Raw genomic sequence first — 70621 nt, forward strand, 5'->3', positions numbered from 1 at the left:
CAATAATTTTCAAGAAAGAGTTTTATAGGCAAATATCAGGCACTAAGGAATCAGGTTTGCGGCAATGATCATGTATAACAGGATAAATGTGATGTTTGAGTTCATTCAATATACTGAATAATTTTTCTTACGGGGATCATATGCGAAACAACACTTGTGTTATTTAGACTTAATGTGGCATTCACACCTTCAAAGAACTTAATGTGAAAATTATGTACACTGGTAACTAATTTCAAGTATTAGATTCAGTTTCTGTAAGAATATTTTTACTACACATTTGATTGAGCAATGCATCACCTTCAATGACTTTAAAAATGTCCTTACCTCAACATTCTTTAGTTCAAAGGTTCCATCTATAATTTCTATTATCAGCTCATGATTCAGTTCAGGCTCAATGACACCTATTTCTTGCTGGCACAATACACTTTCTAAATTTGGGATGTGCATTTTCAAGGACAACCTAATGTGGTTTCGTTCAAATTAAATTACTCTGAGACCAGTCAATAAATCTTCAATTTTCTCTGCGGCTTCAAACATGTGGAGACAAGAGTAATCATATGTCAGATCTTGGATTAAAAAAGAATAATGGATTCCATTCTTTCTGAAAAGATAAAACCTCTGAATATTTGAATCCAGATCTTGCAATGACTTCAAAGATTGTCTTGTTCTTCTCAATCCGGTGATTGAGTTCCAACATCTTAAGGGGGAACAAAAAGGCAAACAACTTACTTAAAAACCAATTTAGCATGTCAAAAAAGAAATGCATCAATTAGAGAAATGGTTTAATTACAATATCATCCATAATTTTCAACAAAACAATTTCAACGCAAATACAAAAAGATCCATGTTTAAGACAAAACCACCATGAATCTAAAGTAGAATAACTGAGAAATTATGGTCGTGTTACAATATTGCAGGTGGAACTGTGCGAAAGAAATTCACACATGAGGAAAACAAACTTTTAACCTCAGAGATAGAAAGATATTCCTTTACAGAAACATGACGGAAAAATTTGTGTAATAGTTCGTAAACAAAATATAGAAAGGGAAAATGCTGTAATAAATAAACCTCAAAACTAGAGTCATGTGCATTTGAAATGGTCCTTATAAGCTGCCTCATGAGAGACATCTGTTTGTTTGTCCTGTTTTTCTTTGTTAAGTCTTTGCGCCATGAACAAAAAGTTTTTAGCAGAAGTACTGACAGATGATAACCAGGAAACAGATTCAAGACAAACTACAGAGGCTGTGTTGACCACAAAGTATACGTCATACAACTAACTTAGAGTAAAATACAAAGTGTATGTGGTTCCTTCCTTTCAAATCACCTTTCCTCGCCTTGCATTCCCTCAACATGCGGGAAAAAAAATGATATGAGGTTATCATGGACACTAATATTAGGATAGATAAAGGTCTTGATACATCAATAACAAGCAGCTATAATGAAGCTCAATTATCTGGTTAGGACATGAAAATTCAAGGTTCAAAATCGCTGCATGGTAGCTTTAAAATATACTTCATATCAACAGTACAAGTTTTGAGTGCAAGACTTTAAGCCACCTCCAGATTGTTACTTATGCTTGTTTCATGAGAAAAATACCTACTCCGACATGCAACTAGTGCATTTAACATCTTGCCTTTATACACACACACACATATCACTGTTTCAGTAGCTCGTAACAGAGAGAATCACAACAAAATATTTAAAATAGACAGTGCAATAAAACACAAGGCATGACAACAAACACAAAATAAAAACATGACCTGTGACTCCATAAAGTCCAAGGAACAACTTAATTTCTCCTGTCCGCACTCCAATTTATCATTATCAGCAGAACCAACCAACAACAAATAATTCTCATCGGAAACCACATTATTTGGGGTGAGGGGATGAGCTAGGGGCCGACGGGAGGAAATATTTGTTTAGCTGGTGAAACTTAGATATTAAAAACAAACACGTAAAAATATGTATATTTTTAGACTGAGAGGGTAGGGGCACCCTCGCACCTACTCGACTACTAATAAAAGAAAGGCCTTCTCACCTTCCACGCATCTTCTTAAAAGCTCCATCATTTCACACTCAATCTTTGCATTTCCTCCCTCTACTGCATTCAGTTCTTTCTTCAATTGCTCCAATAGTTCATCTATATTTTGAACATGATAAATCAACTTTGAGTTTTAACAAAATGACAAATATCTAATGAAGATAAACACCTCTGTGGAAACCCAAATATCTGGTTGGTGGCGTCTGCTAAAATTCTTTAAAAATCCATACTAATAAATGCTTTACAAAAATTATGAATCAGTCAAATTTAGCCAAATGAACATTCGTTATTGCAAATTGCAATCAAGTACTAGTTAAATAAAAACGACAGAAACAGTACATATGAAAAATGAATTTCTCACCCAGGTCTTCATTTGCCAAGAAGCTTACATCCCAAGAACACTCCGTAATTTAGCTGTTATTTATTTTTCGTAAACAAATCGTTTTAAGTTTCAGAAAACAGATAGAGTACATAATATTTGCCATACCACAACTTTTGTTTGTTTATTGGCTTACCATCTTAATTCTTTTTCTTATCTACCCGTCTAACACAATAAATAACTAGTGCACCGCATACGTATTTGTATAATATTTTTTATAATTTATTTTATATTTAAATGAAAAATAAAAATTAAACAAAAAACTACACTATAATTTTGATATATAAATTAAAAAAATAAATAAATAAAAGAAAAAAAAAGACACAATTATGTATTAAACCTACAACTACTTATTGTTTAAAAAGCTACATGTAACTTATATTAAAATTTAACATTTTTTATTAATATATAATTATTAAAACAGACTATAAAACCAAAAATTAATTACTCTAATTATCTTAAACTTAGTAATAATATAATAATAATAATAATAATATAGATAATAATAAATGATGATAACAGATACTCAATTGTTATATTTAAATTTGGAGAGTACGCAGTTTGCAAGCCCGTGATAGAACAATGAACAAAAATGTTGCATTGAAATAGATGCGTTGATCGATTTCAAACCTCAGTTCCTTATTTATTTGAACTTCAACAGTTATTTTTTGAGATATTGACAATCATTTTTCATATTCTTCCTTCAAATACCCCTCAAATTTAAATCCTAAAAAGCATCAACGGCATTTGATCGACTTTTTTTCAATACCTGATGCGATAGTGTTATCGTATACGGACAGGGGCAGAAATGGATTACTTTGATATATTTTGTTAAATATGATTTGAGATGTATGATACGCGAGCCTGAGATTCTGAACATTTTGTTATTAGACAAGGAGAAGTAACCAAATACTTTTTATCTAAATCTTCCACAAAAAGTACACCAATATTTACATCCTTAACATGTACCTCCAAAAAAAGAAAATACATTTGCCTATGAAATCTCTAATTCAACAGTCCGAGCTCCTCAGTCCTCAATGCTAACAGTAACAAAACACCCAACTCCGGAAACAAGTTAGCTATGTCTACTGACAGTGTCTTAACAATGCCTCAAAGCTATGAAACGGGAGGAAGAAAGATCAAAAGACCTTCGAGTTACGGTCAAAGTGAAGGGTATATCCAAGGAAACAGCACCACTACCTTCCAACTGCTTCATTAGTGGTTGTACTTGAAGCTCCACGCTTCCCAAATGAAGGGATGCTCAGTGACCGTTTCCTAAATCTATGGCCCACGGAAGGTGGTGGTATTCTCTTCTCGGTGTTATCTCTGAAAGGAGACGTGAGAGTCGCATGCTTTAGTGACTCTGATAGGGCTTCAGTTTTCGTCTCGAAGAGGTCGTCAAAGCCATTTTCGTTTGTTTGGTCTCCTAAAGCAGAGGACACCACTTTGTGTGAATCCATTTTACTGACAAATTCCTCGTCGTCATCTGAGGCGTAACCACTTTCTGGAAAGTCCTGCATTGCAAGATCGTCATACTCCTCATCTGATTTCGTTGATCCCTCATCCACAGACCCTTCCAACTGAGATAAATAACAAGCAATGAGAAACCTTTTTTACAACAAACAAACAGAAAACACATTGACACAAAAACAATGAAACCAATGAAATCAACTACATCCAAATTGCAAAAACAAGTACAAGAGTTATCAGACTAGTTATAAACTTATAACATAAATTATGAAGCTTATAAATGGCAGTATCAAGTACTTAACTTTTCCATAAATTATGAATCTTATAAATGGCAATATCAAGTACTAGACTTTTCCATAAATTATGAAGCTTATAAATGGAAATATTCTCTTTTTTTTTAGATTGCAAACACTACCCAGTTGCTATAACTTGCCATTACCTTGTCACAGTGTAACACAAAATTCACGCGAAGGATCTCTTGAATGTAGTGTGTAAAGTGAAAATTTTCCGACTAAATATTCCTACCTCTTCTTGGAGCTGTTTCTGCTCATCACTTAAATCTTCGTCACTGTCTGCTTCAGGTGGTTCCTCAATATCTTCCTCACTATCATCAACGGACAATTCTTCCTTGAGCTGTGAAAAGGACAAAGGTAAAAAAGGGAAAAAAAGAGAACGATTAGAACCACGCTGGCATCATAGGTTTAAACTTCCATGCCCCAACCTATTGGAAGCATATTTATGTTTGAAAACTATGTTCAAAATTTCACATTATTAGCCAACTTCACGGTTTAAGTTCACTTTGTAGTTGGTGATGTTATAACTTACTTCTTTGGCAGGCCCATCAGACAACATCATTGGTGAGCTGCAACAGGATGAATAGTATCTACTGCCATTGTCATTCAGCTCACCTCTTGATTCATCTATGCTGCTTGCATGACTTGTGCCCCCAGTATCACTTGGCCAAGCACTAATACCAAAGTGACCAAACTGAAGGTTGACAGGTTCTGCTTTTCCAACCTGCAGCGGCCCATACACAGGTGTTCCAATTCCATTCCCAGTGGAGCAACCAATAATGGGCTTGCCATTGTCATCTATCATGTCAACTGGCCATGCCTTTGCCACAGAACCATCATCATTCAAAAGTGCCATCAAATGCCTACTAGAACCTTGCCTTTGGATCAGCTGAAACATTCCTTTAGAACTCAAGGAATTGGCAATACACTGACTCCTGTACTCCTCGTCAACAACAATTACTTTGTTTGTGATTGGATCATAAAGCTGCTCTCCTGCTTCCCGCCTTCTTAGGCAGCTGAAAACTGTCGCATGAATGGCTGCTACACTTTTATCTACATTAGTGTTGTTTATTTTTGGCACCAAATGTTTATCTGCCCGATTACATAGATAATCTTGGATTGTTCTGATATTTCGTATATACTTAACATACTTGTTTTTTGCAGGATCTAGTGTCATGTACTTTGCGCGAACAGCAAATCTTTCAAGGTGCTTCTCTTCATTTGAAATATAAATCATAAAGGGTATAACTGAAGGGTGTTTCTTCATGAGCCCCATCTGCATGGCAAAGTTCAATCATAATCAAATCTGGCCTCTCATATAAAAGACATGGCATGACTCTGCACATATTTTCTAGAACTAATGCATAGTAAAAACCATTACCACAAAATTGAGACTTAAGTGAACACCCTCCACCACTACAGATTCTTTCCGTTCTTCCCATGCAGTAATCAATCGATCAAGGCTATCAATCACCATCTCACTCTGTGCCTTGAATCCATCAATTACCATCTGCTTCTGACTGATAACATCCCTACCAGAAATATATCCTTCGGATTTTCCAGTTAGAATACTAGAGGCGTCATCCTTGCCAACCGAGTCAGCTGAAATGCCGGATGATTTCTTTGCTTTCTTTTTGGCCTTCGCTTCTGCAACAGCTACTGGATCTAAATGTTCCCCGGCATGATAGGTGGAGGCCCACAGTAGTGGATTTTGCTTTTCATCAACAAAGCTCCGCATCATATGCCGAATCGAATCAGTAGATATAACAGTCGTAATTCCCAACCTGCTTCCCTGAAAGAATAGTGTATAACTTAACAAATGAAAAAGAGCACACATACCTTTGTATCGGTAGAGCAACCATCCATATATGGTACAGAAATTAGTGCATTATAAGTTTATAACTGAATTAAGGTCATAAAATATAAATAAGTTAGAATCGTCATAGGTAGGCTTGGAGACAAAAGCAAGAACCATTATTTTCTCAACACTTAAAACTCACTTGTCAGATTTTCACAACTCACATTACAGCTGAGGTAAAATAGAAAGTTCCTGTACGGCCATAAAAAGCACGTATGTGCTTATCTCACATCATATTATACTGAATATTCATGAAAATATTTTCTAAACATCCAATTTGATGAAAGAGAGCGTGTCACAAAAGATTAACAAAACTTGTAAAAAGACATTGATTTATTGACTTGACTCACATTTTCATACAACTGTGAGTCTGTGACACTGTAAAAGTTAAAAAACTTGCGGAAGCTAAGACGCTAAAAATGAAAAGAAAACAAAATAAAAGAAACTCAACCAGAAACCAAACTCAAGGCAACAAGATACATACCAGTAAGGCGGATAAAGTAGATTTTCCACAGCCACTAGTACCACACAGTAACACCGTCAAAGATTCCTTTCTTTCTCGAATTCTGAAATTAGGCAAACGCTCAGAATAAAACATTACAAGAACTTTTAAAAGTATAAAAAAACAAAAACAAAACAAAACAAAATAATAGAGCACGTTCAAAATTTAATACTTAATATCTCACCGCAATTTTAATAAGTGAATTTCACACCCATAAGTACGTTAATATTTCATGGCTCGGACTTGGCTAATAAAGTATGCCACTAAAAATCTAAATGAAGAACAGTTGTAAAATTTCAATGCGAGGATATCACATCTAAAAATGTTGTGACTTGTGAAAGTACATGCAGACACATAAAATTCTCAAGTGATATGATGAATCTCAGAAGCACTATTATTATTTATTAAAATGCAAAATATGCTAGACCAATATCTTTGCCAGCAACGATACAAAGACTCTCTTTACAAATAGTCGTCTCATTTCAAATTGAACCTAAAATATCATATTTAGTTTAAGATGGGCATAAAATGGTAACAGTACCTGCAAGCCAATATTAAATCAGCCCTTTGATTCAGCCCCACATACTTGTACTCAGAAAGAGCTCCACCAACAACATTTAGGAAAAAATTTCTTCTAACAACCACAGTGGTGCGCCTTTTGTACAATTCAAATGGTTCCCCTTTGCCTTTATCTTCCTCTAGAGCTAACTGATCAGAGTTTGCCTTATCCAAGGAGGCATGAGCGCTACATCCTGTCTCCATATAAGGATATATTTTAGCATCCTCGAGGGATACATCCACAAAAGCTGAAGCCAACTTATCAGCCGACCCTTCCTGCCTCATCGTTTCAAATACCCTTTGACTAACCTGAACAAATTAGGAAGGCCAGAGTTACAAACGAAAAAAGCTCAAGAAATTAGGCAAAGGATAGGCGCAAGAACACCAAGATATCCATGTTTGGACTGCACTACATAAATACATGGGATCATTTCTTGAGAAAAAACATGAAATTCTGCTAGCAAATTCGAGATTTCCTGAATCTAATATATCTTACACGTTTGTTTAGAAAAATAAAGCAACTTATTGCAAGTTTGAATCAAATGACTGAAACACCAACTGCTACAAATAAATAATCCAATAAAGATTTCAACTGATCAAAATGATAAGAGATCTGACGATTATGTACTTTCACGAGAATGGTAAAAACACAACTTAGATTCCCGTGACACATGGATCATTTTTGAATATTATAAAACAACACATCGAACAGCATAAGCCCAGATGTGCATCATTGTTTCACTACTTTAAGAACCGTATCATGAGATATTCTGATTAAATGTACTACAATTGACAAAAACCACAACAGGAATTTATGAACCTAAAATACAATGATAAAAAAAGCACGCCCGTTCTCGGATACACTGATCCACAAACTAAAGACTCAGTAAATGGCATATCGAGGGTGTTAAGAATATAACATTAGATAAACTAACAGGCAAAAATACCTGAGTTCTGTCCCTAATTTCTATATCTGAAAATCAATATTTTTCTTTTCACCATAATTTCCAATCGATCATCATACGACAAAGGGTGAAAGACAACAATCGCACACGTGGTTCACACTTACATCTTAAAAGTCATGCATGTGTCCAAAAACACACATGCACAACACAGGTCTAGCAAACTTTGAAAAGGAAAGTTAAAATATCTTCTAAAATAAAATAATAATAAAAAAGAACCTTAAAGGCATGCCGAGCCTTGCAACCCATGAGCTGCAGAGAGCTCTGTAGAACAGAACGCGTGTAGCGAAACGACGGTAAATCCTTCTTCCGAACGACCGCATCATCGTCCACCACTACAACGTACAGCAGCTTCGTGACCCCCTCCGCCACCGCCATTCCCCCCGAACCTATTCAATCCGCATGCAAACAGAGCTCAATACACCCCCAAAATTAAAACATCGCTCAAATTCAAAATCAACGAAAAGACACCATACACAACAATGCATGTTCGTAAAAGTAACGGATCCAAACCTTAAGAAGGTAAATCCAGACACTCCGGCTAGGGTTTCAAGCGACAGTTGGAGAGAAAGCACGAAAAACGAGACTCGGGAGCAAAGCAGAGGCAAAACAACGCAGTTCTCGGATGGATCTGTCCATTTTCAACGGCATTTGCTTCGGTGAATACCAACTTCTTCGTCCAACGGGGTCAAACACCAGCTGCCTATATAGCAGCACATGAATTCACCGATTCGGGTCAGATTTATACACGGAAATCGCTCGCTGGGACCTGGGAATAGATAGTTATTTGTAGAAAGGATGAGGAGAGTGGCACTTATTGTAATTTTAGATTAACATAGGGACCTCTTGCTTTTTTGTAGGACACAAAATCCCAAAATATAAAGTCATTCTTTGTTTTTTAAGTCGGACTGTCTCATGGATCTTAATATGTGATACGAGTCAATCTTACTCATATTAACAATAAAAAATAATATTCTTAGCATAAAAAGTAATATTTTTTAATGAATGACCTAAATAAGATATTCGTCTAACAAATACGACTATTTCACACAAGTTTTTTCTTTGTTTTAATATAATTTTTCAAATATTTTTTGGATTATTTTATTTAACTTTTTTTAAATTGATATAATTAGATCTCGAATATAAAGAACTCATCTTAACTATAAATCATCTATTTTATTATACTAACTTTTCACATCTTTCTTGGTAAAATAAATTACTTGCCTTGCTTAAAAAAAAATTATATAATAAATTACTAACCAAGTTATTATAAAATGCAAACTTAAAACGAAGGATTTGTTCACAAACGCATCACGGGAGGAAAAATATCTATAAATAGAGAAATACGTGTAATTTAAATAATTACCAAAAACTTGCATTTGATAAAAATTTTAGTTTATTTATTATTAAATATTTTTACAAAATAATAAGCTCTCCCTGACTTCTGTCCAAACAAAATTCACAGGGAAGCCATGGAAAGGGACTCTCTACTTTAATTTCAGGAATAAATAAGTAATTTATGAGGCGATATTATGAATTTTTATTTGTGAAATATATCAATCATATACATATTTACAATAATAATTAATAATTTTAACATAAAAATTAATATTTTTTAAAAAATGACCTAAATAAAATATGTGACGACTATTTCATAAAATTTGCCGTAGAGGTAAAAAGCTCCACTGATTATGGGATTGGACCTATGGTAACTTCTAATTTAACTTTTCACTTTATTTTAGGAGAAATATTAAATTTCATTTTGAAAGAGCGTTTTTTATTTGCAAAAACCTCTCTTATTTGGGTCATGCATGAAAAATATTACTTTTTATGCTAAGAGAAATATTTTTTATTGTGAATATCGGTAAGATTTACCCGTTTCACAGAAAAAAATTCGTGAAACTATCGGACAAAAGACCTATTTTTTTATTTTTTATTTTCATCCAAACGGGAGACTTCTTGTTGCGATGAAGTTGTATTTTTTATTTATATAATATAATATAATGTAATCAAACCATTGAACTTACGATACACACTCTGATTGGACCAATCTCTTCTCAAATCGGAGAGATCCAAGGTTTCATTCATTGCACCGTTCTGATTAATTTTAAACTATTTTTGTTGATAAATTGTTGTTAAAAATTAAAATGATAATAAAAATTCATGATTGTTACACGTGGACGTAATAATTGATTATTAGTAAAAACTTATGTGATTGTCTCGTATAGGTCGTATTTTGTGAGACGGATCTCTAATTTGAGTCATCCATAAAAAAAATTATTTTTTTATTCTAAGAGTATTACTTTTTATTGTGAATATCGATAAAGTTGATCAATCTCACAGATAAAGATTCATGAGACCATCTCACAATAAATTTTTTAGTTTGGTGTGAATGTCAAGACTTTGGAAAGGGTCGTCATTTTCTTGTCTATTTGGAAAACTAAGGCAATTGGTGGGAAAATTTACACACGCGGGTTTGAACAATAATATGTACGAGAGCGTTCAAATTGGGTGAGGTTGCATTTAGAACAAATTATTTTAATGAATTTTATTTCAAAATCACATCTCAAATATATTATAGTTTTGTTTAGATGAAAATATTTTGATTCGATTAAGTATTCGAAGGAAGTTTCAAAATGATTTTATTATGTTGAGATGTACAATAACTAAAAAATAATTATTTGAAATTTTTATAAATGGATTTACCCAAATAAACTGAAGTTGTGTTTGTATAAGATGGTTTGTATTTGAGGAAATAGGTGGATATATGTTTTGAAACCATATTGGGATGAATTTGGAATACATCACAATAACTCCAAAAACAGTTTAGGTGGGATTTGAATTCATTGTCAAATGAATTTTGTGAAACAAAAAAATTTGATTTGTTATTATGAATTTGAAACCTCTAACTTTAAATTCACTCAACGATCCAAATGCAGACTACTTTATTTTTTTATATAGATTTGAAATCTGTAACTTAAAATACATCTATCCAAATACAAAATGTGTCTATTTGGCTCAACAATATAATGAATGGATTTAAAATTTCTTGTGTAATCGAAGTATATATTTTTTGAATCAATTTCAAATTTATTATCCAACATAGTAATTTGAAATTACATGCATTTCAAATAATTTGATTTGAAATTCTCTAACAAATCTGGATCATTCAATCCAAAATTACCTAAAGTTTCAGTTTGAAAAATATATTTGAAATTTATGGATTTCGATTATAGTTTTTATTGTTAAAAATGAAAAAAAAAATATCAAACCTTAAATTCATATACTACTTAACGAATTTCAAATGACACCATTATTGAGTGACCTTGAAATGTATCATAATTAATATGAAATACTACATAAACATACAAGAGATATTTTAAGTTTATTATATTTTTACTTCTCTAATAACAAAAATACATATGAAATATTCATATTTAAAATCCATAAATCCAAATTTTTACTTCTCTAATAACAAAAATACATATGAAATATTCATATTTAAAATCCATAAATCCAAATATAATCTAAGATTTTCCGGGGAAAAAAAAAAGAAAAAGAGATGGTTTAAGATTCCGAATGAAAGAGAGATATATAGAAATATTTAGGCCGTTCATTATAATTTAAAAAAATTGACATGAAATGTGAACACTGGCCATCCCATTCCAGTCGCTTGTCCCAGCCGGCAAGCGGATTCAGATTTCCTTTTAAAAAAAAAAAATTAATTTAACATTTCCTCACTTTCATTTTGAGGATTTCTACAATATTTAGTTAACTTATCTCAATTATTCTTAAACTACTGATTATATTAAAGAAATTAGTATGAAAATAGTTTATTTTCAAACGTTCTACTCTTAAATTTCCTTTCCAAAAACTAACAAGTTGTGATTATTTTCTCACTTTTCGCAATTTATAAATTTTAATCACTTGTCTAAACCCAATCTTCTGCAAATCACTACCAGATGTGAAACCTGAGAGAGATCCATGATTAAAATTTATAAATTGCAAAAAGTTAGAAACTAAAGTGAAAACTAGAAATTTAAAAGTAGAGGGATTGCTCTTTTTGCAAACACTACTAGATGTGAAACCTGATGAGATCCATGACTATTCGAGAATGGATATCATCTTTATCAAAGGGCCGATCCAGCTGAGAGTCCTTAATTGTGTGAGAAATTTTAAAAAATCAAGAGCTGAGCCACTTTTTAAACAAAGCAACTGCTACATCTATATTGTATTATTATTATTTTATACTAAGATGTACACAGAAGTGAATCTTGCAGAAAGAAAATGAAAATGAGAAAGAAACATTATTTAACTTCATGCTTTCGATAATGAAATTGTAGAAAATGAAACGAAAGCTCCGAATGCATACCGCGAGGAAGAAGAGAGGAGTAGGCACAGAACAAAAGCCATTTTTAATTCAAGCCTAACGCCAGGCTATTAGTATACTTGACAGTATAGGGTGAAGTATATAAATGATACATCCATCCGAGAGAGTATTTTATGATGTTACGGCTTTAATTCAGATTTCTCATCAAGAAACAGTTCCTAGAATTCACGAAACAGATTAACTAGAGAGGAAAAAACCCTTATCGTCTCCTGCTTGCTCCGTCCGAGAACCATCGGACTAGATGGTGGATGCCCAAAATTCCTACATGAAAAGATAAACGATTGCTTTGATCACACTGAGTAGCTGCCCATACCTGGTGGGCCGCCACCAGCAGCAGCTAGAGGCGTCTTTGGCTTAGGTTTCTCCACAACTATGGCTTGCGTGGTAAGCACCATTCCAGCTACTGAGGCAGCATTTTGCAGTGCACATCGTGTTACCTTAGCAGGGTCAATAACTCCAGCTTCTACCAAGTTCTCGTACGTGTCAGTCATTGCATTGTAACCAAACTCCCACTCGCTAGACTTCAATTTCTCTACGACCACCTCACCTTCGACCCCAGCATTTTGGGCGATCAAACATGCTGGTGCAACTAGGGCCTGCAATCATAAGATATCATCATCAACATCAAAACTCATATTTAAAGAGAGCAAATTGACGGTATACGGGTGTCCATATAGGCATATACCCAAGATTTAATACTGCTCAGAGGTCTAAAACTCTTAATTTCTCTCAATTTAGAAAACAAACATCACCCTTTACATAATCCACAACATTTCTTACAACAAATGACAGGAAATTTTCTCGATAACCATATCATGATAAAAACATATTGTGTTTTAATACTGTCAATCTGATTCTAGGCTATATTTTTCGATTTCTAGCGCGAATCAACTTCATTTCAGTCCATCCATTCTTGTCTCTTGGGTCATCCTATTATAGTAGAACTATTGAACCTTTTAGTCAAGGAAAAGAGAAACATAATCCAATAAACTAATAATTGGTCGTAGCAAGCTAAATGGAAGATCAAAACACTTCATACCTTCTGAATTATATCGGCACCCAATCTTTCATCCGCATCTTCAATCTTCTCCTTGATGGTTGGAACAATAGTTGAGAGGTGCACTAATGCAGCACCGCCACCGGGCACAATGCCTTCTTCAATAGCAGCAAAAGTAGCATTTTTGGCATCCTCGATACGAAGCTTACGGTCCTCGAGCTCGGTCTCTGTTGCGGCACCAACCTTGATCACGGCAACCCCACCAGATAATTTTGCAATTCTTTCAGCAAGTTTCTCAGAATCATAAACTGACTCGGTCTCTGACAGTTCCTTTTTAAGCTGCGCAATCCTAGCCTGTAGCTCATCTTTAGATGCAGCATCTGCAATGATGGTGGTTGAGTCTTTGCTAATAGTTATCTTTCTTGCTGTACCCAACTGATCCACATCAGTGTTTTCCACAAACAAGGCCAAATCGGTAGCTTGATATTCAGCCCCTGAAAATTGAAATATAAGAAAGCAATAATTGTAGATCTTCTCACAACAGTATACACCATCAAAAGCCAGGATGGAAAACAAAGTAATGCATCGATAAAAAAATAGTGTAACTTTGTAATTAATAGATGCTCTCATTCATTTCCCCAAAAAATTGCCCAATAAACCTACTTCCTTTCACTCCTCGCCAAGATTATTGAGGGTTGGGTATTTCTTGTTGGCAGATATTTATTATATGTAAGAATTATCATGCAAGAGTTTTTACGAAAAATTGTCTTTACCCGTCAAGATGGCAATATCTTGAAGAAGTGCTTTTCTTCTTTCTCCAAAACCTGGAGCTTTGATGGCAGCAACATTCAGAATACCCCGAAGCTTGTTTACAACAAGAGTTGCCAAAGCTTCTCCAGTGACATCTTCAGCAATGATAAGCAAAGGAGCTCGTAACTGAGTAGTCTTCTCAAGCAACGGAATGATATCCTTGATGGAAGAAATCTTCTGGTCCGTGACTAATATTCTAGCATTCTCAAATTCAACAAGCAGCTTCTCTGGGTTGGTGACAAATTGCGGGGAGATGTATCCTCGATCAATCTGTAAACAACAAACAGTAATACATTATAAAAAGGCGAGTATACGAGAAGATGCAAAGAACAGGAAAATCTTTTTTTATGCAAACTGACCTCCATTCCTTCTTCTACGTCAACTGTGGTCTCAAAGGAAGATGATGACTCGATGGATAAGACACCATCTGGTCCAACCTTGTCAACAGCATCAGCAATCATTATCCCAATGGTATCATCATTTCCAGCAGAGATAGTGGCAATGGCTGCGATATTCACGCAGTGAAATTTTCAATATTAAAAGCTATGGGTCTGTCACCATTTAAAAAAATTTGAAACACTAAATCACATAAGTTATCCATAGAGAGGTTTAGTACCTTTGATATCATCACGACCTTTAATGGGCCTGGATTTTTTCTCAAGCTCATCAACCAAACCCTGCACAGTTTTATCAATGCCTTTCTTCAATGAAACTGGATTTGCCCCGGAGGTAACACTTAGAAGGCCAAGTTTGATAATTTCACGAGCAATGATAGATGCTGTGGTTGTCCCATCACCAGCAGAATCATTGGTCTTGCTAGCAACCTTCAAACACAATATAAAGCTTCAACACCAAGATTAATCGAAAATGATACAAGGGGAAACTTACAGCAAACATATTTATGAGTATTCACAATCACTATTAAATTCACAAAGAGCAAAAAAATTCTATCATATTCATGTGCTGGAGAGAAAACACTGGAAAAAACATACCTCCCTAATCAAAGCAGCACCAGCATTTTCCATAGCATCAGGCAATTCGATGGCTCGAGCAATTGTCACTCCATCATTGACCACCTTTGGTGCCCCGTATTCATCCAGTACAACATTTCTTCCTGCGTTACATTGGATAGACAAAAAAATAAACGAACATAAGATGCATAAAATAGATGGACTGGTCCATAAACAATATCAATCTATAACTATAAATTTCTATCCATAGGAATCTCTAAAACATCCATAGTAATTCATCCCTCTATATTGAAGCACAATATAAATGTATCGCGTGCCAAAATACAAGATTATTAGCTAACCTAAAGTACTCGCTAGCCGAACAACTGGTACACAGATTGAGAATGAGAACCATTAATCATCAACCGTATCAAGACAACATAGATCAACCATATATTTATCAAAAGACATGATTTTCCAAACATCCTTTAAAACCATCTACCCGAGACGCACATGAAAACAAAACAACGGTCAGCAGCTGCTCATAAATAATTCCGATTAAATTTACATTCAACTGCTACAAATTCAATTTAATTGCACAGATTAAGCTGTTTTTTTTTTACAAAAATTACCCCTGGGTCCAAGAGTAAGACCAACGGCATCAGCAAGCTTATCAATACCACACTGCATAGCAGCCCTTGCTTTCTGATCAAACGCAATTTCCTTAGCACTGGCCCTGATCACAAACCGATTCTTGGTCTGATTTTTCCCGAACTTCTGCCTCTGCTGTAATTGGCTCACTTTCCGGCTCTTCAATCCACCCTGTAACAGAAACCCAGAAACTTAAATGCATAAAATAACACAAAAACGAATAAGGAAAGAAAAATCTAACACAAACCCAAGAAAAGCTACCTGTTTAGACGGAGAAGGGAGGAGCGAGGCGGTAGATATGGCATTAGCGGAAGCCATTTTTCTGGGGAGAATGTAAAACAGGTTTAGGTGGGATTTTGGTGCTCCAGCTGTGGATAAGGAAGGAAAGTGGCCTAGTGTGTTAGTTGAGAGCGAACAATCGCAACTAGGGCTTATAGAGAGCCAGCGACTTCGAGAAGTTTCCACGTAGTGCAAATATTTGTTTGGGCCACTCCACTCAATGCTCGTTAAGCTTGGAAAGGCAACTGTGCAAATACACCTGCTAACTTTAATTTCGGGGGTTAGTATTTTGTGCTTTAGAGTCTCTTTCAAAACTTAATATACATCCATTTGAAAGTGGCCCATTATTCCAGATTGATACAAAAAGATAGATTACTCCGCAAAAATTTGTCCAAAGCAATCCCAACTCATCAATTTCATCTTTACATGAAGAGCTTGTTGGCAATCAAAAAAATTGATTCTTTTTTACTGAAGTGAGTCTTCTTTAATGAACAGTACATCAACAAAACACACATATGGAACAGATTAATACATAATAAATATTAAGAACTCGGATACTCCTAACAAGATTATATATATCATACGTTGATAGACGAGAGAGAGAGAGAGAGTTTACCATGTTAGAAACCGAATACAAGACACGCAGAGCTAGGGTCTTGGCTCATCGAAGTTTGGTCAATTCAAATTTTCATTTTTTTTAATTTCAAAAACATATAAAAAAAAACCATTTTCTTGCTCTTTCTTCTTTGTTTTGGTGACTGATGAGGCCAACCCAAACTTAAAATATTTGTATATCTAAAATATTATTTTTTATTACAATATATATATATATATATATATATATTGTTATATTACGGAAACATATCAATTAATATACAGTGATTTGAGTAAAAGTTAGAATTATATGAATAAATCGACTCATTTAATAGATATAGATATAAATGAGTGAAACCTTTGGACATGACATTTGTCCTAAGTCATTTTCATTTTGTAGTTACATTTCTTTATAATAAATAAATAAATATACATTGTATATTTGTATTCAGTTTATGTACTCCAAAAACTATATAGATTGTTATACTGGTTTAGAGCTGATGATGAAATAGCTTAGCTTAATCATGCAAAAAGAACGCCTTGATTGATTTATGTCCTAATATGCCACAAAATTAGAACTTGATCCAACGGTTTGAACCCATCCACCCCCCTAAATAATCTCCCCGCCATTTCTTCTTCCAACAAATCCTCACTTTCTTTCTTTTCCCATCTCATGTTGTACAAGGGAAAAAAATCCTTGTTACACTGTTTGTTTTCCAAGAATTCCTGAAGAAATCAGTATGACATGAAGATTGCAATGAGATCGGTGACGTTGATATTGTTGATTCTTGTGTTAGGGGCATTAGTCTCGGCGAGCCATGCAGCGTCCGACAGTGAAAGCGAAAGCGGGACCGGAAACGAAGGTAATAGCGACAGTAGTGCGGAACATGATACTGGTACGGATGGCGATGAGGACGAGGACGGTGACTCCGACGGCACCACCAACAATCCGGCAGCGGTGCAAATCCTGACACAGGTTATATACAGCCGTTTTAGCAATTTCACCGCCATTTTCAACGATGATATTGTCGACCATCTCGGTTTTTGCATAAGCGATGTGTAAGTTACACCGACCGACTACTCAATTTCTAGTAACATGTTTGTTTATACGGTGTGAACATTTTTTGTGTGCCGATCTTCGTTGTAGGGATGCTGAGTGGGACGCGGCGTTCAACTTTTCGAAGAACACGGAGTTCTTGTCAGATTGTCTCAAAATCACCAATGGTAGTGTATTTGAAGTTTGAATGGCCACAATGTTTAAGCTTTTATGGTCATATTTAGTACTTGATAGGCTGTAATCAAAGTAGCTGGGGATATTACATTGCTTTAGGCAGTTTGGATTCAATGATCCTAGTATATTTGTGTCCAGTTTATCTAGTTCTTGTATTCTATTACCTTACTATTAGCTTCTGAGCTGTGGTTATCTAATGTTTTTTCAATTTGATTGATACCGTACCCCTACTTCATGACAGGAGACGTATTGCCCCGGTTGTGCACGGCAGCGGAAGTAAAGTTCTATGGTGCTAGTCTGATGCAGATAGCAGAAGAAAGCAGCGAGGCAAAGAGTAGTAACTACCTAAAACCAAACAAGAATTGTAACTTGTCCTCATGGGTTTCCGGTTGCGAACCAGGATGGGCATGCAGCGTGGGGAAAGATAAGCAAGTTAACCTCAAAAACTCCACGTACATACCCTATAGAGTTCTTGATTGTCGGCCTTGTTGTGAAGGCTTCTTCTGTCCTCACGGCCTAACATGCATGATACGTGAGTTTCAGCAAATTTATCAATACTTGATTTTCAAAATCGTACTTCTAGTGATGTGCATCAGCACTGCTGCTTCCTGGAAAAAGACATTACATCTCGTTATTTTTGTTGGTAAAACGCTGCAAAATATGACTTTAATCAGCATTTCTTATTAGTTTATTTGCTTGTTTTAACATTTTCTTCTAAGCTTTTTGATGCATCTTGTAGTACAAACTTACTGATTTATTTCCTGTTCTTTCTTATCATCGAAGCATGCCCATTAGGATCTTACTGCCCTCTCTCAAACCTCAACAAATCCACGGGTATCTGCGATCCGTGAGTCACGTTTTTCTGCAATGACAAATTTGTTTAGTGTTATGATTATTAGATTTGAATAGGTTTTAATTCTCATCTATATCTGAAGGTATCGGTATCAATTACCTCCAGGGCAGCCAAACCATACCTGCGGTGGGGCAGATATTTGGGCTGATTTTTCGACCGGCACTGAGATATTTTGTTCAGCAGGATTTTACTGTCCTACTACCACTCAAAAAATAGCCTGCAATCGTGGGTATTACTTGCTATCTCAAATCTTGTTGCAAACATCCATCAACACTATATATGTTTTTTTTTCTTCTGGTGTCTACATGATTTGGGCATGTCTATTACTAATTTATCTCCAATTTCTCTTTCACACACCCGTGCTTATTTCTCATGTTTTTAGAGTTTCTTATATGCTGAAATTCTTCTTTTCAATTTTTGAATGCTCTGCAGGCATTACTGCAGGGCTGGATCTACTGAGCAAACAAGTATGTACCATCGTACTCTTTTGAAAGTTTGATGCTTCAGACTGGTTGTTGCCTCATTTAATTAAACCACGTCTCAATTGACTGCAACTTCTAAATTTCATATTCAAAGAATCACTATGGCAATTATTAATGGAGTTGTAAATAGATTCACAAGAATTAATGATATGTTCGCCATAATAGCAATAATTATGAGTAAAAAATAAGATAATTTTGCTTCTACTCTGTTTCTCAAGATCTTGTTGTCTATCTAATAGTCTCGCTGTGTCTTAACACCGTGAAGTGATTGCTTGTGCCGTCAATTTCGTTTTTCCACGTGATACATAGTTTTGTTTTGTCTTGAGCATTACAACAATAATTCATGCGGGCTAAAATGCAGAGTGCTATCAATTGGCGACATGTGAACCTCAAACAGCGAATCAAAACATCACTGCCTACGGTCTCATGTTTTTTGTAAGTTTCTGCCACTTGATTTATTTGGTATCGCGTGTGATATTTCCGATGAGACATGGGTGGCAATTTAGAAGCAAGGGTTCCCTTCATTCTGCCAAATGGTTTCAAATTTGCTCTTTTTAATTAAATAGTTTGCTCATTATGACAAAGTATGACTCAACATGTTTCAGTACTCTAAGAAAGCACACCACTGTGTGATCACTCGAAAACATTACCTTTTTTTGTGTATTTGGCTAAGAAAATGCCAGTTAGGAATAGGCTTAAAGTATTTTCTTCTTTGTTGGTATAGGGTGGAATCACTCTAGTACTTCTCATTATATACAACTGTTCGGGACAAGTTCTGAATACTAGAGAAAAACGGCAGGCGAAATCCAGAGAAGCTGCTGCAAGAAGTGCTAGGGAAACAGTACAGGCACGTGAAAGATGGAAATCAGCCAAAGACACTGCAAAAAAAACGGCGTCTGGGCTTCAATCACAGCTTTCACGAACATTTTCACGCAAAAAGTCAGTGAGGCAGGAAACGCTAAAGATTCCTGGCCAGCCTAAACCTGGATCTGATGCTGCATTGCCTCCGATGCCTGGCGGGGGATCTGAGCAGAAAGGAAAGAAACAAAGCAACCTCACTAAAATGCTGCATGATCTTGAAGATGATCCTGATAGTCATGATGGCTTCAACATGGAGATCGGTGACAAGAATCTGAAAAAGCAAATGCCAAACGCCAAACAACTGCATACTCGCAGCCAAATTTTCAAGTATGCATATGGTCAAATTGAAAAGGAAAAAGCTATGCAGGAGCAGAATCAGAATTTAACTTTCTCTGGTGTAATATCTATGGCATCAGATGTTGAAATCAGTAGGAGACCACCTGTTGAGGTTTTCTTTCAAGATTTAACTCTTACTCTAAAAGGTAAAAAGAAGCATCTTTTAAGGTCTGTGACTGGAAAACTAGTACCAGGCCATGTTTCCGCCGTCATGGGACCATCAGGTGCTGGGAAAACAACTTTTCTTTCAGCATTGACAGGAAAAGCTACTGGATGCATTATCACTGGTTCAATTCTTATCAATGGAAAAGACGAACCGATGCAATCATTCAAAAAGATTATTGGATATGTTCCTCAAGATGATATAGTGCATGGAAACTTGACAGTGGAGGAGAATCTCTGGTTCAGTGCTAGATGCAGGTAGATAGTATGAAATAACTATGTTAGTTGACATTTGGTTACAGATTGGTACTTTATTGATCAAATACTACTTTAGAATGGATCCTCTTATATAGCAACTAGAGAAGCACTCGCATCTGCAGTGTGACTAATGTTGGCAGTAAAATGATTGGGTTTTCATCATAAATGTTCATGTTCTCAAATATTTTATGATATTTTCTTATGCAGTTGGTATTATTATTCCACAAACCTTTAACGTTTTAATTGCAGTTTCTTTTTATTGGGTGGATTGAAGGCTATATTTCCAGTACTTGTATCATGCCAGGCATGATATATTTAGTGAAAAACATGAAATGTTTGAAATTTATGGTCTCACATGCATACTGCCAATTCCTGATAGGAAATCAAAATGAAATATTTTATGAAAATTGCAGTTTTTTCTATGTTCAAAGCATATTGTACTCCATGGAACAATACTTCATTAGTTTACCCGACTATATTTGTGTTGGGTTCTTGCTCATTTAAAATTCTGGCTCAATTTGATATAATCGTTTGGAGTATGGTCATTTATTTTTCCTTGTGTCTGTATGAGTGATTAAGTTCCATAAATTTTGATGCCTCTTGATCCCATTAACAACCTTCATTCCATGATTTATCACTGGAGAGTGAAATTCCAAAAGAGATGCATCATATGTTTCATGTAAAAGAGCTCAAAGTCTTAGTAGTCCTTATATTTGTATCTCGAATATGTGCTGAAAAAATATTTGTTTACTCTTGCAACATTTTTCTTGTAGCTTCCTAATAAATTCTTGTGCCTGTTGCATACAGATGGGTCCTGATGTTAGTGCCTTTTTTTTTCCTCGTTCCTTTTTTTATAGACTCTCTGCTGATCTTTTGAAACCAGAGAAAGTCTTGGTTGTGGAAAGAGTAATCGAGTCGTTGGGATTGCAGGCAGTTAGAGACTCCTTGGTCGGAACAGTTGAAAAGAGAGGGATCTCTGGAGGCCAGAGGAAACGAGTAAATGTTGGCTTGGAAATGGTTATGGAGCCTTCTCTCTTAATCCTGGATGAGCCCACATCTGGCTTGGACAGTTCTTCTTCTCAACTACTACTTAGAGCCCTTCGCCGTGAAGCTCTCGAAGGTGTAAATATATGTATGGTGGTTCACCAACCAAGGTAATACTGAGTTATACATCTAATGACATTGATTCTTCCTTTACCATTCTTATTCAAATATTCTTGCTCACACCAATGCATCCTCGTGTGGCTTCAAGAAAATCAGCTATCGGAGAAAATATATAGCCTGTTACATACATTTTGTTCAAGCACTCTTATCATGCGTTGAAATGGAATTATTTCTGTATATGTGCAAGTATAGTTTTTGGTGAAATTGTAAATGGATTTGTTATTAGACTAGGAAAACTAACTACTGTTGAGGTCTTTTCATATGGCACCATCCCCCTGATTTGAAGTGGATCCTTTTGCTTCTTCTTGCTGCTGTTTAGTATAAATTTTGATTCCTTTATCTTTATTTTAGCTGCAGTTTTTCTTGATACTGTTTTAACTGAAAAACAGTATCATCTTTCTCATTCTTGTAGGTTGGTTTAGTAGGGTGTTGTTTTGTAAGGATAAGAGAAGCTACCCGAGCTCAAATGTTTTTTACTTCCTGTCTGCTGGTCAAGTCCCAACTTCTGCAATTTCTGTGAACAAAGTTCAACTACCTTTCCAATGTCTTGAAACATAGCATCCCCCCCTTTCCCCTAATGGTATTGCCCATTATTTTTCTGAATTATTATGATATGTTAATACATAATTTATTTTGGATTATTTCAATGTTATGCGACTATATATAGACAATACCAACACTAAATTTTTCTTGAGAGTACCACCCTGAAAATGTTCCAGGTGGTGGGTTTCATATAGTCATATTTTCTGATATATTCCCATGTCCTCAATTCTTGTTGCAACACAAACATTCTGACATTTCTGGTGTTTGCCATTTTCATTTTCTACTCTACAGCTACACACTCTTTAAGATGTTTGATGATTTGATACTTCTAGCCAAGGGTGGCCTCACAGTGTATCATGGATCAGCAAAGAAAGTTGTAGAGTACTTTGCTGGAATTGGGATTAACGTCCCTGAGAGACTGAATCCTCCGGATTACTTTATTGACATCTTGGAGGGAATAGTTAAACTAAATGCTAGCTCAGGTGTAAAATATAAGGAGCTTCCTTTGAGATGGATGCTTCATAATGGTTACCCTGTACCACCAGACATGCTTGATTCTGCAGGAATGCCATCTGTAACTGGAGATTCAGCCCACGGAGGAAATCCTGCTGCTGCTGGCCCCGATCAGTCTTTTGCGGGCGACCTTTGGCAGGACGTCAAGTATTCTGTTGGACAGAAGAAAGACCATTTACAACTTAATTTCAATAAATTAAAGGACTTATCTAATCGAAAAACTCCAGGTGTCTTTCAGCAATATAAATACTTTGTGGGAAGGTGATTTTTTTGGCATTTCTTTATTCAATTTTGTATAGTCTTTACAACTGTTTCTTTCCATGTGTCGTGCTTACTTAGTATTTGCTTATGAGGTGCTCATGTCATAAAGGAATCAACACTATATTTTTAACTCACAAAGATCACGACCTGTAATTACTTGTGTTATAAGTGGCAACAGGCTTCGTCTTTTGACAGAGATTTTGGTTTATTTTTTTTCAGAGTAGGGAAGCAGCGACTACGAGAGGCTAGGATGCAAGCAGTAGATTATTTGATTTTACTCTTGGCTGGTATCTGCTTAGGAACACTTGCTAAAGTGAGTGACGAAACCTTCGGCTCAACGGGATATCTATACACTGTCATCGCAGTCTGTAAGTTCTGAACTCCAAATCAATACCTTTTATATTCCTTCGATTGTGCAGTTTGAAGTTCCAGACATTTTCATGTCTATTGTTTAACCAAGATCCTATGATCACTTTTGTACTAGTACATCTTCATGGATACTGATGAAACGTTGTAGGTGTCTATTAGTTTTAATTTACCGTATTAATCTTTCCTTGTTGCTTATTGATGCAAAGTTACATGAAAAGATCCTGCAATAAGATAAAACAAAAGAATTCAGAAATTATTCTACCTCTAATATTGGGTCCTAAAATAGTTTTTGTTCCAAAGTTATTCAATAGTGATAAAAATCGTGTATAAGCTACACAAGGTTACAATCACACCCAAGGAAAAGATATGTTACGTTACAGTGTCTCTGCTCGAGGTTACAATCACAACCAACGAAAAGATATGCTATGGTGCCTTCTATCTTGGTTGCTGATCTGAATCACATATCACATTTTCAATTCCATGCTCGTTTCATCTCTAAAAAAATCATTGGGTATTTTTTTTATACTAAGTTCAATTTTTAGTCTCTGAATAAGCAACTGTTATGACAAAATCTCACCTCCAACAACTTGTCATTCCATTATTTTCTTCTATTGTTTAGCCCTTTTGTGCAAGATTTCCGCTTTGAGATCGTTTTCTCTGGATAAGCTGCACTACTGGAGAGAAAGTGCTTCTGGCATGAGCAGCTTGGCTTACTTTTTAGCAAAGGACACGATAGATCATTTCAACACGATTGTAAAACCAGCAGTTTATCTATCAATGTTCTATTTCTTCAACAATCCTAGGTCTTCTATTTTTGATAATTACTTCGTGCTGATCAGTCTCGTTTACTGTGTTACTGGAATAGCGTATATTCTTGCCATCTACTTCGAACCTGGTCCAGCCCAACTGGTGCGTAACGTGAAATTTTGTTATGCTATTTTCACTGATATATCTTAGTATACATCATATAATATTACAAAACTATTTTTCATTTATGCAGTGGTCAGTTTTGCTTCCTGTTGTTTTGTCTCTTATTGCTAACCAAGACGGAGATACATTTGTGACGAGATTAGGAGATTTTTGCTACACTAAATGGGCTCTGGAAGCGTTTCTATTAGCAAATGCTAAACGGTATGATAACCCCCTGCAGTTTACAGAACTACTCTTCATTCAGAGCAATAGAGTAAGTGATAAGTTCACACTTGCGAGAATTAACCCACCATGTTCACATTTCTTGCCACATCTTTTGCATTAAACTCCTCACCAATTCCAAACAACTTGCAACCATAGTCACCCGGAGGTGGACCCTCTACTTTGTTGAGGAGAATGCTCCATAGATTATAGTTTATGACAAATCTAAGTATACAATTTCAAATTTTTTTATATGAGGGGTTTGCTCCTTCATTTGTATCGATCGATTCCCAACTTCTCCATTTTTTTTTCTCTGTGCCATAATTTATTATCAGAATGTCTTTTGTCACTCAAATTTCAGTGCTTCTATTCAATTTTGCTTCAAAAGTTTTTGGAAATATGTAATCTGCTGTTATGCAAATGAGTTCAAGACCTTTTTCTTGATTTTGCAGGTATTCTGGGGTGTGGCTGATTCAAAGATGTGGTTCATTAAAAGTAAAAGGTTATCAACTACAGGACTGGTATCCCTCTCTAGCATACCTCATCGCAACTGGTATAGTAAGTCGAGGACTGGCTTTTTTCTGTCTGGTCACTTTCCAGAAAAAATAATTACATGTAATGTTTTATATATATATATATATATATATATATATATATATATATATATATATATATATATATATATATAAAATAGGCATTTTGATCCTTCTTAGAGTAACTTTGTGAATGGTAGAACATAGATTATAGTTACCACTTTCGGTTAAGATCGTGGACATCAGACTAAGATACTATATATGATTAAAATCATGCATCATTGTCGTCTCATATCCATATTCTCTCCCATGTTATATGACCTTCTAACATCTGACTATATAATTTCTTTCTAATTAAAACAGTTGTGGAATTTACGTCGGCTTTAGAAAATAGGAAGATTCGCCTATTCAAACAAGTAATTTTTTTGTATTACAATTAATAAATAAATATGATATAAGAGTATAACAATAAATATTATATTTCCATTATAATTCAATTTAAATAATGAAATAATCACAAAGCATACATAATTATAACCAGAAAAAAATAAAAATCATGATATTTCAAAGATTAAATGTAATTTTAAAGCAAATATGTCTTGAAGAAGTGGATGAGAGCAATAGTATCTTGAGCGAGAAAGATGTTATTTTATTAAAAATAAGGTTTAATTGTTTAAAAAATAATTTAGATTATATGTAATTGTAAATGCAAAAACAGTAAAAGTATGCACCTTAATCACCCACGCACGTAACTAATAATTAACAATTTCGTGTGGCAATATTTTTAAAATTTCATGGTTATTAAATTAATTAGGTAGCTTAAAAAAAATACCTTAAAAAGTCACTCTACAAGTTTGACCCATAAATTTATCCCAAATTTATAATAAATAAATAATATATCTTGTTTATTTTTTATTCTTTCACTTATTATTTAGCTATACCAATTCTATAAATATATATGTTTATGCATGCACGATATATTTTGCTTTTACACAAACCATGCATAATCTCAAAATAAGATTTTACGCGCAAAGGGTGTCCGATTTGATAGAATATGTAAATATGTTTAACTAGTGGTCAGGAGTTTGATTTTCTCTATCAACACTTTCTTGAGAGATCTATTGCACATGCAAAGACGTAACTTAGTTGTGGAGAAGCCCACTAGAAATTATTTGATGTAATATCAAGTTTCATTGATTTAAAAAGGATATTGTTCAATAGTATGAAACTTAAAACCCACTAGAATTTAAATAATTATACGGGGCGTTTGGTAGGGATGATTAGGTGGGTTTATTTTTTTTAATCCACCTAATCACATGTTTGGTACGGGTGATTATTTAACCAAGTCTATCCCTCCTATAAATTATTAGGTTATACTAGGTAGGTTAAAATAATACCTCCTCACCCCCTACGATTATTTATCCAACTCTTAATCCTTCCTATTTTCCAATTTTACACTTCTCCTATATCCAAAATCACCACCACTTCCCGCCACGACCGCCGCCACCGAACGCTGCCGCCGTCGCCGACCCGCCGCCGCCGGAGTGGAAGAAGAAAAAAAAGAAGAAAGGGCAATTTTGTTCTTTTATCAAAAAATTCAAAATTATCCTACACTTAAAAATCATACCAAACATAACACCATATATTACATTCCTACAACAATCATTTTCTTTATCATTTACTTACTAATCATTAGTTTATTTTATCCTTCAAACCAAACGCAGTCGTAATCTATATAATCATTTTTAAGTTGGGTTTAGGCTTCTTATATTCACACGACTGAATTTGACTCGATATCACAAACAAAGAAGCGACTTAAAAAAAACATTAATTGTGCAAAATTATATTTGATTTTCAGGAGATGCACCAGTGCCAATATAGTTTGGTTGTCTAATATGATCATTTGATTATTCCTATAAAGTAATTGCATTAACCCGATAGTTTATGAAATGTGCATCGAAAAATAGCGGCTACGAAATCTCACGTCATAAAAACAAAGATTTTAAGCAAAATTATTGTAAACTGGTATTAATAAATTAAGTTGAGCTGAGTAATAAAAGTTGCTCCATGCGTAAATTATAAGTTAGTTTTTAATATATACTGATATAAATTTTAATTAAATTCATTTATATGAAATCGTTTATAAAAAAATGTATTTAGTTATGTAGCAAATTATTTAAAATACACCTAAATCGAAGATTATTATTTTAAATCAAATCGATAAATTTATAATGGGAGCAAATTCGTGAATTTTTATTTTAGATTTTTTAATGAGAAAATAAATTTTTGACTGTCTAACGGGTTAATTTTATGAGATGAATATCTTATCCGACCCAATTTATGAAAACTTATTAATTTTTATGTCAAAAATATTACTTTTCATGATATAGATCGAGTTGACTCGTCTTACGAATATAGACTTGTAGAACCGTCTTATAAGATACCAACTCATTTTTTAAAGATAACATGAAAATGGATATAGTTTTTGAGGTATACATAAAACATTTTTTTAAAAAAAATTGGGATTTTTAATAATTTTACAGGAATTATGACGTCAAATAATAGAAAGATATGTGACACTTTGGGTGTTGTCTTATAAAGTCTAGCCAATATCCGTTCGTTCGATTGTGTCACATATATACAGCTGCTCTCCGCCAGTCGCATCCTCACACCGGCCAAACTCACAACCATTGGCGGAGGCAGAAATATGTCTCAGCCCGGACTAGAATTTTAAACTTTAGAATCTTTTACTATTTTAAATTGATCTACCCGAGCTAATATCATATTATTCCAAAATTGTAAAAAAACGTGTACCAAACGCCGAGCCGGAATAATATAGTGGATGGGTTGATCGATACTGTGTACGTAAATCGGAAGGCTCTGGAGGTGAACGGAAATTTTGGGGTGGTTGAAATAACGTGATCGAAGGCCTAATTTTGCATCCATGCATGCATATGTAGAAGATATAAATGAATAAAATATTTGAAAAATGGTCATGTTTATGATAATAAATATTCGGATTTATAGCATGTTCTTAATTTGTCTGTGGCCTGCGGGTAGAATGTATTTACTATTTTCCCACTCTCATATTGAAAATTGGCTGATTTACCTAAGAAAAAATATATATGCATAAAATTACACGTGATGCACAATCTACTACTAATTAAAACATTAATGATATATTTGCGGCAGTTCTTTGAATTTTTCTTGAGGTAAATATTTTTATGCTTATCTCTTCTGGTTGAGATAATACACATGCACTGGCTAACATCTCGCCGGTTGCTACATCACGGGCACATTGAAAGCGTAGATAATTATAACCATATACATATAAAAGACATCGATCAATAGAATATGAAATCGTACATAGATATTAATTAGACTTTTCTCGGATTAGTATCACCTTGATCATTAATATAATGGCGATTGAAATCGGGTATGCAGTAGTAATTAGTGTTTTTAAAACCGGATCGGACAGATCGGTTCGACCAAGAGCAGGTAATGGGTCCCGTCCGTAACAATCCTATTTAAAAATTATTTCTTATATTTAAATTTATTTATTTTTAAAAAAATATATAGATATTATTGTATTTTATGATATGTAAGTTGTTTTTATAATTTTAAATATATTATTTATTATATTATAACTTTATTTAATGTAACGATTTTCCGGTCCGACCGGTTGAGCCGTTTCTTAAGTTAAACTGGTTCTATGACCGTCTGGTTATTAAAAAATTTGTAGTAATTGTGATTATATATATATATATATATATATATATATATATATATATATATATATATATATATATATATATATTCATTCATATATAACCAACATTCTCCAATATTTTCTTGTGTTTCTCAGCCAACATTGCAATTATCAATTGCAACATAATCAACAACATAGGGATCTTTCTCGTTTTTGCCCATTTTTTCTCCTTGAAAACACACCACTTTCGATTAACCTCGATCGGCTGCTGAAAATGGGAGACAAAAAAAATAAAAAGGATACGGTATTGGTCGAAATTAAATCCATGTTGACGTGGATTTCAAATAAAGGCTATATCCACCACCACACAATGCCTGAAGTGCAAAAAATCTACTAAATTCTTCTTGTTTAGAATACAAAATTGTTTACACAAAAAAACTACTCTACACCATAAATATTATATACAAAAATACAATTACTAAATATGTGTTAATTTAATTAGGAACAGATATAAAAAATAATAATTATTATAATTCAGTTTTATTTACAAAAACAGGGATTCAAAGTATCTGACCCCAAAGTCAAAAGCAGAGGAAAGACTGCCAGAATTTCAGCGAAATTTTTTTCTGAAAGCATCTAACCGTGTGGCGGCCGGCGGCTTCGTAAGTCAAAGGATTTTCTAAATGAAAAGAACAAGAATGCGGGTGTAATTAATTATCGGGATAAAGATGTTTGGCAAAAATTTGTGTAAGACGGTCTCACGGATCGTATTTTTGAGACAGATATCTTATTTGAATCATCCATGAAAAAATATTACTTTTTATGCTAAGAGAATTACTTTTTATTGTGAATATCGATAGGGTTGACCCGTTTCACAGATTAGGATCCGTGAAACGGTCTCACATGAGAGAGTCAAGATGTTTTTTTTAAAAAAATACATTAACCAGACTTTAGAGGTATTATTTTCGGATGGTCGAAACTAAAAGCATAATCACAATTTAATTTTTCAAAATATGGTATTAATCCATGGAGAATTCAGAAAAATATTTTACATAAAAGTTGTAGATCATGCAAAGATTTTTTTAGGTGAATCATGTATCGATTGAATCATTTACAATAATTCATTTATCAATTTATCAAAACTTGGTATACCAATATGTTTTTTTATTTTGTTATCTTTTTTTGTAATAATTTTTCTAGTTATGACTGGTTTTGGGTTTACAGAAATTCGATTTTTCATTTCAATTTTTGGTTTTTTGCCCGAAAAATAGAAAAACAGAAATATTATAAATTTTTTTAATTTTTTTTTGTTATATTGAGCACCAAATTTGCAATGAAAACATTAAATAAGTGAATAAATAATGTTTAGGGTTTTGAGAAATAAGATTTATAATTCGTTTCTTATATTCTTTGTTGGGTTCGAAAAAAGAGTTTATAAGAGGGGTTTTTTCAGATAATATTTTTCATCGATCATCTGTACTTGTTCTCGACAAAATGGCGTTGGCTCTATCAGTATCGTACATTGTAATAAATGTCATTAATATCCTTTTACTTTCTTTTTTTTTTGGCTTTAACTTATATAACATTTGAAAAGTTGATTCACTTTAGACACTTTGAGAAACATTATTTCATTCGGAATTGGTAGGATACCGTGTTATAATAATTTAATAGAATGAACGACTTGAGTTTAACGTATCCTCTTCGATTTGCTCATATCCGACCGGTTGTAGTGCGGTTAGACTATAACGGATATGTTGGTTCACTTATTTTAATACATGGTCTGGTCAAAAGATAGATGATCTGTAGCTTAAGTTTTCTGAGCTGTCAGACTTGATCCAACGGTTGGAAAATCTGAAATTACAAACAAGAGTAGGTCTCTTGTGAGACGGTATCACGATTCTTTATCTTGAGACGGGTCAATCCTACTGATAGTCACAATAAAAAGTAATAATCTTAGCATAAAAAGTAATATTTTTTCATGGATGATCCAAATAAGAGATCTGTCTAACAAAATATGACCTGGGAGACCGTCTCACACAATTTTTTGCCTACAAACAATAAACGACTAGATCTTAAAACAGCTCGATGTTGATTTTTGTTAATCACCCAAATCTTAGGATAAAAGATATATCCCCTTTACTTAAGGTTAAATACATATTATAACATTCGTCTTATTTATCTCGTCTTTAACCTCTATTTGCCCTACTTTGCTCCATCCACTTTCAATCAAATTCAAGAATCAACGCACATGACACAACTTGCTAAAAAAAAAAAAAAAAAAACCTCGCATGCTTCGAGTAATTTTTGTTTATTATAGTACTTGTATTTCATTTTCTCCACTTCTTCCAAATTTATAAAATTTTATTCTTCTAAAGATCTAAATTTTAGATGCAATTCAATATTAACTAGTATTTCTTCGGAACAATATTAATTAATTAGTATTTTAAAGCAATTTTTTTTAATTCGATTAAAGTCTTGGATAAAAAAAACAGAACTGTAAGGGTCAAGATTTTGATTCTGTTAATATGAGATTTTAGTTATATTAACATGAGATTATTGGAGTTAAGATAATGTGAGTATAACAGGGCCATTACGAGATCAAATTGGGCCAAGCATATGAATTACATAACTTGGGGACAGAGAGTCTGGCGCCCGAGCGGTAGTTTTTAACCGCCCGAGCGCCAGTGGTCATCAAGTAAATGTCGCGGGCAGAAGAGTTGGCGCCCGGGCGGTAGTTTTTGACCGCCCGAGCGCCAAGGGTGCGAATTAAAATTTCTTGGACAGAGACTGCCGCGCTCGAGCGGTAGTTTAGCACCGCTCGAGCGCCGACCCAAATTCAAGAAAAATAAGCCACGTATCTCTACATGCAAACTTGATATATATATATATAATGGATTTCTTCAGAAGTTAACGGAGGAAAAGGAAAAAGGTTCAGAGAAAAGTATCTTGAAATCCTTACGCCTTTATATTTCAATCCGTCCGTCCAAATTTAAATCCGACTTCGGTACTGAGCTCCTATCGACGTAGGCTACGACTGGACGTAAGTTTTATTACGTTTTGACATGTTTTGAAATTATGATGTTGTTAGAATTGAATACACGTCATATATGTTATTCTTGACATGTTAGACAGTGTAGAATCGAAGTCAGATTAAGAAACAGACTGAATATGGAATTGTTATGAATTTCAGAGTTGAATTGACTGAGAAGTGATATCAGATTTGTACGGTGGTTGATTGTAAATGTTTGGAATTGATATAGACTGATATAGTATTATCAGTATCACAAGATTGTCCTGTTATACTATCAGAATTTGATAAAACAGAGATGTTGTGATTTGATTAGAATATTGATACAGAATATTGGTATTGTCATTGCCCGATTGAACAGTGACAGACGTTGAATCAAGACTTTGATTGTATCAGATCGACAACAAGAAAGGTATAAATAAATGTTGATTCGGGATTGCACAGCTCGAGTTAGGTGTGACTTGAGTTTCCCTAAATAACATACTTTATTTTATTGCATTGACATTTGCAGATTATCAGATTGATATGTTAATGTATTGACTTAGAACAGAGTCAGAGTCCGAGTCTAGGGCAGATCAGCCTAGCTAGGACAGAACCGCCGAGTCTTTCTCAGAACCAATAAGACTCTAGGCTTACGGTGTATCGAAGAGCTTTAGATGCAGATCGACGTCTATCTCAGACACTCGATACAGCATACCAAAGTCTAAATTAGATTGGGATCCCTAGATTTGAGATAAGATAAGATTAGATCACGAGTCATTGATTCATGTAGTCAGATTAGATACATGTTTTGATGGTTGTTTATGCTTTTATATATGTTTATATGATTGCATTTAATACATTGTTTATACTGGGATATTTATATCTCACCGGAGTTATCCGGCTGTTGTCTTGTTTGTATGTGTGCATGGCAACAGGTGGGACATGTACATGGTCACAGAGGTGAAGACAGATCGAGATTAAAGTGGTGATACCGGACTTGGACTAGAGATAGGGTTTAAACACTTGATAGTAGTTGTTGAACCTGAGTGTGTATGTTTGTATATTTTATCAGATTGATACTTTTATACTGATATATATAGGAGTTGATTCCATTACTTTCTGCATTTAAAAAAAAAAAATTAGACCCTGTTTATTATAATTGATTAATTAGTCTCAATTACAATAAAAGAAGATGATTAGCGTCCGGGTCCCCACAAGAACCATATGATGAAACACCGAACTATATGATGGAACACCGAACCGAACCAAAATAAAATGGTTCGAAATTCAGATTAAGTATTTGTAAACCGAAAACCGAACAGTTAGACACATTAAGTATATATTATTATCTATCAATGCACGTCTCATAATAGTTCCGTGAGAGAAACGGTTGAAATAATCTAGATGTGTACGTATATTAATTAATTGAATATTTGAAATATTTTTTATTCATCCATTCAATGTTTTCTATACTAAAAATTAGGTCAAAGAATCATAATGCAAGTCAAAATATTACAAAAACGGTTTGTTATATTTTGTGATACACCAATTACATAGATTTAGGTGATATCTAGGGATGAAAACTTTCCCCGGAGTTTTAGATCCTGGGAGGAAAACCCAAAACGGACACGGGGTCCTTGATTTTTTCGGGTTTATGTTCGAGTTCGGGGATTTTTTAAAATCTCCGAAGTAGTTCGTGGCGGGTATGAGATTATTATCTTCATCCTCGAACCCGTCCTAAAAGTAATATCAATAATAAAATAATATTATTATTATTTTAATAATATAATAATAATATTATTAATAATAATATTATTAATATTATTATTATCACTAATAATAATATTAGATAATAATATTTTTTGGTTTGAGAAAATCCTCGAACCCACCCTTGTCTTACCACATTAATATTTTTGAAATAGGGATGAGGACGGGGGATATGAAGTTGATCCCTGCGGTTTCGAGTTCAGGAAAAAAGCGGAGATCAGGGTGAATATGGGGGTGGGGATGGGATTTCTAAAAACTTAGGTAAAAACTTGTGTGAGACGGTCTCACGGGTATTATTTATGAGACGGATCTCTTATTTGGATCACCCATGAAAAAGTATCACTTTTTAAGCTAAGAGTGTTACTTTTTATTGTGAATATGGGTAGGGTTGACCCGTCTCACAGATTATGATCCGTGAGACGGTCTCACATGAGACTCACTCAAAAACTTATTATAAAAATTTTCAAAATTCTTAACATAAGCTTATCATATAAAATCTTTCCATAAGTTTGATGCAAAAAATTATTATTATCTAACGATGCATGTCACTAATAGTTCCGTGTAAGAGAAAAAGTTGAAATAATCTATATGGCACTGTTTGGTACACGGGATAAGGGTGAGATTGATAAATAATCCGCCTTATCCCACGTTTGGTACGTTTTTAAAAAGCCCATGATAATATCATGGGCCCTTGATAATATCATGGGCCCTTGATAAATACATTTTTAGAAGGATAAAACATCCTTAGTAAGAGGTGTATTAGTTTTTATTTAATGATAAAATATACTACAAATTACTTAATTACCCCCATTTATTTAAATGCATTTAAGTTAATGTTAAATTTTTATTAAATACATACATATATACAAATATATAGATACATATATATACACACAAATAGTTATTAGGCCCCTTCGATATGAAAAAGATTATAAAAAAATAAAGAAAAATGCAAAAATCAAATTTGACCGATGATCACCTTTGAAAAATGAAAAGAAATTGTTTAAATAATTTCCAAAATAAGACAAAAAAAACGAAAAATTATTCTTTAGGACCATATATATATATATATATATATATATATATATATATATATAATATATATATATATATATATATATATATATATATGTATAGCGTAATTTAAGAATTGAGATATGCAATTACAAGATCTTGATAACAATGAAATATAAGTTTTTGTGATAGGGTTAATTTTGTCATTACATGTCAATATATAAATTTAATCACTCTTGTTAAAATCATACCAAACATTCAACATATTTTCTTATCATTATTTTATCCTTAATTTATCCTTATACTGTATATCACTTACTTATCATATCCTATGTACCAAACTGTACCCATGTGTGTGTATATTAATTAATTGAATATTTGATTTTTTTTTCATCCATTCAATGTGTATTATACTAAAAATTAGGTCATACAATCATAATACAAGTCCACTAAAAATTAGGTCATACAATCATAATACAAGTCAAAATCTTACAAAAATAGTTTGTTATATTTTGTTAGAGTAGTTCTCTTGTGACACAGTCTCACGAATCTTTATTTGTGAGACGGGTCAACCCTACTGATATTCACAATAAAAAGCAATACTCTTAGCATAAAAGTTAATATTTTTTCATAGAAGATCCAAATAAGAGATCTGTATCACAAAATACGATATGTGAGACCGTCTCACACAAGTTTTTGTCATTTTGTGATACACCAATTACGTGGATTTAGGTGATATATAGGGATGACAACTTTCTCCACCTGCGAGGAAAACCTGAAACGAGGACGGAGATCCTTGATTTTTTCAGGTTTGGGTACATAGATCTTTTAAGATCACCGAATTAGTTCGAGGCGGGTATGAGATTACTATCCTCATTTCCGAACCCGCTCCAAAAATAATATCAGTAATAAAATAATAATATTATCAGTATATATAATATAATATTATCATAATTTTTTAGAATAATAATAATCATATTATTATTATTGTTAATATTGATAATATTATCACTAATAATAATAGATAATAGAAATTATTTGTTTGAGAAAATCTCCGAACTCGTCCTCGTTTTATCACAATAATATTTTTGAAATGAGGACGAGAAGTTGATCATTAACATAAGGTATCTCAAAATTATTAAAAATACTAATTTGAAACTAAATTCTTATAAATTGGTGTGAACATAAACAATGGGTCGCGATGACAGAAATTTGTTAATGGTCATCTTTAATTTGTGACTTCATTAAAATATTAATTAATTAGTAGTACTATTTCCAAGTCCAGTACTCGTGAGTTAACCGACGACCATACGCGAGATTTGCACTATAAATTGATCAGCTCCTCGGCCTAAGTTCTTCGACCACATTTGACTTTATCATTAATCCAAAAAACCATAGCTATGGGATATGAGATTTTAAACAGTGCTTCAATTTTTATACTAAGTGTTTTAATCTCCTCTTTCAGTCTTGGAATCACCGTTTCCTCCTGCAATGGCCCGTGCCAAAACCTGAATGACTGTGAGGGCCAGTTGATATGCATTAATGGAAAATGCAACGATGATCCAGACGTCGGCACTCACATCTGCGGCGGAGGAAGTACCCCTACGCCTCCTTCCGGCGGAGGGAGTTGTCAGCCATCCGGCACCCTCTACTGCAACGGTCAACCTTACCCTAAATACAGTTGCTCTCCACCGGTCACATCGTCCACACCAGCCAAACTCACCCTGAACGACTTCAGTCCAGGCGGAGACGGAGGTGACCCGTCTGAATGTGACGACCAATATCACAACAACAGCGAAAGGGTCGTGGCATTGTCTACTGGATGGTACGCCGGCGGGTCTAGGTGCGGGACGATGATAAGGATAACGGCAAAGAATGGGCGGAGCACGACGGCGAAGGTGGTGGATGAATGCGACTCCAGGAACGGCTGCGACGCCGAACACGCGTACCAGCCGCCGTGTCGGAATAATATAGTGGATGGGTCAGACGCCGTGTGGAAGGCTCTGGGGCTGAACGAGGATTTGGGGGTGGTTGATGTTACGTGGTCAATGGCCTAATTTGCATCCATGTATGCATTAAAAATTGTGATGAAATATTATGAAACAATATAATAAGTGATGAAATAAAACACGTATAGCTATAAATGAATAAAATATTTGGAAAATAGTGAATATTTATGATAATAAATATTGAAGTTTTATAGAAAATTAATGTTTGTAGATTAGCTAGCATATTACTTCTCCTTGGAGCAAATGTATTTTGCAGATGATTTCGAAAATTGGTTAATTAGGATTATCCTAGAAGAAATTGATAAAAACTTGTGTGAGACGGTCTTGCGGGTCGTATTTGTGAGACGGATCTCTTATTTGGGTCATCCATGAAAAAGTGTTACTTTTTATGCCAAGAGTATTACTTTTTATTGTGAATATGGGTAGGGTTAACCTGTCTCACGGATTAATATCCGTGAGACGGTCTCACATGAAACCCACTCGAAGAAAATATACATAAAAATTATGTAGTTGCTCATAATTTCTTAAAAAATAAAAATTCTAAGACGTTTGTTATAATTAGATCTCAAATACAATATCTTATAATCTCAAATTTGTGAACTTGGTGTCGACGAACTATAAATCATATGTTTCGAACTTATATTTCCGGTTTATCATAATAAAAAAATTCCTTTTTAAGTATCAGAATTAGATGGATCGTAGTTAATAGCATAAATTTGGGAATGAGGTCACCAACCTATATTTTCATGGTATCGATCGATTTCAGTAGAGTATAATTATTTACTTAGTATTAATTAATATTATTTTTTGAATTTTAATCATTTTGAAATGATTGCACCAACCTCAAATTCTCGATTGAAATACGTAATATATGACGCGAAAATCAAACATCTGAAAAAAAAAATTATATCTAATTTACATCTTATTTGCGTTTTTCAAATGATAGGTTTATAAAATAAAAAATGCAAGCGTGTTCACATATTGGAAAACAAGATTCCTCGAATTGTAACGAAGACATATAAACAATAAAACATTTATCAAATCATAGTTATGTTAGAGTATGTGTCAAACGAGCCAACTAGTGTTTTGTCTTTTATTGACTTCTATGTTAAACCAATCTTTATTTTAATAAAATTTTACGGTTTTATCTAATTGTGACATTTACTTTATATGTATACTCATGCAAGTTGCATTGATAAAATCATTGAATATACTATAGGTACCATGAGTTCTGCCTCACAACGTAAGATCATGAAACTCATTTAGAAGTATATTATGTATTCTAAATAAGTTCTTAGTCGATTCAGTCGCCTAAAATAAGGATAAATGTAGCTTGAGCTTGAGACTACCATCTATGATGTAAACGTAATGTTTCATTGGTAAGGATATGAAGATGTCCATTCATACATATTATTGATCATTTGATGATGCACTAACCTTCCAAGTTGTTATCACTTATCAAGTGCAAAGGTCCACAATTATGGTTGTATACAATTAGTCATATGATCCGGGATAACGTAAATGCTCTACGTAATAGTATGTACTTTGATCCGTTTACCGACTCTATTAAGGGTCATCAAGTAGCGAGATTAAGTGTGATATCAAAATACGTAGGAACAAATGCATTGTAGTCGGGGATACACTGTTCACCTACTGGTGAAGATATCATAAGCGGCCTATGGTGAAGATATCATATGATATCTGATGAGTTAATAGTTAAAAAAATCTCTGGCCAGAGCAAGACATGTGCTTTAGAGAAAAATGTTTTCTAGTTGCACATACGATGTCACTATCATTACTCAAAGGTATATCACATCGCCATCAAATTCATTTGCAACTCTCAAAAAAAAAAAAAAAAGAGATCCGTCCATAAAAATTTACAAAAAGAGTTATATCCACTTAAAACTCGTAATAATTGGAATCATTATTCTTAAACAGGCCTATAATGACGGGCAATTTCGTCATTACATGTCCAAAACTCGTCATTAAATACTTTTAATGATGGGAAATTATCCGTCATGGACCGTCATTACTGCCCTCCTAGGTAAAGGTAATTAATGACGGTAAAGACTTCCCGTCATTATTGTTGTATCCTATTTAGTGACGAGATTATACCGTCATTAAATCTAATTTAAATGATGAAAAATCCCGTCATTTTATTACCATTTTCCCCTCATTAAATAATATTTTAATGACAACAAATCTCCTCATTATATAATCATTTACCCCTCACTAAAAATCAATCTCATAATAAAATTACCCCTCATTAAATCATTAATTACCCTCATTAAAAACAATTTTAATTGTGATGAAATTTATAATAATTTTTTATATGAATTTGTAATTATATTAAATATGGCATTACTAATAGAATATGAATTCCGGAACAAGCAATTTTGTTGAACAAAATATTTTACAAAAGCAACTACATCCAAATCTATTCAAAATATACAGAATTGTCCAAAATATGAGTTCCATTTTAATGGATACTTGGAAATACTCCATGGAGTACAAAAATATTTGAGGACCAAAAAATAGGGATCAATTGATAGTTGTTTCAAAAATCAAGTTCTAATTTCCTAATCGATCAAATGCTTGAATTCTTCTTTGAAACACCATCCGATTAAGGCCACCTCTTAATTATCTCCCATCAGCATGTCATCTATAAAATATAAATAGAAAAAATCAATTATAAATATAGATGTACTCAAAATGATTAAATGCCCGATAATAAAATTACATTACGTTAGTTAATTTGGATAATAAAAGAAAAACTATTATAGAAAAACTGTGATAAAAAGAACTCCCAAGAGGGGCTCTAGCTAGTAATAAAATAAAGATAAAGATCGTAAAATCAAGAATATACCCCATCTACAAGAAGATTCCATATCATTTCCCCGTACTCAGAAACAAGCTGCTTACATTCCGTGCTCACAATCCCTTCAGCCCCAATGGCGTGGTTGATTTGCGTTATAACCGTCTGAAATTTTAGGCACACTACAATTAGAAATATGAACCTTCTTTCTGACTTGAGAAAACTAAACAAGAATAAACGCAGTAAACACACGTACAGTTGGACCGGTAAGAAGAGATGTCCCAGAATCCACAATAGCAGCACAACCGCCCTCACAGAAAGCTGGTGGGATAAGTGACAAGGACAGAGCTATACTTTAAATATTTGTAACATTATTCAGTGCTACGAATGGCGCTCAACTTACCAGTCGACAAGTTTCCAACGAGAACATCTCCCGAGTCAAACTGATAATAGATAGATACATGCACTCAGGAGTTAACAAGAAACATGTAAAACCAATTTTTGTTTCATGACACCCAAAAACAGTAGTGGAGCATGGAGAACAATGGAGGGGGGGAGGGAAACTCAAACTTGAAAGAATTAGCGGGGTATTTTAAAGTATATATAACAAACATCATACAAGCTAGCAGGAAAATTTAAAAGGGAGAGGAGCGACCGCCCTCACAAACCCCTTTTAACTCCACCACTGCCTACAAAATAAATGCAAACAAATGGAAAAAAGTGATGGTTCATCCGCCTTTATGTTTATATACCTGCCAGTAGCCTTTCTCTGTCACCGGTACATAAGTGTGGTTACCCTTGTAGTGTTCAGGGTCGACTCCTCCAAAGACTATCTCACCTCCAGAGTCTGCATCTGTGTCACGATTAAGGCAAAAAAAAAATACCTTCTCATCCACAAGATCTTGATCCACCATATTATACCTGCCATTTCGCAATCAAAATATTGGAGAACATCTTAAAAAAACCTTGATTCTGAAGATTCAGGATGCATACCAGACTGGTACGATATTGCCAACCGAAATTTCTTGGAAACCAAGCCCAAGTATCCCATCAAATTTACCCACCAAAAAGGTAAGGCCTGCTTCTCGCGTGGTCTCGATAAAAACCTGAATGTATAGCGAAGCAACTAGGTATAAGCACAATTTAGAAGGAACAAGAAGATCAGCAGTCGGACTTAAATTCAAGCCAAAAAGAACTAACTTGATCTTTCACCACCACATCACCAACTTCAACATTATCTTGGCTTAAAAATCCAGAAACTGACCCAGAACCGTAGCTAATCGAACAAGACTTTCCTGAATCACATGAGGAAAACATCAATACCAAGTTAAAAGCTCTAAATTTAACTATAATACTGATCCACAGTAAACAAACTACATATTACCATTCTTTTTATATGTCTTGGACAAGCCAGACTTGTATCTTGGATGCAAATAGCAGGCAATCTGAAAATAAAATTGCAATATTTAGTACCTATAGAGAAGACAAAATCCCAGAACCCGAATAAAGAAACTAAATTCTAAGTTAACTCACAGAGAAGTAGCATTTTGCCGAAGGAACCCAAAGATTGGAACTCCCAGTATCAAAAATAACAGTAAATTTCTGAGGTGGTGACCCAATATGAATCTCCCCATAGTATTGAGCATCCAAGTAATTCTTTAAAGACACTATATCTCCTTCTGAATCACCAAGATTTTGCTGCCTACCCTCTAAGCCTGTCCCCGATCTATTTTCCCCCTCGGATCTAGCTCGCTTCGCAGCGATGATTTTCGGAAGGTCCAAAGGCCTCTTGACCATTAAAACAAATATAAACGAAAAATTAGGTAAATTTAACATTTCAATTGAACACAAACCTTTGTTGTAGAAAAGCCGCCGCAGGGATTTTCTATCGCACCAAGAATGAGAGATCAGGACGCTAGCTGTACGTGGAGTGTGGTTAGGGAAATTTATTATTTTTCAATAATAATGAAAATAGGATTAATCCATTTGGTGGGAACGTGTGGTTAGGGATTTTTGTTATTCTTCAATAATAATAAAAAATATGATTAATCTATTTGGTGGGAAATCTGGCGCCTAAAATTAGTACTCAATTATGAGGGGAATTCTTTTGTACGAAAATAATGACGGGATTTGTCAGCTATAGCTATGAAATTAAGAATTCGTCACTAATAATTTAACTTTTTAACTATACCTTTTTTTACCCTCATAAAAACATCAAAAATTATGTTTTTAATGACCATTTTTTATACCCTCATTAAATTTTGGTCATTATAGATCAACTTTCTTGTAGTGACAAAGGTAAATAATCTAAACATCCCTATGAAAATTGGCTTCAAAATTACTTTATAAATAAATATACATAAATTCCACATGGTTATAAAATATATTGCTAAATAGCACTACCACCTCGAGTAATATATTCGCGTGCACATGTCCTGTCGTTCCAACACTTCTACTAGCGCGTAGTCAGTAATGACTCAAACTACATCTTAAATTTATGAAAAAATATTTTTTTTTATCATTTAATCTGACTTTTATCAAAATATCTAAAAATAATAAAGCTAGGTTGGTAGGTTTCAAGTCAAATTCTTTGTTAATTTTGGGGAGAATTGAATTGATTCGATCCGTTTCTTCGACGATCACTTGCTTGTTTTACATTTGTTGTGGCAATATGTATTAATTATTTCTGAAATTATTCTTAACAAATATGCGATCTGTCAAAATGAAGCATAAAATCAAGCCTACAAAGCTAGTGGACACAGTGGCGGAGCCACATATATAAATACCCGGGGTAGGCCAATTTTTTTTTTTGATAAAATTATATGTAAATTTTATATAATTTTGGATTAACATGATATTAGTCCGGATAGATCAATTTAAAATATTAAAAAATTTAAAAATTTAAAATTTTAACTCAGGCAGAGCCATATTTCCTGGCTCCGCCACTGAGTGGACATAGGTGAATTTAATGGTTCTTGAAAACGATAACTTGTTATTTATATAAAATAATTGCTATTTACGAATATCACTTCGCAACCACACCTACAGAGTACGTAATTTACGGGGTTAAGAATCTTTGATATGTGATTTATAACGTCGACTTTTTTTTATTGGTACTCATACTCAAGAGCATATATATCACATATGATAGAGGTTGAATTCACACTATATGATACGATACGATATATTACTTGCGCATATGGTGAATAATTAGACTCGGCCCGGACTTGTATCGCCTTGATCATTGTAACCGCGATGATTGAAATCGGGGATGGAGTAGTGATGGTGATTATCCCCATTCGAATGACCTTCGCTACCTTCTTCTTTGTAACCATCCTTCCCCATTTTCTGCCTTGCTTCAGACAACCTGTTCGAGCTAATAGTCGTGATGATCAATAGCACTACAATCGGCAACACAAGGACTCTCGTCTTGCCCATTTTTCCTAGTATACCTGCCATGCATGCATAAATAGAAATTAGATATGTATGTATGAAAAAAAGGGAAAATTAGGATATATTTTGGTCTTGTAAATTGGTCTCTTTTGGATTTTAGTCATGTAACTTGTAATACTTATGTTTTAATTTTTTGTCAAATGTCACTAAACCCGTCCAATATCAGTTATTTGGCATTGATTATCTCTTAAGTAACTCATATTATGCAAATAAAGTCATTCTACACATATTAAAATCCTGTTTATTTTTTTTCTAGAAATCACTAAACCCATCAAATATTGGTTATTTGACACTGATTCTCTCTCACGTAACTCATATGTTGCAAATAAAGTCATGTTACACACTTTAAAATTCATCTAATAAAAAAATAAAATAAACAAAAACGACACTCAATATTTCAACATTGGAGGGAAAAAATAAGCCATGCTCATTGGATTAAGTAATTTCGAGAAAAAAAAAAAGATGAAACCAAAAATAAAAAGAAGTTACTAAGAACCAACTTAGAGGAAAAAAATCATAATTTTTCCCATGAAAAAATAATAAACAATATGCATGCAAGTATCTATGATAATGAAGCTTCTAAAGCGAGAATATTTAACTCACACGATGGAAGAAAGAAATAAAGCTCTCTCTCTCTCTATAGAATTCTGATTATATTGTTCTGAGAATTAATCAAGGGATGAATTCATATATATAGTAAGATTTATATATAGTAAAATTTGTTGATGGGGTCTATATATATCCACTAAATTAGACCAGATCGAGTGGGAGGAGCAACAACACCAGTTGTTACAATTATCAAAATTATGACTAATTCAATATTCATTCATATGATGATTAATCCCAGTAAATTACGTACCGTCCAAATGTAAAAATAATCCGACTGAAAATAAATCAGGGAAATGATTTTTTTTTTCTTTCTATTAACTCGCCCAATTTTAATTTTTGTCCATTAGGTTGTAAAATTTTAGTTTTTGTACAATAATTTTGAGTTTTAATTTATAGAATTTCCAGTGTGACTTTGTGACAAATCAACAATTTTCGATAATATTGATTTCAACTCATTCATTGTTAGAGTAGGTGACCAACAAGCCAACTTGTGGCTTCAGCTTTATTCACTCTGATGTAAAAAAATATTTATTTTAATAATATTTTAAAATTTTATTCGATTATGACATTATACTTTATCTATATACTTATGCAAGCTTCATAGATAAATCTCTTAAATATATAATAGGTACCATGAGGCATGCATCACAACGTAACATCATAGAACTCATTAAGAAGTGTATCGTATATTCTAAACAGGTTTCTAGTCGAATCAGTCGCCTAAAATAAGGATAAAGGTCGCTCGAGTTTGAGACTAAACATCTGTGATGTAAACGTCATGTTTCATTGGCAAGGACATGGAGATATCCATTCAAACAGATGAGTGATCATATGATGATGCACTGAACAATCTTTCCTTGGATGGTCCAAGTGGTTCTCATTTATCGAGTGGAATAGTCCGCAGTTATGATTGTACATCATTAGTCCTTTGACCCGCACAATGTAGGGGCTATACGTACTAGCATGCACTTTGATCTGTTTACCGACTTCAACGAGGGTCATCAGGTGGCGAGGTTGGGTGTAGTTTCGAAATACGTATAAGTAGATGGATTATAATCGGGATTCACCATTTGCCAACGGGTAAATATATCATATGTAGTCTTTGTAGTCGGGTATTCACCGTTTGCCTACGGGTAAATATAATATATGTGGTCTGATGAGTCAATAATGCAAGGAATCTCTGGCCGGAGTAAGACATGTGCAGTTTGGAAAGATGTTTCCTCAGTTGCATATATCATGACACTATTACTCAAAGATAAATCGCGTCGTTATTAAATTCATATGCAACTCTCGATAGACCAATAGTTGAAGACTCGATTGTGATATATGTGTTGAAGGGACAGTACTATACGCTAACCATGACTAAAGGTACTTGCAGGCACTATCAGTGATACCTAGGAGATCATGAGACGATGATAACTAAACGCTCTTATCAATTTTTGCAGACAAAGTACACAAAATTCTTCTCCCTCCTAGCCAAGCAAAGTCACGGCCACCTTGAAGAAAATTGAGAAAATTTTCGGTCAAGTACCTTTTTCCACCTCCACGCCACCGCCGCTACACCTTCTCCGGATTTTGGAAAGTTGGAGTACGTAATCTCAACGCATAAATCGCTTGTGATTTCTATTGCGATCCAAGCGAGGAAGACAGTCTTCAGTCATGGACCCAATTAGGCGATCAAAGGAGAATGCCGTTCGTAGAGAATTACAAGAAGAGCTATATCAGCCTAAACACCAGAATAGTTTGGAGTCCAGCGTTAAGAACACAAAAGTAAAATCCTAAACGTCCTATGAATGTTTTGTTAAACATACGACGCTCAAGAAAAATTTTAAACTTCTGATGCGTCTTGGGTACGAGAACACGATACATCAACATTCACAAAATCTTGAACAAAACTTATTTATATTTCAAATTATTTTTGTTTCATAATTGGCCCCATTTAACGAATAAATAGTTCCTTCCCACAATCCCAGTGGATGCATTTTTGTCTAAAGTCAAAAGGGTTACAGTGAAAATCCTGCTATTTTTGCCTCATGGTGTTTCAAAAGTAGCGATCAAAGTATAATTATCTCCATTAAATTTAATAACCTTAACTTTTGAGGGGTGAAATCTGTTGAAATCCTTAAATAAATAATTCGAAAGAATTTTATATATATATATATATATATATATTTCTTGATTCTATGAATTTGAATTTTTTTCATTTAATTTTTACAAATACATATGATAGATTTCAAATTTCGTGAAATTTGATGTGAGTATCGTTGAAATATTGTTCATTTATTGATTGTGATAAAATTATATGTTCAATATATAAGCATCACATCGACAAAAGTCATATATATATATATATATATATCATATATATATATATATATATATATATATATATATATATATATATATATATATATATATATATATATATATATTATATTATAATGAGTGTTCTAATTCAAATGAATGTGTCATATGAAGCAAACATATATATTTGCATGCATAATTAGCAGTAACGCATTATGACACTAACGCCCACAATATATATAATATAGCACGCACGCACGCACGCACGCGCACACACACAGATATACATATATAATTCATTTAAAAACTAAGCACAAAATGCACAGTATATATACGCGCGTGCATACGCACACACACACACACACACACACACATATATATATATATATATATATATATATATATATATATATATATTCTTATTCAACCTGTATAATGCGATCAAATTACAATTTTGAATTTCGATGGCTTAAAATTAATTTTACATCAAGATTTCAGTTTGAGAAAATACTTAATACGCTGATGTGTTAGCATGGTATCAAAACTCATATTCATAACTTTATTTTTTTGAAATACTCTCATGGATCTTCCACTAATGTTTTATAAATTTCACGTTCAAATTGTTCCTTCTTAGTTGTGATAAAAATGTGCTCTCTGTCTTAAATTGGCTAAATTAAGTTCATGGCCGAAGTTATATATATGGATTTGAACAATCCTCTTCTTTGAGCTAGCTTTTGAGTGAAGTTAGATTCGTTTTCATAATCTTAACATGATAGTAGAGCTTATGTCTAATATTGTATGTTGGATTGACCTTGTGGATCACCCACTAATGTCTTTTCCAGTTGTTCATTCTTGAGATCGACTATATTAAATTATTGAGAGTTATATATATGAATTTGAACAATTTTTCTATTTTGAGCAAACTTTTGAGGTGAAATTAAATTTAAATTCATAATATTAAGACATGATTTTATAAAATGAATAGACCTCTCCTGGAATATGGGGAGACGCATTAGATGTTAAGAAAGGGAAGGAGGAATGTCTGTAAATAAATCAGGGTTTACACTAGTTAAAACACGTTGCCATGTTCATTATTTTTTAAAGTTAATAAATTATTGGATTATATTAATCCAAATTTATATTTTTAATATATTGATTGTAAAAGTATGACATCATAAATTGATGGCACTAAATATTCCTTTCAATATAAAAAATTATTTTCAGTTGTTTATTTTTAAAATAAAAAGCCTTTATTGATCAAACAACACTTTTTAGATTAAAAAATATTCTTTTTTCTCATAGAAATTACATTTTTTGTTTCAAAACTCATCCACAAAAATATAAAATATCCCATATATATTCTCAATGAGAGAAATCTGGATTGAGATCCACTGCTGTGGGTTTCCTCACAGCAGCGGATACTATGCATTAATAAAAAAATTAATTTTTTTTAAAATTTATTTTTTAATATTTTAATTATTTTAAAATCAAAATTATATTTTTTATATTAAAATATGTGATTAATAATCCAATTTAAAGTTATAAATTTAATTTTTGGTTACAAATATATGTTGTGGGGGTAAAATGACGTGTCTCTTATTACTTTTTTTTTTATAATTATTTCAACTAGTTTTTTTAAAAAAAAATTAATAAAATTTTAATTTTTTTTTACAAATATGTGATTCCGAACCAACGAGAAAAATCGACGGTACATTCAATTTTTTTTAAATATTATAGTTCTTTTTTAACTTGTGAATTTTTTATTTAGAACTTAAAATTTTATTAATCACATATTTGTAACAAAAATAAAATTAACGTCTAAATACATGAAATATATTTTTTTTAGAGATATAAGAAATAATCCAAGTAAAAAAAATTCAAAAAATTTAAAAATGTTGAACATATCGAATAATTAAAAATAATACCACAAAATTGACACGATATAAAAAGAAATTTATATTGTATAATTTTTCTTGTTCAAACGCTTAGTTTTTTTAAATTTTTTTTAAAAAATTGGGTTATTTCTTAAATCTCTAAGAAAGGAAAAAATATTTTTTGTATTTAAAACTTTAAAAGGAAGGAGAAAAATTAACAATGCAAAAAAGGAGAAAATAGTTTTTTTGCAAAATAATTAAAATATAAAAAAACCAATAAGATTATTATTTTTATTACAAATATGTGATTAATAAAATTTTAACTTCTAAATAAAAAATTAACAAGATAAAAAAAAGACAACATAGTTTTTTTAAAAGATGTATAATATTAAAAAAATTTGAATGTACCGTCGTTTTTTCTTGTTCGTTCGGAATCTTATATTTGTAAAAAATAAATTAAATTTTTATTATTATTTTTTAAAAAAAAATTGAAAAAATTATAAAAGAAAAAGTAATAAGAGACACGTCATTTTACCCCAACAATATATATTTGTAACCAAAAATAAAATTATAACTTTAAATTGGATTATTAATCACATATTTTAATATAAAAAATATAATTTTAATTTTAAAAGAATTAAAATATAAAAATATCAAATTTTAAAAGAAAATAATTTTTTTTATTAATGCACAGTTCCGCTGCTGTGGGTTTCCCCACAGCAGAGGATCTCAATCCGAGAAATCTATATTGTATTTAAAATAGTAACATATATAAACTTTGAAAAACCAATATTTAAGAGAGAATAATTACTCTATTGATACCGGTAATTATAATTCCCCATTGAACACAAATTTTGCATATTATTTGGGGGCCATTAGTGCATTCATATCCTTTCCTTAAACAATCATTAATATCAATAAAAATTAAATAATTACGCCCATAAATATAATGCAACATATTTGAACATAACAAGAATAAAATAATTTTCAAAAATAAAAATAAAATATTAATAATGGATTTTTTCGTCAACTTTTTATATGTTTTCACAATTTATTCCAACACCAAAACCCAATCGAAATCAACTTCGACGTACCTTCCAACCAATCGCATATTCATTAAATTTTTTTAAATTAATTACTATTACATAATAGAATTGATTTGTATAAATAATAGTACTCAATACAACATAAGCCATTTCACCCAAAATAGCTCCATTTTTATAATCTTTGCTATTTACGAAACAAAAGAAAGAAAAATGAAGTCGAGGAGGATTCAACAAACCACTCTTTTTCAGTCTGTTTTCGCTGTTCTTGTTCTTGTTTCATCCGCACGTTTGACAAGAGCTCAAGAAGTCGGTAAGTTCATCGAATCATAACACACATACATAATTTTTTTTGTTTATATAGATCTATATATATATATTCGTTTTCATTTATCGACTACGTCGTGACTCTCATGAATTCGTTCGGGTGGTATGAATGTAGATGATGAAAGAGAGTTCAGTTACGACGAAAAGAGTGAAACCGGGCCACCGCATTGGGGGCGCCTTCGTCCGGGATGGGAAGTATGCAATTCAGGGAAGATGCAATCTCCGATTGATCTACTGAATGAAAGAGTTGAAATAGTGCCGGATTTGGGGAGACTACGCAGATATTACAAACCCTCAAATGCCACCATTGTCAATAGAGGGCATGATGTGATGGTAAGTAACATATGCATTACAAATTATTTATTAATTATTCTGATAGGAAAAAAATAAATAAATGCTTAATAATTTTTTTTATTAATGGGATAGATCGTAAATTTAATTTTAAGCGCGCGATTAAAATATATAATACATAACACGAAAATTAAACATCCGAAAAAAAACTATATACATTAATATTAAAATATTTTATGTTTGCATGAAAGATATTGTATCAATATTGCATACGTACGTCAACTTTGTTCTCCACGACTTTAATTTGCTAAGCACACAGTACGTTGACAAATTTAAAACGTTAATTACAAAATTCTCTCCTCTAAATTGCCGTTTATTACTGTCTTTGTTTTTCAGTTTCATTTTATTTATTTGTCACACGTTACTCTATTACGGAAAATAGTCAAAATGATCGTGTTTTGGTATTATAAGTATTCAAATTTGAGCTTTGGTCCGATAAATGAGGTTCTGTTTTGGATTTTAGTGTTCTTTGATTGAGTGTAGAAATGGCTTCCGACACGTCAGTACTCTGAAAAAGAAGGACCAAAAAGCTAAAATATGGACAAATTTAATATCGTGTTTGGATTGAAGGATTTGATTTCAAATCCACAATTCATATATATTGTACCAATTTGGTTCAAAATTAGAAGCAATGATTTGAAATATCTTACATTAACTAAATACATTTTTATGTTTCAATTCCATATTCACTTCTCAACCTAGCTAGTCGTTTCAAATATATGAATTTAAAATGTTTTGATTTGAAATCCTATCACAAATCCAAAGTCATCAATCAAAACGCTAACCCAAGACAATTTTGCTATTTTCCATATTATTAAAATTATTAATGATATTGTTATTGTTGATAGTAAAAACTTGTGTGAGACGGTCTCACAGATCGTATTTTGTAAGACGGATATCTTATTTGGGTCATCAATGAGAAAATATTAATTTTTATATTAAGAGTATTACATTTTATTGTGAATATCGGTAGGGTTGACCCGTCTCACAGATAAAAATTCATGAGACCGTCTCACAAGAGACCTACTCTTATTGATGTTATTATTTTCGAAAGTAGATAAGATGGAATGGAGCGGGGTATATCCAAATAAATGGAACCATATTTGAGCTGAAGCAGACTCATTGGCACTCCCCTTCTGAACACACTCTCGATGGCAGGAGGTACGTTAAACTTTTATCCATATTTAAAAAATTCACAAATTAAAATTATATTTATTATTTATTTATTTTTAAAAAGTGTTATGTTTGCTATTTCTTCAAAATTACTTAAAGTTGTGTTAGATGTTTTTTTTCGCATTATTTGTGATTTCGAGATTCATCGACAGGTTTACTATGGAAGTTCATTTGGTGCATGAAAGCGAGGATAATCGCACGGCTGTCATTGGAGTCATGTACAAGATCGGACGGCCTGACTCGTTTTTGTCGCTGGTATAATACACTGTTTGATGCAATATTTTGATTTACTGTACATTTTCTAATTATAAATGTTAAATTCCTCAATTATATATATATTTTTTAAAAATAATTGATTTATTCAGTCGTGTATTTTAGATCGAACGTAGTCTACGCGCAGTCACCAATTCTGGAAACGTCGAAAGAAGCATCGGCGTTTTCGATCCGAAACTCATAAAATTCGGCAGCAGAAAATATTATAGATACATGGGTTCATTGACGACCCCTCCTTGCACAGAGAATGTTATATGGACAATAATTCGAAAGGTATATATATATATATATATATATATATATATATATATATATATATATATATATATATATATATATATATATATATATATATATATATATATATATATATATATAATTAATTAATTAATTAATTAACTGTGTAGTTTCTTAATTATAATTATATACGAAATTAAATGATAAATTTTGTGTTTAAATTATTGTGCAAACTCATTAAGGTGAGGACGGTAACAAGAGAGCAGATAAAATTGGTTCGCAAGGCAGTTCATGATGTAAGTTCTCGAGCTCTTTAAATTCTATAATCTCTGTTGTAGGAGTGCTATATATATATATATATATATATATATATATATATATATATATATATATATATATATGAGACGGAAATAGTATATATTAAATAGTTGTTTTTATTTATTAATTATATATTTTTATTTTCGTTAGGATTCGGAAGCTAATGCTAGGCCAATACAGCAGCTAAACGAGCGTGCGCTGTTACTCTACAGACCGAGAGATCTTGAGATGAAATGAGATGTTGTTGCTTATATTCACTAAATTTATGTAGGTTCTTTAAATTCTTGTTTTCCGTTGAATATAAATGATCCGAGCATAAGGGAAGATATTTATTGAAAATCTTTGGCAGGACCGATCCTAATAATATTAGGGTTTGAGTCTAACTTTTAAAAAGAGGCCTCCGAATCATAATGTGTGTTCATATTTTTTTTAGTTCCATAGCAATTTTTTAAATTAAATCAATACGTCAAAGACAATAAAAAAAACTAAAAGAATAAAAATATCAAACATGTCCAAAATAATCACTAAAAAAAACCCATCTAACAGTTTTAGAGCTAAAAATACTAATCAAGTCTGTATAATTAAATTGTTCAATAATTTCTTTCTCAATCGATAACATAGCCAATCCATTCAATCTTTCTCGTGACATATTTGATCGGAGAAAAGTTTTGATGAGCTTTATCTTTGAGAAACTTCGTTCTGCACTTGCTACTGTGACCGAGACAGTCAACAACATTTTATAAGCAATATGAGCATTTGAAAGGCAGATAAGCATTATATCCACCAAAATTTCAGTCAAAAAGCGTAGATTATAGATACCACATAAAGCCCAGAAGAAAGTAAAAAAGTATAATAAAAAATTAGAAGCCCGAACAAAGAAAATACAAGAAAATAACTTACAGCTCCTCACGGGTCTTTCAATCAAACCTAGAGACGACGCAACGACTGCAATCGATTAACGCTTTTCTGCAGATGAATATTGGGGAATAAATCGATAACAGGCTAAGTAAGTTCCATTTAATAAATACTTGGTTTTGGGCTATCTAATAACTAGTATTATATATAATAATTTTTAAAAAAAATTTTGGGCCCAAAAAAAATGATGGGCCTGAGTCATTAGACTCATTTGCCTTTTAACAGGCACGGCCCTGATCTTTGGTATCAAGTCAATAATATTTACACTAAGGCATATATATTTTCGAAAATTAGGAAAAGAATTTACAAGAGTAGAATATCATACAAGTTTAGAGGAATTAAGGTATAAGGATTGCAAGAAAATTTTGAAATCTCTCCTATATTGAATGTCTGCTTATTGTGATGGTTAGATACTAGGCCAATTGGAAATAATCCATCAAACTTTGGCACAAAATCATTGACCTAGCCACCTATATTTTCGAATCAATAGAGGGCAATGGGATCACGGAATAAATCTCACAACTTATGTAACTAAATTTTTGAAAATGACAAGGATATCAGGAGTAAAAAATTGTGAGATTTGAGGCAATTTTGGGCATGATTTAGCCACCATATTCAGCTCAATCCCCCTCTCCTATAAATAGTCCACCACCTCTAGCATCTCGCCACACCACAAAATTCGAAATTCCCTTGCTGCAATTTCAAAAATTCCAGCAGCTATCATAGCCGAAATCTTGCACCAAAAATCGTCCAAGGTTAGACTAGAAATCGAGCCGAAGTGCTGCCCGAACGAGGTGCAAGGAGCAATCCAATCCAAGGCTGTGCACTCCACGTTTTTAGCATCAAGATATACGGTAGGTGTGCTTGTTTTAAAGTTGAAATTTGGAATTTATGCATATGTTGTTTTCGAAAATTCGTCGAGTACAATTCTTCTCCTACTCATTTATTGTGTTGATTGTCATACGGTTTTGAGTAATGTGAGGAGTCGACTGTATATGGGTGAGAATCCCAACCATGATATGACCCTTACGCGGTGGGGATGTAACCGCTATATGGCATCGTTCCCTTAGAGGAGTAAAAATTAGGAACCGATATCAGTAAAACATAGAAAGTAGATGAATCTCAATGATTGGTCAATGTTATGCATGTGTTATGAATTATGTATGCAAGTCATGTGTTTCGAAATTTATGCATGTTGTGATATTGTGCTCGATACGTCCCCACTTGCTGAGTATTTCCCAAAATACTCACCCCCTTACTATCTCCTCCAATATAAAACCGAAGAACATGTTGAGGAAGAAGAGTCCGAACACTTTTGGGGCTGGTGATGTGCAAGATCAATAAAAGAGTTATATTTCGAATTTTATGATTAAATAAATTGTAAGACGCTTTCTGATACCATTGTCTCACATCTTAAATATGAAATATTTAAAATGAGTTTATAATGGCTTACAATGGACTTCTATAGCAACTTGAGTTAATCATTTTCGTAAAGCGAGGACGAATACGAAGTAGTTGCTATAGGAACCCATTGTGCAGTCACGCAGCAATGGGCTCGGGCTCGGGGCGTGACACGCTTCCACATTATTACGATTTCGGTTGGGTTATAAAGACAATGTTATTTCTTCTGAATTATGATTTATAAACTGGTTATACTGGGTTACGAGCCTGGTTGTTCTCGATTGTGTGTGATACCCCTATAAGGGCTCGGGTCCTGGAGGACCCGGGAAATGTCATTGAGTAGCCCCTATAGAAACCGGGAGGGCGATTGTTACCCACGCGACTGGGCGCTTCATGCATGACTGGGTATTTACTTACCTCCCGAGCAACTAGGGACCGGGCTTTCATGCTAAAGCCGAGGGCTCAATACTCGAGTAACTTACTTAGAGGATCTTACAGATTGTAGGGCAGAAAGCGACTGGGTGGGAAGTCAACGTCTTCCGCCTGAACGTATCCCCGAAAATATGGAGAAGAAAGGGACTGGACATGCAGTCAACGTCCCTTATTCTTGGAGTACCCACGAAGCTATCGGGTAGAAAGGGACCCGACAGGCCGTCAAAGTCCGAGGGTACAAGTAGTAGGTGAGCACGCGCATCAAGGTAACCCTAGCTTCTCTTCAAATAGCAGGTATCGTTGACATTCTACAGGTCTGAAATTTCTTCACTCTCAAGCATCCATACATATTGCTTTAAGTTCCTCTCTCGACAAACCTGCTGACTTAAGCATCGGAGTGGTCATGCCGGACACCCTTCCGGCGCCCATTCACGAGTTCCTTTCATTGTTTGCAGGTCACGATCGAAGCCATCTACCTTGTTCATTTTCCTAACAACACTATAAATTCTTGATTTGACCCGACGGAGCACCCGACCCTACTCATCCATTTTACCCGGATCACATCAGTGTGATTGTTAAACAATATCGGTGTCAACACTGAGTTACGGGGTGTGACAATAGAGTTGTTTGATTCATGAACGAGATGATGAAATAATGTACAATATAATATAATAAATCAATATATTTGGATTAATCTTTGAAGAACTTGAGCTAGATATTTGACAAAACAAGTATAAATTATCAATCGACATCTTATCTGCACACCAAGCCAATTGTCAACGTGATCGATACATACAATTTAACATTTAACCAATTCACAAGAGAAAGTATTTGATTAGAAAAATAACACAAAAGATAAAGTTAATTTTGAGAATATTTATTTAAGATGCACCAAAAGCCGTGAGAATCTTTATCCACATTGAACTAATTGAAGCATCTTTTGACTTGATTTGACTCTTTAATTTGTACCCCTCAAAATTTGCTTATTGTTAAAGCCAAATTTGAATTCTAATGGCGATTGATCAAATAACAAGGTTGTTGTTAGGGGTGGGCAACGGTCGGTTTGGTTCGGTTTTAGCCTACAACGGTTCGGTTTTTCGGTTTTCGGTTTTGAATATCTCTAGACCAAAACCAAACCATTTTATTACGGTTCGGTTCGGTTTTTCTGTAATACGGTTCGGTTTTTACGGCCGGTTATATACGGTTGGCTAAAATTTGTTGAGAGATAAAATTATATGTCACTTTATGTCTTTAAAATCTAAATCATAGTATTTTTAAAATATTTAATTTGTGAGACTTGATCATTTATATATATATATATATATATATATATATATATATATATATATATATATATATATATATATATACAATTTTGATATCATGCACACCTACCGTGCACACTTTTGTGAGCACCGATGAGGTGTCAATCACCTATTGGATGTGATGAAATATAGAAAAATTACGCATCAAATTGGTGATTGACACCTCATCGGTGCTCACAAAGGTGTGCACGGTGGGTGTGGAGGATATCAAAACTGTATATATATATATATATATATATATATATATATATATATATATATATATATATATATATAAAACATGTCTTGTGTATAAACATGTCATACGAATATAATAACTATATATAACTAATTAACCATGTAAACACGGAAAATGCATGAATCCAACGGAATATTCAGTAATAAGAATGATAACAAGGTGTCAACCAGCTCGAATGGAACACAAATAATCTTACGAAATATTAAAGAAATATATACAGAAAAAAAGAGAACGTCGACTGATGAGTGGTGAGAAATAAGATAAAACGATCGGATTGAAAAATTGAGGGTTAATGATACTAAGTTCCTAAATCTTAATATGCCCATTATATATAAAAAGACTTATATTTAACAATAATATGACCCATTATATATAAAAACCTTATATTTAACAAAAATATGGCCGGTTCGGTTTTTCGGTTTTTTTGGGGCTTAAAACCGAAAACCGAATCGAAAAACCGAACTTTATATATTTTAAAACCATAACCGACCGAAAAACCGATAAAACCGAACCATTTAAACCGAATTATTCGGTTCGGTCGGTTTTTTCGGTTTTTCGGGTTTTATGCCCACCCCTAATTGTTGTAGTGTTGGGCCCAACTCATTTAATGGTAAAATTGAATTTAATCACTTAAAAAAGATAAAAATTAAATATTTAGCTAAACTAAATCACACAATTTGAAATGTGTTGATTATTCAACAAGATAGATATGCTGTGTCAACGGTAATTGGTATTTTCTGCTCGTAATTATAAGAAAAAAATTAATATTTTTATATAAAATAATAATTTTTTTATTAATGAACTAAATAAAATATCTATTTACATAATTAATCCGTGAAACTTTGAGTTTTTGTTTTTAAAAAATCTAGGTATAAATTATTATTAGGCAAAAAACTTATGTTACACAGTTTTACGAGTCGTAATTTTTGAGACATGTATCTATTCCCGACTTTGCGGGTTTTTTTTAAAAATAATGTAATTTTTAAAAAAAAATTCAAAAATAATGTTAAAAAAAAACAAAAACTACGGTTTTAGCGACGGCATATATACAAACCGTCGCTACAAGGGAATAACTAAGCTTAGCGACGGTTAAAGTACCGTCGCTAGAGAGTTAACAACCGTCGCTACTATTTTAGCAACGGTTATTAAAACAGTCGCTAAAATATAATCCGCGACGGTTAAATAACCGTCGCTCATATTCCGTCGCTACATGTTGCGACGGTTTAGAAACCGTGGCTAGAGTTAGCGACGGTTTTGTAACATTTAGCGACGGTTAAAAACTGTCGCTAAAGTACAAAAACCGTCGTTTTGCGACGGTTAAAAAACCGTCGCTAAACTCCAAAATAATTCCTTCTTCGCACTGTGCCATGTACACCGTGGAAAGAGAATTTGCGCGCTACGTAAAGTCATTTTTATTATAGTGAAGATACAAAATAAAAAAAAACAGAAAATCAGTTATCAAAAAATAAGTTTTTCATGGCTTATCGAGCAAAAGAGGTTGTGCATGTAATGTGTCAATCTTGAAATGATCATGGAACCAAAATTGGTGCTTTCTGAGACTGTGGAGATGTCGTTAGAATTATTCAATCTCAATGGAATGTTGTTCATTTTCCTCTGCATCATTTTGTGGTTGAATGTCATGTACAAGATGCTGAGGACAAACATTAAACAAATTTGTAAAACTGTGTATGTTCGACCAAGACGGAATCTGAAAATCCTGCTGATTAAACAAACCAAAGTCACCCATCCGTGAATCAGTCCGCGCTTCGTAAGCACTGACACTGGTCCACGTAAGCGATATAATATTTTAGCGACATAATATATATCAAAACCGCTTCGTAAACACGGACGCTGGTCCACGTAAACGACGGAATATGTCAGTCATCCCTGTTTTTTTCTGTATCTTTCATTACAACAAAAATGACTTTTCGGGGAGAACAGTAGTATTTTGGAATTTAGCGATGGTTTAGTCGCTAAATTTTAGCGACGGTTTTTATATTTATTCCGTTTCTAAAATGTATAGTAGATTACGTGGACCAGCGTCCGGGCTTACGGAACGTGGACGTTTTTTTTTTTTTACATTATTTTTGAATTTTTTTTTAAAAAATTATATTATTTTTAAAAAAACCCGACTTTGACGTAGGTCCAAAAAGCAATTAATGAGATCGTGTTGATACTCGGATTTAGTTGACTTCTTTTGGAAAGAAGCTTCTGCACCCGAATTTAAAATTACTAATTTTATTTTAAAGACACAACCAACTTCTAATTATTTGATATTTCAACTACTTTTACACATTTTACTTTTTTAAAATCTTTATTTTGCTAATGTAACTTTTTGTATTATTATCTCAATTCATCCATTTTTTAAGACAAAGACTTGTGTGAGACGGTCTCACGGTCGTATTTGTGAGACAAATCTCTTATTTGGGTCACCCATGAAAAAATATTACTTTTTATGCTAAAAGTATTACTTTTTATGCTAAAAATATTACTTTTTATTATGAATATGGGTAGGATTGACCCGTCTCACAAATTATGATCCGTGAGACGGTCTCACATGAGACTCACTCTTTTTTAATGTCGGTCCTTGGTTTATCTCATAACAACATCTAACTTGATGGTTAGAGACACATTTTTTGTAGATTAATATTATAATTTTATGTTATTCGTGCCGAATATTAACATTTAAAAGTCAAATTTTGAATAGATAAACTTTAAAATTTTAAATTCTTGAATCATATTTTTTAAGTGGCAAAATAAATTTAAAGATCAAAATTTTAAAATATTTTAAATACTAATGAATCCCCCTCCAAAACCCTTTGAAATTTGTTGAAAAGAAAAAATATAAAAGACAAAGAAAAGCACCAAGAATAATATAATAAAATTACTAAAAAGAGCAAAAAAGAAAAAACCAAGTAAACAGACAATGGGGCTCAGTTTGAAAGTTAATGGGGACCAGAGTCGATCCACGAAGTTTAAGCAATTGGAACACGACGCGTGTCAGATAGTTCTGCTCCATTGACTGCACCGCCGTAGCTGATCAAGAAAAAGAGCAACCCATTCACCTGAAATCCCACGTGGCAGCAGCTATTCTGCCTTTAAAAAATTTCCAATCTGCATTGGCATCTGCGCTCGCTGCTCCCAAATCGAAAGAATTTACTAGGAGCGTTACATTTTCATTTTCATCCAATAAATTCACACATGACTCCCATTAATCCGCCATTGAAGTTGTATGTTTTGGATTTAGCTTTCTTCAGCTTCATAAAAGAGGGAAATTTATTCTCATATCTGCTTTTAATAAGCTGTGCTTTCGCTTTGAAATTCTTGCATTTCAGTGTCTTTAATAAGGTTAAAGCTCAAATCTGGTTCGCGTAGCGAATCATGACTGCAATTCCGGGAAATCAGATTTTGGAAATGGGATTTTGTTCTCCACTTCCGCGAAGTTCTCACTGATGCACCAAAGATTTAATTTTCTTGGCCATTTTCGTTTCGATGGTACGTTAATTTCCTTTTCATTTCGAGGTGGGATTAGCCAATTTATTAATCAAACTGAAACAAAGTAGCATTTTCTGTTTCATCGAGCATTATATTATGTATATTGGAAATTTCTGTTTCATCGAGCATTATATTATGGATATTGGAAATTCAATACCAAGTGAGCTGATTTGTTCTATTCACCTATATCCAGGATTACTGCATTTTCTCCATTCATAAAATGTTGCGATTTTGTTCGGCTTTAATTATTCTTTCATCTTGGAACAAAAATAATAACAGTAAGATTAAAGACTCGAGCTTTGAAGAATTAATTTTTTTTCCATGTAAAACGAGAGGAAGACAAGTTGCCTTGAATTCTTTAATCGGCCGACAATGGCTATCGAGAATAGTGGGTCAGACATAATTAAAAACGAGGGATGTCTTTTCTCGAACATCAACATCTAGAAAGATAAGGAAATAAATAAAAAATTTTGTGTTTCAGCCTTCAGGGTTGGGCCAAGAACTTGGTTGCCCGTGACCGTCCCTAAAATGCCTTGTGCAAAGTCTTTCTAACCGTTGGTTTTGTATCTACAGTCGTTGGACCATTCATAAGCTTGAATTATTTGCCTTGTTTTTATCACAGACGTGGGAAGAAGATTAATTTAATTAAACCCCACAAATTTATGTACCAAGAATTTGGCTTACTTCACTAAATTCATTGTATTTTTATTGGCTTAATATCTTGCTTTACAGTTAAGGTGTCTCTTTCTGATTTGGAAACTGCACCTCTCAAAATTGTTGATGCGGCCATATTTTATATTTTTGGTTGGATATTCTTTATTGGCTTCTGGACTGAACTCCAACTAAATTAAAATCCACAAGTTTTTTTTTATTGATTTTGCTGTCGGATGATTTTATTCGGTCTCCATTTATTGTTTATTTACGTGTTTCTCCTAATATTTATTACCAATATGAGCTTTCATTTGATTTGGTTGTGCTATTGCTTTCACTCGTTTTTCATGCTTGAAGCTTGAGATATTAGTTAGCGAGAATAGTATTTATTTTGCTTTAAATAGCTTCCAAGATTTCTTTTTGGATCATGACATTTGCTCTTGAAATTGATGTGATTAATGTTTCAGCATATTCCTTCTTTTGCCACCTTTTTCGCGTATAGCCCACTCTGGTACATAATCTAGAATCCAAAATGGAGTTGCGATATATGTCATCAATTGTGACTGTTGATATTTTTGACTCGTGCTTCTCTCTTATTCGATTTAGTACAAGAACTCTGTTTTGAAGCGAGATGCATAATAGTCATAGACTGAAAATTTAAGCATTATCTTGATAAGTTGTGCTGATAACTTATGAAAATCTTCACAATGGCTTGCATAATTATTGTTATCCTGCTGGTTGACCATTTCTCAATGAACTTATTTGTGCCATATTTTCGTAACAGTTGCTCTACTTGTTGTCTTACCAGGTACTTGCTAGAAAAGCTCGTTTGTCTACTTTTGAGTACAGACAAGATTTTTCAACGGATTTCCAGCAATTATTCTTCCTAAGCTGCTGTTTAAAGTGTAACGAATGATGTTAGTTTCCCTTTCTGCCTTTTAAATTACAGTAAAATAATATTATTTAAGTTAATCTTAATTGTTTTATTTTTGATTTAGCGCCTGCTCAAGAGTTTTCTCTTGTTTAAAGTTGGCAGGCACTAGGTAAAATCAAATGAGACTTCAAGCACGAATTGCGCTTCTTTTCATCATCATCTGGATTCCACATATTATTTGTGGTTAGTAACATCATAGTCGATTTCTTAACCATATCCATAAATATTTGGTATTCAGAGTGAGGAAACTAAGCCCGACTTCTTTCATATATTACTTAAACAAATTCTACATAGAATGTCTTAGTACTGATTTCAACTAATAGAATTCAATGTGCAGTAGCAGTGGTGGAACCAGAAATATGAATTAAGGGGGATGAAACCGAGAATTAAAATTGCTGCATGACATAGGTGTGGGGAGAAATCCATTTATATATAAGAATACAATAGGGAAATTACACAGTTCCATTGAAAAATTTCAGAGGGAGAGAGGCCATGGTTCCTGCTAGCTACTCTTCCCCCACCACCGCACATATGTGCTCAGTGTTTCATTTCACAATGAAAGGAATCCATGATGAAGCCACATCATGGCAAATTATGGCTTCGACCTACATAATAACTGGGTTCTTTTTACCATTTTTCAGATGGAGAATCAACAAAGTCTGAAACTAACAATTGGACGTGCACATGTTCTCTTGCACGTCAAGGAAACTTGGACTTAATCCCAGCAAACTGCTCCTCATTCTGTGATTGTAGTCCAGGTACCATTTTTATTTTCTTAATTTGAATATAAATTTTCAAGAAAATACTGTTAACATGATGTCGATTTGGTATACAAATGCAGGAGGGTCGAGCGAGAACAGGTGGACATGCCTTTGTGCTTCTTATGGATTGCCTAAACTGGCTGCTGTAGAAAACAATGACAGCTGTTTTACATCGTGCAACTGCAACTCTGGTAACTCAAGGCTTCAAAAACTACTATGAATCAAGAATTAAACCATTATGATTAACCTAACTAACCTGTATCGCATGATTCATGCCATAGAATGAGTGTTACCTTGAGTCTGTCCCACAAATATATAATTTTACTCTTTTCATCAACTGTTTTGCTTGACAATAGATTCATTAAGGACGTCCTGATTCCTTGGCTCATGCAATCAGCAATTCTTAAGCAATGTGTGATTGTTTATTCAGATTAATTACCTCAACTTCCTCGAAGATTGGATTTACTAACTAGAGCTTCCCTCTGAAAATCAAAATCACCCCCCACCTCCATTAAATTTCACAAAATTTATCATTTTTATCGAAACAGAGCAGTTGGTGTAAAATGATCAGTTTAAAAGGGTCATCTACATCCCAGTTTAGACTAATTAGTAGGAAAAATATGTAATTATCATATTTGTCATCTTAAGGAGTTTGAAAGTTCATTTGCACCATGGGCTTGAGATGATTTGGACATCGACATATGCTTATGTACTCCGTCATCAAATTCTTATAGGGACTTTAGCCGAGTTACAGCAGTTGAAGAAGCAGAAGCAAATTTCCAGAAGAATTGTGGCAATAATCCTCTTGCTATGTGTAATCATCACAGCACTCGCATTAGTTGGTTCGGTGCTATGGTATTATTATATGAAGGATAAAAGTACTGTTCAGTGGCCTTTATCCTCATTAGATAGACCAAAAAGCTTCAGCAGTGTGTCCAACTTGATAAGCCAAGATTCTTCTTCAGTGTCGGTACCCAAAGGTTATTAGATTCTTCTCTTAAAACTTTAATACGACCAAATCTATGCACTTATTTCCTTGTCATCAAATGATATTACTTATTTAACTTAAAAAAAGGTCTCTTCTTGACATTTTTGTTTTTGCTGTGTGCTGACTTCAAGGATGCATTCCGAAGACATCTATACTGTTTAGAAGCAAAATTGGAGTACTACGTGGATCAATAGTACAATTTTCTTATTCGGAACTTGAAAGTGCAACTAACCGGTTCTCTGATGCTAATTTGATTGGACTTGGAGGAAGCAGTCATGTCTACTGTGGTAATCTAAGAGATGGTAGAACTGTTGCAGTTAAAAGAATGAAAATTCAAGGTGGCCCGGACGCAGAACATATTTTCTTGACTGAGGTACTGCCTCAAACAACCTAATATTAGCTTGTTTTACTGCCATGGGGTGGATCGAGAAAATCCCGGGAGGTTGGGGTAAAGAGTGCAGGGATTTAATGCATTCTTGGGGGGAGAGGGGTAAAGAGAGCTAAGGAGGGATTTAATGCATTCTTGGGGGGAGGGGTAAAGAGAGCTAACGAGGGATTTAATGCATTCTTGGGGAGGGGAGAGAAACATGGAGTTGTAAAAAAATCACTAATGAAAAATCAAATTTTCACATGGGGGCGGGGGGCGATTACCATCTTGCTAGATCTGCCTATGAATTTATCTACCTTTTCTGTGGACACAGATTGAACTGATATCAAGACTTCATCACTGTCATGTGGTTCCTTTACTCGGTTATTGCTCAGAGCACCAAGGAAAACGGGCTGAGAGGCTTCTGGTATTTGAATATATTCCTAATGGTAATCTGAGGGAGTGTTTGGATGGCAATTCGGGGCAGTTTCTTGATTGGAATACTCGAATTGCAATAGCTCTTGGAGCTGCACGTGGCCTGGAATATCTCCATGAAGCAGCCGCACCTAGAATTTTGCACAGAGATGTTAAATCCACAAACATACTCTTGGACGAGAATTGGAGAGCCATGGTATGAAAAATTCTCCTGAACCGAAAAAAATTTAGGGAATATATACATAAATAGTCGGGACCAAAATGTATACATTCAAATTTATATCTTGAAATGCAGATTACTGATCTTGGCATGGCGAAACACCTACAAAAAGATGGCATCATCAGCTGCTCCAGTTCTCCAGCTAGAATGCAAGGCACCTTTGGTTACTTTGCACCCGAATATGCTATTGTCGGAAGGGCCTCATTAAAATCTGACGTTTTTAGTTTTGGAGTAGTTCTTCTTGAACTAATTACGGGTCAGAAGCCTATTCATGAGTCGTCCAACAAAGGAGAAGAAAGTTTAGTAATATGGGTATGCTAATCCATGCTTCTTATATTTTCTTAAGGAATCTTTCATGAAACTATTATCAAAGCCACAGTCTGTTGATTCTGTTATATTAGATTTTACCTCTTTATCTGGTTTCATTTATCCGCTCAAGAAACACTGATATGCTAGCTTGATTTTCTCATTAAATTGCTACAGGCGACACCACATTTGCATGATCATAAGCGAGTGATTTCTAAGTTGTCTGATCCCCGTCTGAAAGGAACTTTTCAAGAAGAAGAGATGCAGGTAATGGCCTACTTAGCAAAAGAGTGTCTATTACTGGATCCAGAGTCTCGTCCCAGCATGAGTGAGGTTGTCCAAATTCTATCAACTATTGCACAAGAGAAATCTAAACGAAAAAAAATTCCGATTCACGTCTTCCAGGTAATTCTTTAAGCAGATCACTCTTTTAAAATACATTAGTAACCCAAAAGGACGCTCTTCAGACATTTGGCATGTTCGTGCCTTTTTTCAGGCAATGTCGTGTTCTGGAAATCCAGAGATAGATGGAGATGAGCTTTCCGACACCTTGGAAGCTGAGGAAATAAAGCAAATTACATCTGAAAAGCCAGCTCGAATCTCAATGTCCTCAAATCCTGGCATTGATTTTTGCTGTCTAAAGAACGAGAATGAAACAGAGCATTTATCCAATGATATTGAAAAACTGATACTTTTGACTTCAAAATCAAGAAGTTGGCGGTTATTAGACGACGAAGTGGTGGATTTAACCGAACCCCGGTTGGAATCCTTCTGTTTACCAACTGCCGATTCTCATATAATAAATGTTTAACGAGTTTGAACTGACCCACGGACAAATAGATTGCAGAAAAGAGAATCCAAGACAAGTCATTTTAGCATTTGATCCAGTCTGATCTTTAGAGTTTACTGAAAGACAAGACATCGCTCAAGTAATGAGACAGACTTGCTGGTACTGCTCGTTCTTTCGGTTTTTCGACTACGATTCAATGGGGAGAGTTCGAAATTTGTGGCTAGCTTCAGTTTATTTATTCAAAATTCAGAAAACAGACACTTGGTTCTCGTTCATGTATTCAATTGTAGAGATGAATGAAACAAACAGAGATTTCATACAAAGGTTCTACAGAGCCTATATTTGTTCCTTTTACAGTTTTTCTTTCTTTTTGTAGTGTTATATTCTTGTTGATATTCTATTAAGTGGAGCTCCGCCTACCTTATAAATTTACCTGAAGACTGAAGCTGGACATTTTTTTATTTTCTAAAAAAAATAAAAATATTATTTTACATTTCAAATGAAGTATTCAAAGTACAGTAAAAAAACATTTTTTGTCTCTTTCAATCAAATACTGTTATATAATACATTTAACATCATAAACCAATCGATAGTACGAATATGAAGAAAGTTTTAAGATACGAGTTAATTATATTCGAGCTCGAGTTTGATTCAAAGCTAGAAAATTTTAATAATATATTTTTTATATTTCAAAATGTTACCATGTCTTTATTTTAGGGTAAATTGTGACATTTTTTAAAACTTGTTAACACTCATATTATAGATTGCATTTCTTTTTTCGATTGTCTAAAATATATAGTTCAATTTCTACCTTTAATAACATATATATGTTTTTAAATTTTTCACCAACATGTCCTTATTAACTAAATAGACTGCATTTTCCTTTTCGATTGATCAAACTATTTAGTCCAATTTCTATAGCATTTTTCTTATTTTTCGCTAATATATTCATGGTAAGAAAGACAAGTAATTATTTATTGAATGAATTAAATAAAAATAAAATAAAAGTTGTTTAAAAATTTGTTTTTCCAATTATTTTTTTAATCTATATAAAAAAATAAACAAATATATATATATTTGAGACGCGTGAGGATTTTTTTTTTTACAATACCAAATATTATTAATTTATAGAGTATTAAAATAATGCTTATAAATATTTAAAAAAATTAATAATCATTATTTTTTAAACATATGTAATTTGAATTATATTTTGAGAATTCAATGTCCATTTTAACCACAGGGTAAAAGTTAGAACTACGATTAATTTGCTCGAATATATTCATGGAATGCTTACACCTGTAAGCAACTCTATTATTTGCAAAATTAGACTGTCGGGAACATTCATGCCGACCAACAAAAAGATCTCCCCGCTTTCTCCCAGCAATCCGCGCCCCAAATTTGTAATTCTTTCAAACCCTTATTTAGTCCATTTTGAATTTTGTTAATTTCAAATATCATCTTTATTCTCGAAAGATATGTATCGTCGAGCAAAATTTTGTTTCTATTTAGTGTCCGTTCTTACATTTGAGATTTAAGAGGATCGATCTCTCTGAAATGAAACAGGATTCTGAAATGCTTTTCTCCTGAGGTGAATTTGATGTCAAAGTTGGCCAGTTTATCAAATGTTAGCGTAGGCTCAATCCTCATGCGTTGTTGTATGGTTTCTGTTTGCTTGTTGGGTTTAAGATACCGTATCTTAATCAACGTGTCCCTCTAATTTCAGATGAATCGACAATAAGCTCGTTTGATAAGTTTTGGGTGGGAGACAACATCATGTTATTTGTTTGTGGTAATGCCTATGGGAACTGTCTTCATTTACTTTAGGGGATGTCCAAGCAGATCAATATGTATAATTTGAAAAAAAAAATGGTGTGATGATAGCTTAAGTAAACCTGACTTTTTCCCTGAAGGTAAGATCGGCTAAATGAATCTAAAATGGGAAATGAGAATTATGGTTATTGAAATTTACGCTGCTGTCTTAATTGCTTAGATTCTTTGATGAAGGCTCATGTAACAGAGTCATTGTTTGATGGATGAGATGGGATGCTTAAATGTTTGACAAATCTTTATGTTATTATTTAATGGCTTGTAAATGCATTTTATAGGATTAGCATTTTGTGGGCTACAAATCAGATTTACGACGTGCAGATGCGATATATTCTTTTAGAGTTGCTTGCAAAATTGGTTGCGGCTTGGTGAGTGGCATTGAGTTGCTCGACCTTTTTAAATCATAATGGGAACCTCACATCGCAGGTTTGTGAAGTGGCGTTAATCTGTTTACAACGTGAAATGAAATCGTGGATCCCAATGGAGTGCTTACATTTTCTTTTTTGATTTCATTGTAATTGTCTGTGAGCAGTGGGGTTTTTAAAAAGTCAAGTGGTAGTGCACGACTTGTGATAACGACCATTATGGGAATGATGTTTGGATATTTCATAGGTGTTTCATTTCCATCAATTTCTTTATCAAAGGTATGATCCTAATCATTTCGTAACTTATTCAAGGAGAAAGTTCACTATTTATGTAATTTTTTTGACAGATTAATCTCCCATCAAGTGTCAGATCATCTATTGATATGGCCTTTAGTGACGATCACCAGAATTCTGCTAGCCGTAGTTTGCCAGAAAATCTAAGTTCAGGTGGTACCACTTCAACACCTAAGGTAAGTCTTTTTCTTCAAAATATCGCATCTGTTGAAAATGCAGAGGTTTTGCTACTTTTTTTTGTGCGCAGTTCCTTTTAAGTTCTCAATGCCTAAAATATAAGCCCATGGGTGTTATCATTGGTTGAGTTCATGTGTCACATTTTTAGGAAGATACTGGGTTGAGCATCCTTCCGTTTCAAAAGTTCATTCATTAACATGGACATATAGAATTTCACCTTTGCCAATCTATTGGATAATGGACATTTTTCTCTTTTTTCTTGTTAACAGATTTGCCTACCGTATACTTGTCCTGTTTTGGGAAGCTTAGTTGGCTTCTCTTTTCTTGATCTTGTATTTCCTGTTTAGAATTTATGTAATTGTTGCATTATCTGCAGTTTTTCTATTTGTACGAAAATAGCATTAGATTTAAGTTGTGTACTTGTAATTTTTAATGTTGTTAGATCTTTCAGATTTTTGTCCCTACAAATCCTCGCGGTGCAGAATCTTTACCCCCAGGAATTGTTGTTTCAGAATCAGATTTGTATCCAAGAAGGTTGTGGGGTGAACCCAGCGAGGTAAGTTTTGAAAACTATGGAAATGGTGATAACTCTGGGCCAGCTATGTTTATATTTATTTATTTTCTTTTTTGTTGCCGATGGATGTTCATAAACTAATATGCCACTTAGGGAACAAATTCATCTATGTTCATTACCTTGTTTTCTTTTTGTTTAATCTTGTTAGCATTGTTATCATTATTTTATAAAGAAAAACGTTTGTTGTTTATTCTTACTAGTTTATGTTAATCACATTTAGGTTTTTCCAAGTTTGTGACTGAAATACATTATTTTTATTTTTTCATGATTGTAGCATGGGTTAATATCGGTAGGTTATAAATTAAGTATTTCATTTTTTTATCTTCTTTAGTTTGATGAATGTTTGCTTCCATGTTTCTGTTAGGTTTTATCATTTGTAAACAACAATAGTATGAATCATTTATAAGTTAGGTAGCACCACCAAATGCTTTACTTATATCTTCATTAGATTTTGTGGAATCACAGTGTGCTTATGACTGCAATCTGGAACTTTCAGGATCTAAAAATGAAGCCAAAATATCTAGTGATATTTACAGTTGGTTTGGATCAAAAGAACAATGTTGATGCAGCCGTGAAGAAGGTGACAGTACAGAATTTTACAGTTGATAACACTTTTGCTAGAATCCATTGCACTAGATTGATTTGGGTCTATTTTTTAGTTTTCTGATGATTTTCAGATTGTGCTTTTTCACTATGATGGCAATACAAGTGAATGGGATCAATTTGAGTGGTCACAACGTGCCATACATGTCAGTGTTAGAAAACAAACAAAATGGTAATATTCCTCGGATATTTGTTCTTCTTTATTGTTCTATGTGGATGTCTTACCTTGTTTACTGGAGCCAAGGAGGTTCAAGGGGAAAGGATTGCAAGCTTTTCGTGTTATTGAGTTGTTCACACTTAAAGAAGTAAAATTTTATTGATGTGCTTTATAGTATAATAAATGTTATTGAGTTGTTCACACTTAAAGAAGTAAAATTTTATTGATGTGCTTTATAGTATAATAAATCAATATGAACAATTATTTATAGTTTTAATTTCATCTATCTCTTCTGAGATTTGATCTATGTTTGACATTATTGTACCAGCTTCTGGGTATTATACTTTCCCTTTCTATATTGGGCATTTCATTGCAAGAAGTCCTCAACGAGGAGCTCCTATGAGTGCTTCCTCTGTTGCCAAAAAAAAATGAGGCATCTAAAATTACCATCCTTGTTGGGTCGTATGTGATTTCTGAAAACAGTGAACCGAACTACCCTTCTTGTTTTACCCATCACTCATGAACTCCCAAGTTTAACTGCACTTGGTATAACTGTGATGAACAATTACCATTTGGTGTTAAATTGGTGTGCACACACCTCTTATACTTCCATCTTTTTTCTCAAATGAGCTATATTAGTCTGAACTGGAGCCCTTTAGACAGACTATGAAAACCATACCTTGACAATCACAAATGCCTCTCAACCTAATGGGATCTATGAACCCATCGATACTTTTTTTGGTCAATCCTTCAATCCTGAATGATTGATTTTGGAAAAGAGAAAAAATCCCTAACCAACTAGCAAGGGTTATAGTTTTTGTACTTACCAAATTATCATCCAACCCCCCGAGGGGAAGATTTTGGGAAAAGCACCTTCATTGATGGCTGAAGTTCCCTTAGCATATATGTTTGGGCATGATATATACCCCAGGAGAGGTGGTCTTAGTTTGACAAATTGAAAAAAAATTGATTCTTTTAATTTGATGGCTAAAGGACCAAAACAACACTATTGTGATGCGCGAAAGCTCAAGGCCAATAGTTCAAGTTGGGGAAAAAATTAGCACTTGTATTTCCTGTCGAAAATATAGTCTAAACTTGGAAAATTGATGTTTCAGTGTAAATATCACTCTTCCATCGGTTGATGACTTCTTTTTATTGTCTGGTTCATAGGTGGTATGCAAAAAGATTTCTACATCCGGATATTGTAGCTGCTTATGATTACATTTTCATTTGGGATGAAGATCTTGGAGTTGAACACTTCAATGCTGAGAAGTAAATATGGTCTTTTTTGTCTTGTTACTTTCCACTTTATGTTAAAATTGATGTATAATGTTTATTTCTCCCCAACTGTTTTCTGGCCTTCTCTTCACAATAGGTATATTCAATTGGTTAAAAAACATGGTTTAGAGATTTCTCAACCTGGTCTTGAACCCAACAATGGACTGACATGGCAAATGACCAAGAGAAGAGGTGACAGAGAAGTTCACAAGTAGGTTTATTGAGTGAATATATAAGTACACACTACTGTTTCTACCATATCTATATCATTTGTAACCAACAGGTATATGTATGCTCATAAACAGAGATACGGAGGAGAAACCAGGATGGTGTAGTGATCCACATTTACCTCCATGTGCAGCGTAAATACT

General features: G+C 33.5%; 8 protein-coding genes and 2 long non-coding RNA genes across 18 annotated transcripts in view; 5 read left to right on the forward strand and 5 right to left on the reverse strand.

Annotated features, from left to right (window-relative positions):
• Window positions 1–2539, reverse strand: part of LOC140834776 (uncharacterized) — a 4392-nt gene extending 1853 nt beyond the window's left edge. Inside the window, exons 1-2 of the long non-coding RNA XR_012118757.1 lie at window positions 2403–2539; window positions 2039–2140 (exon numbers count right to left, since the gene is read on the reverse strand). This is a non-coding gene — a long non-coding RNA (uncharacterized lncRNA). The remainder of the gene's footprint in view (window positions 1–2038; window positions 2141–2402) is intronic.
• A 783-nt stretch (window positions 2540–3322) lies between these two features.
• Window positions 3323–8913, reverse strand: LOC140834782 (P-loop NTPase domain-containing protein LPA1 homolog 2-like). The gene is made up of 8 exons (XM_073199911.1): window positions 8577–8913; window positions 8283–8452; window positions 7085–7410; window positions 6526–6607; window positions 5565–5975; window positions 4716–5459; window positions 4416–4523; window positions 3323–4000 (listed from the first exon to the last, which is right to left on the reverse strand). Exons 2-8 carry the CDS (start codon window positions 8439–8441, stop codon window positions 3617–3619), a joined length of 2214 nt encoding a protein of 737 aa, XP_073056012.1. The 5' UTR covers window positions 8442–8452; window positions 8577–8913; the 3' UTR covers window positions 3323–3616.
• A 3542-nt stretch (window positions 8914–12455) lies between these two features.
• On the reverse strand, window positions 12456–16366 carry LOC140834788 (ruBisCO large subunit-binding protein subunit alpha-like). The gene is made up of 8 exons (XM_073199923.1): window positions 16123–16366; window positions 15843–16032; window positions 15253–15374; window positions 14877–15084; window positions 14620–14765; window positions 14224–14530; window positions 13493–13944; window positions 12456–13049 (listed from the first exon to the last, which is right to left on the reverse strand). Exons 1-8 carry the CDS (start codon window positions 16177–16179, stop codon window positions 12744–12746), a joined length of 1788 nt encoding a protein of 595 aa, XP_073056024.1. The 5' UTR covers window positions 16180–16366; the 3' UTR covers window positions 12456–12743.
• Window positions 16367–17424: 1058 nt separating this feature from the next.
• Window positions 17425–25706, forward strand: LOC140834797 (ABC transporter G family member 28-like). Its single transcript, XM_073199935.1, has 14 exons — window positions 17425–17793; window positions 17882–17958; window positions 18207–18497; window positions 18749–18812; window positions 18901–19047; window positions 19251–19285; window positions 19662–19735; window positions 20025–20917; window positions 21775–22071; window positions 22916–23398; window positions 23618–23766; window positions 24387–24676; window positions 24768–24898; window positions 25351–25706. The coding sequence occupies exons 1-14, from the start codon at window positions 17480–17482 to the stop codon at window positions 25505–25507; spliced, it is 3402 nt and encodes a 1133-aa protein (XP_073056036.1). The 5' UTR covers window positions 17425–17479; the 3' UTR covers window positions 25508–25706.
• Window positions 25707–36296: 10590 nt separating this feature from the next.
• Window positions 36297–37095, forward strand: LOC140834812 (kiwellin-like). Its single transcript, XM_073199959.1, has one exon. It carries the CDS (start codon window positions 36332–36334, stop codon window positions 36986–36988), a length of 657 nt encoding a protein of 218 aa, XP_073056060.1. The 5' UTR covers window positions 36297–36331; the 3' UTR covers window positions 36989–37095.
• A 2224-nt stretch (window positions 37096–39319) lies between these two features.
• Window positions 39320–41599, reverse strand: LOC140834805 (aspartic proteinase oryzasin-1-like). The gene is made up of 9 exons (XM_073199947.1): window positions 41289–41599; window positions 41140–41200; window positions 40956–41050; window positions 40749–40861; window positions 40508–40676; window positions 40159–40198; window positions 40012–40076; window positions 39807–39920; window positions 39320–39602 (listed from the first exon to the last, which is right to left on the reverse strand). The coding sequence occupies exons 1-9, from the start codon at window positions 41589–41591 to the stop codon at window positions 39591–39593; spliced, it is 972 nt and encodes a 323-aa protein (XP_073056048.1). The 5' UTR covers window positions 41592–41599; the 3' UTR covers window positions 39320–39590.
• Window positions 41600–42839: 1240 nt separating this feature from the next.
• LOC140834822 (uncharacterized) lies at window positions 42840–43899 on the reverse strand. The gene is made up of 2 exons (XR_012118763.1): window positions 43812–43899; window positions 42840–43207 (listed from the first exon to the last, which is right to left on the reverse strand). It is a non-coding gene; the product is annotated as an uncharacterized lncRNA (long non-coding RNA).
• Window positions 43900–49227: 5328 nt separating this feature from the next.
• LOC140813213 (alpha carbonic anhydrase 7) lies at window positions 49228–51968 on the forward strand. The gene is made up of 7 exons (XM_073171700.1): window positions 49228–49351; window positions 49481–49698; window positions 50774–50877; window positions 51042–51144; window positions 51268–51435; window positions 51642–51695; window positions 51868–51968. Exons 1-7 carry the CDS (start codon window positions 49252–49254, stop codon window positions 51952–51954), a joined length of 834 nt encoding a protein of 277 aa, XP_073027801.1. The 5' UTR covers window positions 49228–49251; the 3' UTR covers window positions 51955–51968.
• A 7183-nt stretch (window positions 51969–59151) lies between these two features.
• LOC140834828 (receptor-like serine/threonine-protein kinase NCRK) lies at window positions 59152–65331 on the forward strand. 5 transcript variants are annotated; one of them, XM_073199979.1, is made up of 11 exons: window positions 59152–59523; window positions 60983–61095; window positions 61204–61291; window positions 61750–61866; window positions 61944–62060; window positions 62604–62849; window positions 62989–63230; window positions 63559–63855; window positions 63955–64191; window positions 64363–64590; window positions 64682–65331. In XM_073199979.1, exons 3-11 carry the CDS (start codon window positions 61228–61230, stop codon window positions 64994–64996), a joined length of 1863 nt encoding a protein of 620 aa, XP_073056080.1. In that variant the 5' UTR covers window positions 59152–59523; window positions 60983–61095; window positions 61204–61227; the 3' UTR covers window positions 64997–65331. The 5 variants fall into 5 exon arrangements, with proteins under 5 accessions (XP_073056080.1, XP_073056102.1, XP_073056087.1 ...); XM_073200001.1 differs by lacking the exon at window positions 59152–59523 and adding an exon at window positions 60348–60685 and having other exon boundaries at window positions 61211–61291; XM_073199986.1 differs by lacking the exon at window positions 59152–59523 and adding an exon at window positions 60348–60685 and having other exon boundaries at window positions 60983–61091; window positions 61173–61291.
• Window positions 65332–66228: 897 nt separating this feature from the next.
• The window catches only part of LOC140834852 (uncharacterized), a 7007-nt gene continuing 2614 nt past the window's right edge, over window positions 66229–70621 (forward strand). The window contains exons 1-10 of one of the 5 annotated variants that reach the window (XM_073200025.1): window positions 66229–66375; window positions 67081–67228; window positions 67335–67446; window positions 67515–67637; window positions 68081–68194; window positions 68709–68792; window positions 68872–68987; window positions 70143–70244; window positions 70348–70461; window positions 70556–70612. In XM_073200025.1, coding sequence (XP_073056126.1) covers window positions 67209–67228; window positions 67335–67446; window positions 67515–67637; window positions 68081–68194; window positions 68709–68792; window positions 68872–68987; window positions 70143–70244; window positions 70348–70461; window positions 70556–70612 — 842 coding nt within the window. In that variant the 5' untranslated portion in view covers window positions 66229–66375; window positions 67081–67208. Of the gene's footprint in view, window positions 66376–66417; window positions 66564–67080; window positions 67229–67334; window positions 67447–67514; window positions 67638–68080; window positions 68195–68708; window positions 68793–68871; window positions 68988–70142; window positions 70245–70347; window positions 70462–70555; window positions 70613–70621 lie in introns of those variants that run through there. The other 4 variants (XM_073200058.1, XM_073200051.1, XM_073200032.1 and 1 more) reach the window with 4 other exon arrangements.

The sequence above is a fragment of the Primulina eburnea genome, chromosome 1, assembly GCF_022965805.1.
Source record: "Primulina eburnea isolate SZY01 chromosome 1, ASM2296580v1, whole genome shotgun sequence".
In the NCBI taxonomy this organism is placed as follows: Eukaryota; Viridiplantae; Streptophyta; class Magnoliopsida; order Lamiales; family Gesneriaceae; genus Primulina; species Primulina eburnea.

Excerpts from the sequence above, each read along its gene's own strand:
- LOC140834782 (XM_073199911.1), bottom strand. The coding sequence starts at position 8,441 with ATGGCGGTGGCGGAGGGGGTCACGAAGCTGCTGTACGTTGTAGTGGTG. Across the intron at positions 7,411-8,282 it reads AGGCTCGGCATGCCTTTAAG|GTTAGTCAAAGGGTATTTGA; the intron begins GTTCTTTTTTAT and ends TAATTTGTTCAG. Across the intron at positions 5,976-6,525 it reads CTACTTTATCCGCCTTACTG|GGAAGCAGGTTGGGAATTAC; the intron begins GTATGTATCTTG and ends CTATTCTTTCAG.
- LOC140834788 (XM_073199923.1), bottom strand. The coding sequence starts at position 16,179 with ATGGCTTCCGCTAATGCCATATCTACCGCCTCGCTCCTCCCTTCTCCG. Across the intron at positions 15,085-15,252 it reads GTGCTGCTTTGATTAGGGAG|GTTGCTAGCAAGACCAATGA; the intron begins GTATGTTTTTTC and ends TTGTGTTTGAAG. Across the intron at positions 14,531-14,619 it reads ACGTAGAAGAAGGAATGGAG|ATTGATCGAGGATACATCTC; the intron begins GTCAGTTTGCAT and ends TGTTGTTTACAG.
- LOC140834797 (XM_073199935.1), top strand. The coding sequence starts at position 17,480 with ATGAAGATTGCAATGAGATCGGTGACGTTGATATTGTTGATTCTTGTG. Across the intron at positions 17,794-17,881 it reads GGTTTTTGCATAAGCGATGT|GGATGCTGAGTGGGACGCGG; the intron begins GTAAGTTACACC and ends TCTTCGTTGTAG. Across the intron at positions 19,286-19,661 it reads TGGATCTACTGAGCAAACAA|AGTGCTATCAATTGGCGACA; the intron begins GTATGTACCATC and ends GCTAAAATGCAG.
- LOC140834812 (XM_073199959.1), top strand. The coding sequence starts at position 36,332 with ATGGGATATGAGATTTTAAACAGTGCTTCAATTTTTATACTAAGTGTT.
- LOC140834805 (XM_073199947.1), bottom strand. The coding sequence starts at position 41,591 with ATGTTAAATTTACCTAATTTTTCGTTTATATTTGTTTTAATGGTCAAG. Across the intron at positions 40,199-40,507 it reads CAGAGAAAGGCTACTGGCAG|TTTGACTCGGGAGATGTTCT; the intron begins GTATATAAACAT and ends ATCTATTATCAG. Across the intron at positions 39,921-40,011 it reads CTCTTCTTACCGGTCCAACT|ACGGTTATAACGCAAATCAA; the intron begins GTACGTGTGTTT and ends CTAAAATTTCAG.
- LOC140813213 (XM_073171700.1), top strand. The coding sequence starts at position 49,252 with ATGAAGTCGAGGAGGATTCAACAAACCACTCTTTTTCAGTCTGTTTTC. Across the intron at positions 50,878-51,041 it reads CACACTCTCGATGGCAGGAG|GTTTACTATGGAAGTTCATT; the intron begins GTACGTTAAACT and ends ATTCATCGACAG. Across the intron at positions 51,145-51,267 it reads CTGACTCGTTTTTGTCGCTG|ATCGAACGTAGTCTACGCGC; the intron begins GTATAATACACT and ends CGTGTATTTTAG.
- LOC140834828 (XM_073199979.1), top strand. The coding sequence starts at position 61,228 with ATGAGACTTCAAGCACGAATTGCGCTTCTTTTCATCATCATCTGGATT. Across the intron at positions 61,292-61,749 it reads GATTCCACATATTATTTGTG|ATGGAGAATCAACAAAGTCT; the intron begins GTTAGTAACATC and ends ACCATTTTTCAG. Across the intron at positions 61,867-61,943 it reads ATTCTGTGATTGTAGTCCAG|ATGCAGGAGGGTCGAGCGAG; the intron begins GTACCATTTTTA and ends TTTGGTATACAA.